The 52919-nt window shown below is 38.8% G+C and overlaps 1 protein-coding gene across 1 annotated transcript; it reads left to right on the top strand.

Annotated features, from left to right (window-relative positions):
• The first annotated feature begins 7746 nt into the window (after positions 1 to 7746).
• Positions 7747 to 30873, top strand: LOC135705102 (mucin-2-like). The gene is made up of 2 exons (XM_065226676.1): positions 7747 to 7954; positions 25940 to 30873. Exons 1-2 carry the CDS (start codon positions 7952 to 7954, stop codon positions 29363 to 29365), a joined length of 3429 nt encoding a protein of 1142 aa, XP_065082748.1. The 5' UTR covers positions 7747 to 7951; the 3' UTR covers positions 29366 to 30873.
• Positions 30874 to 52919: the final 22046 nt, after the last annotated feature.

The following is a 52919-nucleotide window of genomic DNA, read 5'->3' as shown; positions in this document are numbered from 1 at the left end:
AAGTATCGATTAGGTGCTGAAGCCGCAAGCAATCGGCGAAGCTACGAAAAATCACATAGATTTTCACATCATCCGCGTAGAACGATCGGCAACCAGTTGGGAGGATCAGTTCGGCCTCATTCACAAAAATCGAGAATAGCAATGGTCCCAAGTTGCTACCTTGAGGAACACCGGAGCTGTTTGTAAAATAGTCCGATTGCTCTGATCCGATTCTAACGCAAAGTTCCCGATTGGTCAGATAGGACTTGAACCAACGAGTTAAACCCGAGGATACACCGAGTTTTTCAAGTTTAGCTAGCAGTATGGAGTGGTCAACCCGGTCGAATGCAGCCTTGAGATCTGTATATACAACGTCCACCTGCGCTCCAGCTTCCATACTCCGAAAACATAAAGAAATGAACGGAGCTAGATTTGTTGAAACTGATCTCTTGGGATAAAAACCGTGTTGGTCAGGAGAAATGTAATTTCTGCAGCGAGAGAATAATGCGTCTTTTCCTTTGGTTTGTTTTTTCCGTCGATCTTGTTTTCCGTGCTGAGCACCAATGCTACCGACGTGCCAGGAAGGCAGCTCCCACACCTGGACCCTACCTATCGACCCATCAACTCATGAACCGGGGACCAACGGCTTTACTTCCCATCCGAAGGAAGACGTGATCAGAGATGTTATGCCTCAGAACATCCCGGCGGTGCCGACTGGGATTGAACCCAGGCCTGCTGGGGTGAGAGGTAATCACGCTCACCACTACACCACCGGCGCCGTTAAGAATAATGCGTCGTTGATGATGATTTCAAAAACTTTTGAGCAGGCACTGAGTGATGTGATCCCTCGGTAATTTTCGACGTTTCTCTTGTCTCCTTTCTTGTAGATTGGGAACATGAATGACGATTTCCAACGCGTAGGGAACTCCCCCTGCTGTAATGAAATATTGAACAGCTTCGAAAGCGGTGTTGCAAGCTCTGAACAGCATCGCTTCAGGATGCTTGAGGGGATCCCGTCAGGGCCAGCAGCATTAGAAAATTTCAGCTTCTTGATGGCGGATTCGACGAGGTCTACTGTAACCAAGGTAATCGAAAAAATGAAAGCATCACTGGGAGTGTCCCTCACCGCTTCAGAAACTTGGGACAACGAAGCCGTAGTGTCATTGAAAATGTTTTTGAAATGTTCTGCCAGAAGATTGCATTTCTCAAGGGAATTTGCGTTTGGTTCTGAATATGGCGATGAGTGTGCAAAATATTACGCAATTCCATCCTCCCTATTCGCATGCGCTCGAGGATCGGAGGCGAATGCCACTTCGACTTGTTTCGTATACTTACTACTCTCTGACGACTGTGTTGGGGAAGCAGCAGTAGTTAATTCGACGCTTTTGGACAATGCTGGACATTTATCAGTTTTTCAATAGTTTCTTGTTGAAAATCAACATTTGGAAGCATTGTTATTGATGCGTATTCATATTTCTGATCGATTGGTGATACAATTATTGAAATTGGACCAGGGCAGCTGAGTTATTAACGTTCAAAATCTTTCTTAATTTGTTACATGTTCCATTTTCGGTTTTCACAAAGTGTACCCCCATATAGAAATCAAAGACGTAGTCCTACGTCAAAAAACCCAGTGGAACTTTTGTTGGTAGCATCGAAAGTCCCCACCGAAATCACGTGGAACATCCGCCGTTAACAACATCAGAAAAGTACACCGGAACATTCGTTGGCAGCATCGAAAACCTCCAACGAGGTGAACTTCCTCCGTCGCGAGTGTAGCAAAATCCAGCAGAACTTGCGTTGCGAAAACCTCCAGCTGAATCGACTTTAAACTGCTCCGTCAAGGATTGGGAATCAATCCACCAAAACTGTCGTTAGGGCATAAAAAATCTCTACCGGTATCGACTGGAACATGATCCCTCGCTTGTTTCGCCAATTATTCCGAAAAATCCATCGGAACCAGGGGACATTTATCCCTGTGAACCACATATACACCCAAAAATATTAGTAAACATAGATAGATTAAAATTTAATCATTTTAAGGTTAAGTTATGTTTATATATTTACGATTAAAATTTTCTTTAAAATTAGTTCGAATATTGACATGGAACTCGTTTAGTGTATAAGGCTGTCCACTAGACAGTTGCGGTCAGCTGACTTTTTTGTTTACCCAGACCTTTTGGCAGATCACAGTAGAACTGGCAGTTTATTCTCATATGCATTTCTGCTTTGTTTATGTTTACATTCAGCACCATTAACACGAGATCACTCACACACTCTAGATTTCTAGCTGTCAGTTCCACTGTTAAAAACTAGAGTCAGTGTATAATGAGTCACGCCAAGAGAAAAACAGTTGAACTCGCATCACGGTTTTCGAAAGATTCCAATTCTTTTCACTTGGCAACAGAGGACTTCTACAACAACTTCAAATGACTGCTAGCGAGAGAAAAAATACTGCGGCTGTAGTAAATCATTATATCAGTGATTTTGTCAAATTATCTTAACAAAAAAATAGTAGAAATTATCATTACTAATCATTACCGAGCGTATCCCATGCCAATTTAACGCTCACTGCGTGTTTATGCTCATTTCTTCGATTATATTTTATATTTTATTGCAATACCTTTCGTGAACCTTTCATAGCATCGTAATGTTTATTTACTTTGCACGATAGGCAGCCGCTTTGACAGTTCAATAGGTAGACTTGGCTTCACTCTTGGCGTGACTCATTATACACCGACTCTATTAAAAACGTCTCTTGGATCACCTTATACCGCTGATTTAAAATTTGGAAGTTTTTTTGTTGCGAAACATCGTCACTCTCAGTTAATTCCTTCAACTAAAGTATTCTTTTTCCTCTTTTTCATTCGCGGTTATTATTTGCGGGGCGTTTTACGGAGAAGTGATTAACTCGGTTATTCGGCTTGCACCGTTAGTACACCAGCATCCACTGGTTGGATAGTGAACGGAAGAAGAATCATTTGTGATGGATTGCTCACCACACCAGAGTTTCATTGCCTTCTCGCCACAAGATCTCACTAATACAACCTTGCCAGTATTGTGTATTATTTTCAACCAGTAAAATGCATGTATTAGTGAAACTGCTCACTAATACTAACGGTGGTAGAGAACTCTATTGCCCACATGCTGCGCAACCCACCCGAGTGGAGAACTAGAAGCAGTCGAATACGAATTAGCCCTGATTATCATCGCCCAAGATTTAAATAGTGCTCCCAATGGCAAGGTGGATCAGTTGCTGAAGGATTGGCAGATGCCGAAGTATTGGTTTGCCCTTAACGATCTGCTGAACCGTTTAGGATTGGAAACTTAGTGCACTACGCTGGTGTCTTCAAGAAGGAAGTACTTCCCAAAGATTCCTTCGTCGTCTACAAAGGTCACCACGGTGATGTCGGATTGCAATTAATTATATGATTTGAGTAGTAGCTATACTGAAGATCCGAGAGATGTCGCCCCTTCAGTGGTAGGAAAGTCATTTTTGCAGTATTGAGAATATCAGAAAATCCACGATTTGTGACTAAACATGCTTTCACAGAAGGAAACAAATAAACGAGTGTTTACCTTATCACCATAGTAATGTACTCGTGCAATTTTTGTGCATCTAAAACTGCCCATAAATGGATAATGAATAAAAACTGAAAATTTCCATGCATTTTCAAATGGTTTCCTACCATTCCCATACATTCGAAGTGACTGGCCCTCTGGATGTGGATGATGTCAAAAACAACAAAACATGATTAATTGGCCCACACCATCCTGCCAGAAATATCAACGGCGCCGGTGGTGTAGTGGTAAGCGTGATTACCTCTCACCCCAGCAGGCCTGGGTTCAATCCCAGTCGGCGCCGCCGGGATGTTCTGAGGCATAACATCTCTGATCATGCCTTCCTTCGGATGGGAAGTAAAGCCGTTGGTCCCCGGTTCATGAGTTGATGGGTCGATAGGTGGTAGGGTCCAGGTGTGGGAGCTGCCTTCCTGGCACGTCGGTAGCATTGGTGCTCAGCACGGAAAACAAGATCGACGGAAAAAACAAACCAAAGGAAAAAAAAAAATCCTGCCAGAAGATATATACAGCGAGAAAAAAGCACCTACGTCAACACGGAAGGCCGCACTAAGGCAACCCTCGTTGCAGTCTCCCAGGGCTGGCCCGCGAAGAGTGGAAGATCCTGCCTACCATGTCAGAAATTTTAGGACTTTCTCTGCCTTAAAGATATCTGATTGGAAGATATCGGTTCGCACCTGATGATATGGTCAAACGAAAAAAAAAAAAAAAACTCTCGTATTGGACACATCAACTAAGAGATGTTCGGGGGCGTGCAAATCATCTTTCTCCACGATCAACAAATTCCAGCAGCTCTATGACATCATCCTGCAGGCAAATCATCTATTGTAATTTTCTCTAGAAATCAAATTAATGATTAGCATTGAAATATTTTATTTATTTAACAGTAAAAGAAAACAAAAATCAGTATCATCTTTCATGTATTTCCTGAATAAGTAACTCAAGCATAAATTCAAGTTATATGGGCATAACATGGATTTATACTCACTTCCGTATAAAGAACTTTTATACTAAGTATGTACACGGTAAGAAAAAAATACCTAAAAGTAAGTTCTTTTTACTCATCTCGGCACTAAAGTGCAGGAACCCGAAAGTAGGTAAAGCGGGTCAAAGTAGTTTTCATTTACTTGTGTGCAATTCGAATGGAATTTTCCATACTTTTTTCGTACCGTGTATTTTCTCCCTTTATACAGAGCTGTGAGTCGGTCGGGAGAGTTGTGATTTAGCGTAGCTTTTATACTATTAAGATTTGAATATTTTCTGAGCACCATAGTTCACCTGACTTTGACACTTATGGGCAAACGGACAGCGGTAAAACTGACGGAGGTATGACAGAATAAAACTTCTCACTCTTTCACACTTACATTGCAGTGCTGAATGGTAGAAAGAGTAGTCTCAACCGGTGGAAACTAACGATTTTAATTTGGTTCACTACTTGACTAGCCTATTGGTCCCAAGCAAATCGATTAACGTACCCCATTCTAGTCAACATTCTAGTACTACACTATGTTTGTTTTGATTCGCTATGAAAGTTTGACAGATAAAATGAGGGGTTTGTGAATTTTCCTATGTTTCGAGGGGTGCATCGATTAGCTTGGGACCGAAGAGGGTACTAGAGCTGAGCCAAAAAGTTGAGCACGTTTCTTTGAGACCTTCTTAGAGTTACCTCTATGGTAGTCTGTTGCAATCATCCCATTGATGTGAGCTATGCCGAAATTCTAGATTGTTGCCCCCGTAACCGGAACCTTAATTGGCAGCATCGAATATCTGAACTGGATTTAACTGGAATTTGCTCCGTTGATAATTCAGAAGAATCTACCGGCAGCTTCGGCAATCTCCGTCGAGAATTCAGAAAAATCCAGCGAAACTTTCAATTTCAGTTCAGTTGTCAGCATTGAAAATCTCTTTCGGAATCGGCTACAATCCACTGGTTGGCAGCATGAGAAATCTCTAGAATCGGTCAGGACCTGCAGGATTTCAAAATCACCAATGGCAGAATCGACTAGAAGCTCCTCCGTCGCCAACGTCAGAAAAATCCACCGGCAGCATCGAAAATCTTCACCAGTATTGACTGCAACTTGCTACGGCCGGCGACGGGTGAGAACTCCACAGGAATCACAGGACTTTCAAATAAACAAAACCAAACTTTGACTTTTCTGTCAGATTTTTCCAAACGTTAGAAGCGGTTAGAAAAATCTTAGAAGCTTTTAGAACACTTAGCGGTTAGCAACGGATATTTTGGAAAGGTTCAGCGTCTATGTTTTTTTTAATTTTTCCAGACCGCTTTTTCAGCGAAACCGGTTGTGCCATCCCCCAAGTAATTATAGGAAATAACAAGAAGTAGTAGGGTAGAGCACTACTTCGTCGTAATCGCCCATTTCCGTTCTATCGATCAGAAAAGATCAATAATATCAATGATTTCACCGTGCACAAATCAATAATAGGTTTGTTCCGATACGGTAGTTCATTAGCTACAACATAAATCCTGGTAGAGCGCATTGTATGAATATTGAATACTCATTATTCTCAAAACAAAAGAAGCGCTCCTAGTGAATCTCCTTTTTCTACGTTTATCCGTAGGACGAAGAAAATCTAATGGCGTTTCAATGCGTTTGGACGGAATTGAAACTCGTAGGACGGATTTAGAATCAAGAAGCAGTCTTAGATTTTAAACAATATCTCAACAATTTGTGACTCTTTATCAAATCCAACGGTACGTATGGAAAGGTGAATAAGTTTAAAAGTCATCTCTGAAAGAAATATTCCATTTTTTGTACAAACCCGTTCTTTGGGACGTTCTGGTTTTAGAGTTACCTCTATGGTAGTAGTAACATTGTAAAACGAAAAATGAAATTTGACTTCGCAAAGCTACCGAAATTGCGCCTTGATAAATGCATAAATTGAATACACCAAAAGTCTTTCTTTAATTAAAAAATCGTGAAACATTCACTTAACGCATGGAATCAACAGAGAGCATTCAGTAAAGGCTGATGAACCTGACGATTCCTTCCACAATCCATATATTTACACAGGTTCCTACACCGCAGAAAGTAATAATTTTGGGATTAACGATGATAACCGTTGCGTTTATAATGATTATAAAATGAGTTAACGGTAGGTTGAAGCTTTATCCGGTTTGTTGTGATGGTTGATATGTAGATTAGATTTTTGATCCGGTTGCATCCTGCTTTCAGGCAACCACTTGTAGTTTATTTTCTGCGCACGAAACCACTTTGGCGATGTGAACTTTAGCCCCTGATTTTATGGTTTTATGTAAATATGTTTTCAATGGATTCATAGGAAATTTCTTCAAAACAAGCTTTGCATTGAGCATGAGGAGCCAACAGCTGGCAGAACATTGTCGCAACTTGCGAACATTGTGTCAACCAACGACGACAGCTCCATCAGTCACTTGCATTCTTAGCCATCATTAGAAGCCAGTGCCAGTGCCCGTCAGCCAGAGAGTTTAATTTGTTTACAAAAATGGTGTCTCGGTGGGTGCTTATGCAAAATGTTACCGCCTGACATTTATCGGCGGTTGGTTGGCAGAATTTTACAGTCTCGCCGTGTGTTTTTCCCGAAAAGACTGAACACAGAACATGTGTCCGTGTTCAATCTCGAATGCGGATGACAATATGAACGAGCCGCACGCGCTCGTCGTGAGTACGTTTGACGGGTGACTTGGTGGGCGCGTGCAGATCCAACCACGATTTGAATGATGGATCCAACTTCTTCACGAGTCCCTTTCGAAGATTTTTGTTTTCTGCTTCAAGCTGTGGGAGCGGGAAAATTTTGGCGCGAGCGCCTCATCGACCGGCTTATTTAGTGAGCGCTGAATGCGCGCGCTCGCTGAAAGCACGTGGTGATCGACTACTAAGAGAAGATCTCTTCTCGCTGTCGACTACTGGCCATAGGCATCCAACAACAACAGTTACAGCATCCCCTTCTTCTGGCTTCCATAGTATATATAAGTATCGTCGATTGATGGATCCTAAACTTCATTCACGATAATTGTTTGATCGAGTTGAGATCGGTCTCGGGTCGGTCGGTTTCTTTTTGGGTCGGCAGGAGATTGTGATTTTTCCGGGAAATTTAAAATCCCGTTTGTGTTTGTGTTCTACGGAAGCTTTCGGGTTATTGAAGAACTTGGCATTATCCAAGTGAATCTGTAGATAAATGGACATTGATCGCTAAAAGTGACGCTACCGGTAGATTGTGGATCCGTTGCAATTGAAGAAGGACATTGTCAACAGTTTTATATGGAAGATTAAGTGACGATTTTTGAGCATAAAAGTCAACAGTCAACGATTTTCAGAGGTGACTTTCCGTGACTTGGTTTGACCCCTGGCGAATGGTGCGCATCTTCAGCCAGCAGCATAGAGTGTGAAAGAGAATGGTGAGTGTGTTTTTCGTGCTAAGTCCAATTGTTTGGGACCCACTATACGGGGGCGGTCGATGTCAAGCAGTGCGGATCCACTTCGGCGTGAGTCGAAAATCTCGATGGCTCAAAATCCCCACGCAAATGTGCAGTTTATCCATTTTTCTTCGATGCTACCCCAATAACTGCGCGGTTATATAAGACAGTTTGACCCCGTGGTTTTGCTAAGAGCCCCTGATGGACGATGATCCGAATCTGGCCTATGATGGCGATGGAGATGATGGGGTCCCCTACATGATCTATCTGAGCTGATCAAAACTGGCCTTATGGTGCGCGATCGCGGAAGAACTGGGTCTCTGGGAAAGTACGCTGTAGGTATCTATGCGTGGAATGGTCGTGCAGAGTGCCTTTCTTGTGCTAGGATGATCCATCAGCTTCCCAGCGAGTGAGAGGTCTTTCTCTCTGGATCCAGACGGCGGGAGTTTTGTTTTGCTTTTCCTTCTGGCGGGCTGTCGTCGCTATAGCCATTATGGCACATCGTCGTGTGTTCAAGAAGTTGTGAAGATACGAATCGACTGCAAATTTAAGACTTCGAATTATGTCACAGAGCCACCGCCGTCCTCGTCGTCGCCACCATATCGGTTGTTTCGAGGTTTCGTTTGGGATGACCTTTTGTCGTCGTTTTGTGTGAGCCACGGTACGCGCGGTTGCATTATGTGCGGTGATAGTATTTATTGGAAATGAAGAAGACACTCGGTGAGCTTTCGGAACAAGTTATGGGAATTGGCTCGTGCAACTATGCAGTGAGATTTGCGGTTTTCGGGTTGACTCTATTTTTGGAAAAGTGCACCAATGAAACCAAAGTGAAGTTCTATGTGCAGCGTTGGTTTTGGAATTGAAGCATCTTGAGAGGGTAATAAATCAAACTTTGCATTCAAGTGACACGACGACGACGACGACGATGGATGGTTGCCGGTGGTGATGCTGAGTGGCATTTTCTGGAAAATCTGTGCTGAAAATTTGAAATGATTCTTATGTAAATTGAAAGTGGTGGACGTTTTATGAAAGCGGCCATCTAATCCAACTCCACGTCGATCAGTGCTTCAATTACTTCAATTACAAATTATTATTAAGATATTTACCTTGTAATATTCTTCTCAAGTCCGAGATTTTAAAAAGATTTCGACAAATTTTAACCACCAAGATCTTGTTAAAAATGTTCAGAAATTGAATTTTTATAATTTGTCTACACATTAAGAATATTTCCTAGATTTCTGTAAAATTTTACCGAAACATAAACAACTAAAAGTTCGGTGATTTATCACAGTTTTGCTGTAATTTTTCACAGATAAAACTGTGTAAATTCACGGAACTGTTTACCGAAAATTCAGCTGTTGAGATTTTGGCAAATTTCATAGAAATTTGTGGCATATTCTGTGGGTGTGTTCTAATAATTTAAAAAAATCCATATCTGATACCAAAAACTGTTTTGCGTCCAGGATCATACACATTTTCAGCCAAGTTTGTAAAGTTCAAAGACATTGATATACATTATTTTCGTGTTTTGTATTTTTTTGTTATTGGTCTAGCATCCTAAAATTAATCCCACTTGAAATGATTGATAATTTACTCAGTCTGGAATGTTTCAATTCCAAATATGATAGTTAAACAAAATATCAAAGTCTGTTGATTAATTTTTTAACAAAGTGTAAGTGCGCCAGTTTTGGTCCTAGTGGTCCTCTAATTGGCCCTATTTCAAATTACATTTTGCCGAAATTTATTTAGATGCAAGGTAAGAACATGTATTTTGCCATATATCTACGGAAACAAAATCATGATAATTTATTTCAAATTTGAGTTTGGATCTAAGGCTAAAAAGAGGGGCCCAGTGCCATAACTGGCTCCTATACCCTATCTAGATTTGCTTTACCTGAGATCCCAAAATTCAGTCCCCAACCATCGATTTTTTTTTTCGAAATATTGTTTTTGTTATTTTGCCTTGTACACTTTTCCATTCTGAGCCAAGGTTGCAAATACTCATTTCAGCTAAAACAATGTTTTTTTTTTTAATTTATGAAATAATTAGATGCCATGATCATATTTTGAATTTGTAGGATACAAGAAGAAGTTGCAAAGTATGTGTTTGACATATTAAACCTGTTTATTTCACTTCATGAGAGTCACAATCATTGATTTTTCACACACTCACTCACTAACTCACTCACTCACTCACTCACTCACTCACTCACTCACTCACTCACTCACTCACTCACTCACTCACTCACTCACTCACTCACTCACTCACTCACTCAGCGATCAGAAAATCGCTGATTGTGACTCATAGAAAGTAAAATTAACCTCCTCTTGTAAGTTACAAGTAAAACATGCCATCATACCATCTTTTGGTTTTATTATTCCGAAAAACATTATTTTAATTAAAATGAGTATTTGCAACCTTGTCTGAGCAGTGCTGTCATGGTAAATTAAGGGCTGGTTACTCGTTAAATTTTCATATGTGTGCCCGACCACTTAAAAATATGTGTGCCCCCTTTCATGAGCACCCATAATTGTAATGTAAATACATGTAAACACAATTAAGTTCCCTCTCAGAACTTCCCCGAGCTTCACGTAGTTTCTGTAAAGACCTCTATGCTTGTTGTGAGATTCTTTGGACTTTAAATCAAGAGCAAATTTTCATTATGTCGTAAGTAACATCCGCACCAATCCGAGAAAAATAAAGTTTTGTTTTGATGACCGAAAAGTTATTCCTATTTTCAAGTAAACACATATAATCTCATAGTGATAGCAATGTTTAACATATTTAGCAGGGTTTTAATCATACAAATGCAAATCGCTAGCTTTCATGCTAAAAAATACTGGTTTTTGAGTGAAAAGTTATTATACGTCGTTTGGTGGCCCCTATTGTTACTTAAGTCAAAGTGTATTTACCAGGATATTCGGGAGAATTATCAATTACGTCTCCTTACGTGCAGCCCATTCATCATTTTAGGACCACCGAAATCATCTTAGCAACAAACAGATCGATTTATTCATTTTAATAATGAGAAAGCAAAACGACGAACGTACACTTTTCACGGTTTTCTCAGCGCTGTTACTTAAGTCAAACGGCATCTCCATAGAAATTGGGTGACTTAAGTAACATCGAAAACTATTTTGATCGGAAGGTGATTACGTCAAAAAGCAATTTGACTGGTAAATAAATTTAAAAATGGGATTTGATCCTATATTCCGACAGTATATAGTGTAATAGCAGGAGAATCGATTAACACTGATAGCTCGACTTTGTTTACCTTTGTTACATTCGACGTAATGAAAATTTGCTCTTGAAATGCTCTCTGGATTTCCTTGAAATTCTTTAAATTTCCCAGAAGCTTTCTGGACTTTCCAGAAATTCTCGTGAATTGACAGAAATTCTGTGGACTTTCCAAAAGTTCTCTGAGCTACCCTGAAGTCGTCAAAACTTCTTAAAAGTTCCCAGATTTTTTTCCTGAGGTCAATGAAAGGGTATAAAAGTTCTTTGATCGTCCCTGGAGTATGCTAACGAAATTTCCTTTAAAATCTCTAAACATTGTTAACTTCTATGGATTTGGCTTAACTTTCCCAACGTTTACTAGAAGCTCTCTTACCGTGATTTTCCTGGCATTTTCTAAATTTTTTGAAGTACGCTGGACTTCCCTGAAATTCTCGGGCATTCTCTAAGGTTAATTTAAAACCAAATAATTTACGCAGCTTCAGAAAGTTTTCGCAATTTTGTTTGATTTAAATAATGAAACTGTCCTGAATTAATCGGAACTAATTCTTTAAGATTTTTAAACAACTGTAAAAGCATAAACTTTCCAATACATTTAGAGCTTCCATGAAGTTATTGTGAAGATCTATTTTTCTGAATTTTTCTCTTTTGTTTTACGGATCTTTCTTTAAAATCTCTAAACTTCTTTGGACTTTCCTGAAGGTTTTAGAGCTTGCTGAATGTTCTGGCGGCCATGATCCTAGAATTTATGGATTTTTTCCTGAAAATCAATCAATTTTCTTGAAGTTCTCAGAACATCTCTGAAATTAAGGAAATTTCCCATAATTCCTCGGAACTTCTTGCAAGTTTCGGTAACTATCTTGGAATTAATGCAACTGCTCTTAAGTTATCTGATCTTCCCCAAAGTACTCGAAACTTCGCTAATGTTAATGAAACCACCCTTAAAACCTCCAAACTTCTATTATTTTTTTCTTAACTCATGTGATTGCCATAGTAAAGGTTAACAAGCTTGTTATTTTTGTGATAAAATTGGTGTTTTTATCTGGCACATATTCAACTATGAATTTACCCTATTTTGTAATTTTATTACTCTTCTATCTTTCTTGAATCGCTGCCAAATTAACCGCATCAACAATCTGATCATTGTCATAGCAACCACATATCAAATTTTCAGCCTTTGAACAGCTAGAACCAAAGTTAGAGCGATATAAGTGAATTTTAAATTCTAACCAAGGTTGCAAAGACTCATTTCAGCTAAAATAATGTTTTTCGGAATAATAAAACCAAAAGATGGTATGATGGCATGTTTTACTTGTAACTTACAAGAAGAGGTTACAAAGTATGCGTTGGAAACATAAAACCTGTAAATTTTGCTTTCTTTGAGTCACAATCAGCGATTTGCTGATTGCTGAGTGAGTGAGTGAGTTTGTGAAAAATCGCTGATTGTGACTCTCATGAAGTGAAATAAACAGGTTTAATATGTCAAACACATTCTTTGCAACCTCTTCTTGTATCCTACCAATTCAAAATTTGATCATGGCATCTAATTATTTCATAATTTAGAAAAACATTGTTTTAGCTGAAATGAGTCTTTGCAACCTTGATTCTAACATAGTAATTACCATACAAATTTACATTTGGGCGACCTCTAAACCTTCATCAAACCATTTTTTGCACAGACTTATGTTTCGAGGTTATTAGTCAAACTAGAGGGTAGCCTATAATAAATCAAACATATTTTTTTCAAAATGAAGCACCTGTACACGGCGAATGAGAACAACCCAAATCTGAGTTTAGCTTGCTCATAATACACACAAAGAGCAGGAACTCAGCGATGAGTAAATTTGCCTCATGTTTTGCCAGGTTTGTCCAGGAAGAAATTCCCCAACATGAGAAAAGTAAAGATTCACTTAGTCTATTGGTACCACTCCTAGACTGAGTAAAATTTTCGTCAAATTTCCTCATTTTCCGGCAGATTTTTGAGGTTTTCCACATAAAAACATGCAGCAAATTTACTAATCGCTTCGTAAACTAGACTCAAATTTGGGTCGATTGCATTCGCCGTATACATGATGCGGGGCAGGTAATAGCAAATTCTTCAATGAACAACGTGTAAATATTTACATTATTGACAAATCTCAGGTTATCACAAGTCCCTGGGAAGGTGACAGATAACCTTAGTTTCACGTACCCACTTGTAGATGTCGCCACACAACGTAAATACTAGATGTCACCACACAACGTAAACAAAGGGTTGTCATTCACCGCCACAACGGTACTTCCACAGACAAACAGACGTAACTCTTCATTGTGTATCTTCGTTCATGCATTTAACGGTTGATTTGAATATTATCAGTTCCGCGAACTACTCGCCGCAGCGCTGGCATCAGATCACTTTGACGTTTCTATACATTCTATAAAACTTTAATGCAATATTGTTTACGAGTTAGCGAGCAAGCTTGTTTTCCGCGAGAAGCCAGAGAGATGTCGTTACTGAGGTTATATGTTTTGAGATACTATGTTTTCAAGAACAAGTTTTTCAAATAGTTACGTCTGTTTGTCTGTGGTACTTCTCTATGGCAAACCAACTTTTTGTTTCACCATGTGTGGATGTCAAACAACAGACAAGAATGCCATATGAAAAGAGCGAATTTGTGATTTTCGTGAAACAAATCCATACAAATTGAATCGATTGATTGAGTTACATCAGGTAAGAGCACAGACAAACAGACGTAACTCTTCATTGTACATCTTCGTTCACGCATTTAACGCTTGATTTGAATATTATCAGTTCTGTGAACTACTCGCCGCAGCGCTGGAATCGGATCACTTTGACGTTTCTATACATTCTATAGAACTTTTATGCAATATTGTTTGTGAGCTAGCGAGCAAGCTTGTTTTCCGCGAGAAGCCCGAGAGATGTCGTTACTGAGGTCCTATGTTTTGAGATACTATGTTTAAAAAAAAACTTTTTCAAAGAGTTACGTCTGTTTGTCTGTGGTAAGAGGTTAGAGGTAACTCTAAGACCAGAAGATTCCGATGAAATGTGCTCAACTTTTTGCTTCAGCTCTGGTACTCTCGTGGGTCCAAGCTAATCGATGCACGCTTCGAAACATAGGAAAATTCACGAACCCCTCATTTTATCAGTCAAACTTTTATGGCAAAAAATAAACAAAGTGTAGTACTAGAATTTCGACTAGAATGGTCTCTTCGAATGTATGGGGATGGTAGGAAACCATTTGAAAATGCATGAAAATTTTCAGTTTTTATTCATTATCGTCTTTCTGGGCAGTTTTAAGTGCACAAAAATTGCACGAGTACATTACTATGGTGATAAGGTAAACACTCGTTTATTCGTTTCCTTATGTGAAAGCATGTTTAGTCACAAATCGTGGATTTTCTGATATTCTCCATACTGCAAAAATGATTTTCCTACCACTGAAGGGGCGACATGTCTCGGATCTTCAGTATAGCTACTACTCAAGTCATTAATTTAAAATCTTTAGTTTCCACCGGTTGATTGTACTAACGTTGTACTCTTTTAAACTGGTACCTCAAATTGTACATTTTGCAGTACTAGCTGCGTATACAGTACGCCCCCCCCCCCCCTTAAGCTCTCGTTAAACCGACGACTCGATACTCCGACATCACGGTCTCTTATGGTTTTTCTTTTTAAAATTGTTGGGTTGGTAACATTGATATGTATGTATTTTACAGTTCTGCTCAGAGACATACACTGACAAAAGTTTTCACATAGTTTCTATTAGGAACGCACATAATATTTTAACAATAACAAATTCAATGATTTGTATCTGAATATCGCATAACGTAATAAAATCTATGTGAATATTCATATAGATTTCATTGGACACATAAGGTTCATGTGATTTTGTGGTTTCCAATTATGGGATCACATGAAAACTATGTGAAATTCACATGGATATTTTTCACTGGTTATGTGACTTATTTTATGAGTGTACGAGACTACACAAAAGAAAAGTTTCATAAACTGATTATGAATTGTACATACGAACGAGCATACGAATGAAAATCAAAACGACATTTTTCGCTGGCATCACTGGACTTCCTATGTCGTTAATGTTACTTTTGACGTCGGACGCCACGTGTATCACACACGCGTTCCGGTTTGGTGGACATTAAGATGAATTTTAAACCTGCATTTTATTTACTGTACATAATTTCCACATTCGCCATATTCAGATAACACTTCTGAAACTTGTGAGTTTGATAGAACTAGAGTCGGTGTATAATGAGTCACGCCAAGAGTGAAGCCAAGTCTACCTATCGAACTGTCAAACCAGCTACCTATCGTGCAAAGTAAACAAACATTACGATGCTATGAAAGATCCACGAAAGGTATTGCAATAAAATATAAAATATAACCGAAGAAATTATAATAAACACGCAGTGAGCATTCAATTGTCATGGGATACGTTTGGTCATGATCAGTAATGAGAATTTCTACTATTTTTGTTAAGATAATTTGAAAAAAATCACTGATATAATGATTTACTACAGCCGCTATTATTTTTTCTCGCTAGAAGTCATTGATGTAGAAGTCCTCTGTTGCCAAGTTAAAAGAAAGGGAATCTTTCGAAAACCGTGATGCGAGTTCAACTGTTTTTCTCTTGGCGTGACTCATTATACACCGACTCTAGATAGAACCACCAGCACCAAATTGTCGGGGTACACTGGCAATATACTGGAGTTGTCAAGTTGCCCCCGGGTTGGGTAATCATGACTTTTCGATCTTTGAAAACAAAGCAAATAAAGAAAAGAGACCTCCTGCGTCAGGATCTGTCATGATTACCTGAGTTTTGTAAAAAAGCAAGAGGTTTTGTATCCACCGTAGTTATACAGTAGATTTGACGTAGGATTACATGCTCGATATCAATATTCGGCAACTGTATTAGAGAAACCACTTTTTCCCATCACGGAAACGCCTCGTTTTCTGATGACAATTACGCATTTTCGTACACAAAACGCTCGGAATTTTTGGTTTCTTCAATATATAATAAAAAAAGCAAAAATTGATTGGAGGAAGTTCTTGCTAAAATTTTCCAGTAACGAGATATCCGCGATCAATCATATAAATTCGAGATTTTTTTGCTTTTTTCTAGCGTCCTGGAGAAAACCTTACCTTACTTCGAATTGTTTCTGGTTAATTTACAAAGTTATGTGGTATTCGGTCGTTGCGAGAATTTGTATGTACCACTTCAAAATTTGACGCATTTGACTACAAACTTTTGATTGCTGGGTACATTACCGAAGAGCTTTGGGGGTGATGTGGCTGGCAGCAAGGCGAGCGAACGTCGAATGAAAATTAACTGTTAAACAACAATAAATTTATGGCGGTCCTGAAAAGAACCGTTTTGTCGTGATAGTTTAGTAATGCTGAGCTATTAGGGTGTTCAACACGGATGAGGCTGGCGAGCTGTATGTTGTTTGGAACGAGGGTGACGCCCTTGACATATTCGGCCCACAGCAGCTCACGACGAGCAACTGAATCCGATCAGTAGCGGTGCGGCTTCTTCCTTCTTCTTCGGTGAATGGACGCTCATGTGGGCTGTAGCTTGCGGGCAGCCTTTCGTTGTGTACTGGAGAACAATGTTCAACGCCACGCGCCTATAGCACTGCTGCTGCTGCTACTGATGACGACCGACCGGACACAACCACACAAGTGATTGAATAAGCAACGTTCGGTGAGACCGGATGGAATTCGATTTTGAAGTCTGTATTAGGCAAAGCGCTTTTTGCAGGCAACCGGTGATAATTTTGATCACCATTGTAACAGTTGGACATTTGTGTAATTTTCAATAGAGACCTATTGAAAATTGATAAAGTGTTCATATTAGCAGATTTGTAGAAAAATTTGCAATCGATTGGCTTGTTTAGAATTAAAATCCATCCGCTATTGGTAGAGTTATAAGTGGTCAAAACCTGACCACTTTTCGTAGCGCGGGTGATGTTCGGTTTTTGAATTAAGTTGTCGAAAGACGTCAAAAAATCGGCAATTGAAGTCATTGTTTGCTAAAGCAGAGGCGCCCTAATCTCGAAACACTCCGGATATGCCCTAAAACAAGGCGATACATACTTGTTGTGTGGAATATTATACACGAATATTATCACGAATCGAAAGACCTGTAACTGAAATGTCTTCAATTTGAAACTTCACTAACTGAACCAAGTTTTCAGTTGAATTAAATTTATCCGGCAAAATGTCAAGATGTACCTGATGAACGGTTATGCATTTTAAATGCATTTGCCAAGTGAACCGCCAGCCCTAAGAATGCACCTTCCAGATTTACATTTACATTTGCCGTTGACACCTGAAATGCATTTTAGTTAGGTAGGTGAAAAGTAAACTTGAAGGTGAACAGTAAACTTGAGTCGAAGTCTGTTGAACTCGCTCTGGATGTTCATTAAACATGCCTTCAATGATTTATGAATCTATATAATTAGAAGTGTTGCACAAAGCACCTTTTAATTACTCAACAAGTTACACAAGCAAATTTACACTGATCATAAGACATTCCAGTCGCAAAAAGTAATAAAGTAAAAGTGCGCTGCGTTTAAAGTGACTGGTGAAAGTGATTGGTGCAAACATTAGCTTCTGAGTTTGATGGGTTAAGTTATCGACATAAGCACAATATCTGCGGTCCACAAAAAGTCCAAGAGCAAAAGGCAAATGCGCCGGGTTGCAGTTTTCATTGAGCGTGGGATATATGGTACAGCGTTTCAAAATGTCACGTAGCGTGGAATTATGTGAGACGCATTCCCCAACGAAGGTGGCAATCATCTGTATGGGACGGTTATTGTTATTTTTTCTCTCTAGACTAAGCAAAATGTGTGCTCGTTACGGCGGACGGTGCATTCAATCGTCTATGCGTAACCAGCTATTTTTTACACTTCTAATCTCATTTTGTGATGGCTAATAAGAAAATTCACCCTCTCCAGTTTTGAGCAATCACTTTACTTTGAACTTTTGATATAGTAAATCAACTGAATAACTGAAAAAAGACCTATTAACCTAGGTTCGGGTGACCATCTGACCATTGATTTCGGATCTAGCCGCAATTTATGTGCGTTTTTCGCGCGCTCATTATACAAGTGTTTCAACACGCCTTCCACAGGTACACTGTTGCAGATTTACTAATGCTCCATCCATCCTCAATAGTCGTTGATGATGATTTTTTGTTGCACTTGCAGCAACAGTCATTCAAAATAAAGCTCGGAGATTGAAGATACCCAACACCACGGGGCCGGCACGCACCGTGAAATGGATTTAGTCGATCTTTGAACTTTTTGGACGCGTCGGGCCAGCGATATCGGTGGGGTCATAATCTTTCAATGGGGGATGGATCGGTGTTTTTTGCAGTGTTAAATACAATTCATTACAATTAAGCGTGCTATGTGCAGTGGTGATATCTGTGGGTGTGTATCGCTTCCATACTTTAGAGTTTTCAATTGATGATCTGCTTTATTTATTGTCCATTAGGTACATTCGTTTTCAAGCTATTTTTGACCTGAAGAGCCTTTGAGTGGGTTCAGTTATTTCCTTTTATTTACGTTACAATTGCTTATCTTTAGAAAGATACGCGTATTTCGTCCACTACTTGTAGACTTCCTCAGTGCCAAGTACTCAAGCACCACTTGGCACTAGGGTACTTGGCACTGTTCATGGAGGTGCACCGAACACGAACAAATCCGGACACGAACATCTTGTTGGGGTTTAAAATTGCGTTTTATTTTTCATAAATTTTACAAAACTTCGCATACCATAAGTGGGTGTGACAATGGGCCAAAATATCAAAGATGTTGGTTTCCTTCCTTGCAACATTCACATTTTAGCAAGAAAAACCATTTTTTAGCATGTAAATATATTCATCAATGATATATTCACAACTGTCATGGAAAAAAATAATGGAAATTGATGTCTCATTTACTAAAATTAAATAAAAAAATAGGCAAATGAAAAATCTTATGTGGGGTGACATTGAACCAAAACATAAATCTCGATTACTTTTTCAAAGGAACGTATCAGCTTTTGTAAACAATGCATTTGATCGTCGATTTGGCGTAACTGGTAGCTCGCACACGATTACTAACACCACTATCAGGTAGAGGAAAAGTTTCCCTATCTGATGGTAGTGTTAGCATGCGTGGGCAAGCTACCAGTTACGCCAAATCGACGATCAAATGCATTATTTAAAAAAAGCCGATACGTCTCTTTGAAAAAGTAGTCGAGAAATAAGTTTGAAATATCTTAAATTATGTATATGTAACATAGCTGTTTGGAGTACACTTGGTTATGATCACAATGTACTTCGTATGTATGGTTAAAAATCGCGTGTAACCCTCGTCTATCCACATAAAAGTATGTTCAAACTTTTGTTTGAATGTGGACATTTTTAAAACGTGTTTTTGCTACTGCTTATGATACCTAACTTTACAACGAGCTTTACAACACTATTTAAATAAAACTACTGATTCATGTTATCTACGCTTTACTCCAGAAGTTCAAGGAACATATTCTAGTCACCATGTTCTGTATTTTCAATATATTTGCATCAATAAATATTTTTCAATTTTGACACAATGTCACCTTCAAGGCCCAATGTCACCCCGTCTTACGGTACAACAGTTATTTGAAGATGCACTGGCTGAAGAATCCTTTTTAAAATTTAACTTTACTTTCTACAACTTTGAATACAGCAACTACAGCAAATCACTGGCATATAGAATAAATAAGTTTGTATCGCTGCGCCATCTTTGCGGCCAATATTTGAATTATTGTTATCCACCAAATTGTAGTCCTAATTAAGCCAACGAAGTTTTTCAAAGGAACGTGCACTAATTACACTAATCAACATCATATTAAGATTTCCAAAAAATTTGTTGAAAGAAAATAAAAAAATACTAAATAAATCAAAATTAATTCAAATATTTAACTGCTACCAGAATGTTATGGGAAAATAAAGAATGAATTTTAGAATAAGAATTTTCACCATCTGTTGAAATATGGTCAGAAAATCATCTTAAAGCTTATCCACGTCATTTGATTCAACCACTTTTACGTCCCCTGAACATATTGCTTGGTCATGTAGTGCATCGGTTATGAGCCCAAACTGGATTCATCAAATTTGGGAAAAAACGTCTTGGGCTTTAAAATCAATTGATTTGATCCCAGGTCTTTGAGAGGACAGTCTTGGATCTATATTTAATCTAATTTAATCTAACACCAACACAGCCAGTTCTTGAGAGCATCCTGGAAAATGATGGATATACCTCCATATTTTTTTTTGTCTATTTGATATATGTTTAACATCGAAGATGCGTCACACATATCAAAACGGCCAGACCTACTGTGCAGCATTTAAGGGGCAAGATGATTCAGAAAACATCGGGTTTGTTTAAATCGAAGCTTTAAACACGATGCTTCAGAATCCAATAAATGGATGAAACGTGGACATCTCGTACCGTACGTTCCGATTTTGGTAATTATATGATTTGTTGGTTGTTGGAAGCATCAAAGTTAAAAAGGTTAAGTGATGCTCCATTTTCTTCTGACGGTTGGGACATAAGCACTAACTCTCGGCCTAGCCTTTTATGGCTTATGGCTATAGCACCATTACTCGCTTTCTAAAAAGAGAAGAGGGAACATAAACAATATTTTTGATTTGAAATATACAATATAGAAATGCATAACGGCGGTGGTCACTACCCGAGTCTTGTCACTATTATCAAGTCATAAATAGTAACAAGCACTAAAATGTAATCCTTTGATTACTGGAAAATCCTGATTCCCTAGTTTGAAGTTGTCACGACTAGGGTTCGGTGGCAGATCTTATACCAGTAACGCATCACAAAAAGGGTGATCTCCCAACGTTATTGGTTTGAAAAGATAAAAAATTACAAATTGGAACGAACTCACAAAGTTTAGCCAATTGAAGCTCAAGGCTGCCTGACATGTGTTGATGTAGTGGTGTTGGCAAGCCCTTTCGTGGCCAATAGTCAGGTTCAACGCTGCGACTAAACGAATGATAGAACTAATGATGAGACGAATGATGGGACGCCTCGTGGAGGTTCTACTTGGCTTCGGAACAGCTGCTCAGCGGCAAATAATAGGGACTGAGGAATTAGAAATTTTCTCCTGGGCCTGGTTTTGGCCAGATCAGCAACCGATTATAGATAATAATAAAAACTTCACGGAAAAAACAAACGTCAGGTTCGTGTGATCGATGCACAGCCTACTTCGGACAAACTTGGATCTACATTCTTATCAAAATTACAAACCTTATTCTTATATCTCAACTAAAAGTTTGCCGATCCTCCAGAGAAATCGTTCGATTGGAAGTTCTTGAACTTCAAGCTCTTCACAAAATTTAAAAAAATTCTGAAAACTGAAGCTAATCCAGATAGACATGAAACTATTGCAGCTCGAGGATTTCTAGGAAGTCCCAAAAGATCATGAATATCGTAATTTTCATAAAATCTAGAAACTGTTTTGTCTGTGCCTAAAAAAATCAAACATATTTTAATGCTAAATTTATTCACGAATCGAAAATTAAAAAAATCTCTCGAACAAGAGCTAGACGCATCAAAAAGAAACAAACAGGGCAAAATTGACGTTGATTACGTCAAAAAGCAATTTGACTGGTAAATAAATTTAAAAATGGGATGTGATCCTATATTCGGACAGTGTATACACACTTAGAAATAACTATTTTTACACGCGACGTAATCCATATTGGACCTTAACTCATGGAACGTAAACAAACATTCCATGTAAAATTCAGTGTTTTCAAACCGAAACATAAGCTACTCGACGAAGAGAACATTTCATTGAATTGATTTTCTCGTTTTTTTCAACTGATTCTTATATCAAAAGGACCGCTTACATGTGTCGGTCTCAGGGAACCGAAATTCACACGACTTTTTCGTAGTGTGTAGTGCAACAGCAGGAGCATCGATTGACACTGCACTGATAGCTCGATTTTGTTCTTACCTTTGTTACATTCGACGTAATGAAAATTTGTTTTTGAATCTATTTACAGCTTGAAGCTTGAATGAACATCTAGCCAAATTAGGTTCAGGTTTTACGGTGGATTTCGTGGAAGGCTTATCATAAAAATTGATAACAGGTTTATATCTATTTTTTGGCTATAATATATCTGAACCGCGAATTCCAAGCCAAACTCATCTGCCTGATTTAACAGCCGTAAAGTTTGTTTAAGAATTTGTTATCACAGCGGTTCAAATAGGGTTGAAATCGATGTAGAGCAGATAAACTATATGCGGACAACTCTTAGTCAAAACAAATAATGCAACTTTTTAATTCAGCCGGCGCCGGTGGTGTAGTGGTAATCGTGACTGCTTTCTCACCCCAATGGGACTGGGTTCAATCCCAGCCGAGGTCGGTGGGATTTTTCTGAGGCATAAACATCTCTGGTCACGTCTTCCTTCGGAAGGGAAGTAAAGCCGTTGGTCCCGGCCCATGTGTGTTTGAATGGGTGCGATATCCTACGCAGGTGTGGAAGCTGCCTTCCTGCACATTCGATTGCCGTCAATGGATGGCAAGCGATGTCCGTCGGTGATTGGGACTAGATTGCGGAACAGAGAACGACGTTAAACAAAGAAATAAAGAACAAGCGCAGGGAGTCGAATTATGGGAATTATGAGGTAATTTCGAAGGGTAGACAATTTCAAGCTGATTCTGAGAAGAATTTGGCGGTGATTGCAAGAAACATTGCATGTGAATTCCGAGGAGAATTTTAAAGGGAGGAGAATTTCGAAGGAGAATTTTAAAAGGAAAGTCTGAGAAGAGTTCATAGGAATCAGATTTCTGAGGATAGTCCAAAAATACAACTTTCATTTCATGACAAATTCAAAGAGAATCGAGTTCTGAGCATATTTCCAAGGAAATTCTGAAATTAATTTCAAAGAGCTTTCTCAGAAAACTTCAAGATGGTTCAAAGTGAATGATGAAGGTATTCGAATTCTGAGAATAATTCCAAGCGACGTCCAAAAAGACATGGAAGAGTTTGGAATTCTGAGAGTTGTTCCAAAAGAATTTAGAAGAGTATTCAAAGATATTTTTGAGAACTATTCCAAGGTAATTGCATGTAAATTCTGTGCAAAATTTTAGGCTGTTTAAGAAAAGATAAACATAGAAAAAATGCTGATGTGATTTTTACGTAATCTGTGGTAATTTACTATCTCTCCATTACTATACTAGTTATAGTTGCCTGGGAAATGTTTTTTTTTTGTAATTGTGAATATTTGTCATTTTGCACATTAGAAAATTTTGACACTCGTTATATTTTTGACGTATAACTACGTCTTTGTCGACAATATGGGGTGCAAATCAAAAAAATATGTGTGGTGAAATAATGTAAGGTTTTGAACGCTTGTAACTTTGTTATTTATAGATGAAATTTAAATCCAAATACGCCAATCGATAGAAAATTACTTTACAAATCTGCTTAAATAAATACTTTTCCAATTTTCTATAAATTTTTTTTGAAAAATGCGCAAATGATAATTTTAACAATGTTTAAATGAATTTTACGTTATTCCCAAACCCAGTCGTCATAATCGAGTACCAATTGGTTTAAAATCAATCTGCTTGAACCTGAAAAGATATAAAACAGCGCTGCTGTCGTGCTTTTGATCATTAAAGGAGGATCAAGGAGTGATCACCTTGACAAACAGCGATGGAAGGAGACTTGCGTCCCGTTCAACTAAGAGGCTGTTTATTAACTACGTAGACACCTTATTCACGGCTCATACAAAAAATGTATGGACAATCGCAGGGGGAGGGAGGTGGTGCAAGAATCCCAAAAAGCTGTCTTCGTAGTTAATAAACAGCCCCTAATACGAAACACAGAAAAGTTAAATTGGAGAACAAAACATATGAACCAAAATTTTGTTCAATATTGAAGGTACTGTCTTCTGATAAGGAAAACAACTGCCTGTTGCGTTATCATACAATGCAACCTTCACTCTCTTCTCTGCTTCAGAGACCTAATTTAAAACTAATAATGGAACTACTAAAAAAAAAAAAAAAAAATAACGCATTATTTAGCAATTTTTTAATCTCACAACATGCATAACGTCTTTGTGGACTATACTGGGGTGCTACTCCATGGACCATAACCGAAACCTTGAAATACTTGAAAAATTTAAGATAAAGTATAATAGTCAAAAAATGCATGACATACATCAACTTTGCGTAGTTCTGCATCATACTGCGGTCGTGTCTAAGACACAACCCTTTTATTTTTTTAAATTCTAGAACAACCTTATTACCGAGAGGAGCGACACATCTAAATCTCAATTCTAGATGCTCAAAAATCTTACACTAGCGAATCAATCTGGGAAAAATCTTCTTTCATTTCTCGCTTCTACTTGCATCGTGTATCATCTTTTTGTAGGAAATCTTCAGAATCGTCATCAATCTTCTTTCTATCTACTCATCGTGCGCATAGCTAGCCACAGCAAAACACAATCTTTACTACATAATAGATAGAGTCGTCTCCCTCGCTTATTACTGAAATTTGTGGGAAATGTAGAATCTCAAAAAATATTTTCCAAAATTCTGGGCCCTAAAAACTAGCTTGGAAATGATTTCTCAAAGTAGAATTCTCCTTCTCATAACCAGTTCATTCGAAACGCAGAAATGTTTTTATTTATGTTTTTAATTATAATGTCATCATGTTGTTCCTAAATTGGAAACATTATGATACAAGTGACCCACATCAGCCATTATGGGCAATGGTTTCACGTTTATTCAACATAATTCACGAACATTGATTTGCATGCTGCGATAATACTCGCATCATTGATTTACCTAGCACTATTCATAACAATTTTCGACACCCGCGAAACGAAACCGAGCCATAAACGGGTAGTCATGCCGGCCATGCCATCCCCTGAGTTAATTAGGTACAATCAAACACGGCGGTCCCACCGATCGCGATGATCGAAGAACTTTCCGATAGTCGCACTCTAACCTCAAACTCATCAGGCCCTGTGCTGCTCCGGCATCAGCTTCGAAGCTGTGAGCAAAATTAATGATAACCATTTTCTCCAATCACTGAGCGTCAATCGCTTCGTTTTTTACGTTTTCTTCTTTTCCTAAATTTTAAACGATCACTTTAGAGTCAGCCCACGATCGTCAGGACCCGAGCCGCCGGCACGACATCTTGGCTGATGCTGCCCATGGGCACTTGCAATTCTTCAGGGAAAAGAGCTCTTCCTCCAGAGCCGGCTCAAAAGAAAAATAGGAAAACGAAGTAGCGAGAGGGTAAATCAGAAGCGCTCACAGGTTTCAGTTACGACCAATGATCATTAATTGAGACCCACAGCATTGGGGCATATCTTTTTCTTCGAACCTTCTTTAGTGCAGCGGGGTAAAAGTATTGTACTCGTTTCGACATTCGATTCCAACGCTAGATATATGCAAGTTTTTGTTCGGCTGCCATCGTTGTTCTTCAAAACAATTCGATCGCACGGTCGTGGTGAAGGGGATCTTCACGGGTTCCACTCTCATGGGAAAACTATCGTCAAATGTTGTTGACCGTTGCCCCGTGGTGTATGACCCGGTCTTTTATCGGGTCCGGCTTAGGTGTCGGTGCATTTACCGCAAGAGCTTAGAGTTCTCCTTTGATAATTTATGCCTTTCTATTGCTTCTCTGGTCTAATTTCAGATGTTGAAACTACTGATAGCGGCGTGCCTGGTGACGCACGGCCTTGGACGACCCGATGTTTCACACATTTTGAAGCGGGATAATCAAAGCGGTCAGCAGCAGCAGCATCCGAATCATAGGGCCTTTCATCCATTAGACTATCTCAATCGGCAGTTGGGAAATGGAAGACAGTTTGAAGCGCGGGCTGCTTTCGAAAGTGAGTACAATGTATTCGATTATCTGACAGCAATTAATGGAACGGAAATTAACGGTCTTGAAGGCAAGTCATCACCCACCATAGGGAGACGCAATGGTGCCAGGTCGTTTAGGAACATCGTGAAACCTTCTCCGTTTAAGAAGAATGCGGCAGAATTTGGATACACTTATGAAAAACCTGTGGATCCATTCGATTTTCCGATTAATCCGGATGCCAATCTGATTAAACCGGTGTCGACTCAAGCTCCTGAGTATTTACCTCCTCTGGAGCAAGGCCCTCTTGCTGGCGCAGATGAGCAGCCGGGAGCTCCTGGTAGTCAGCGTCCAACTGGACAGAGCGTAGTTTCAACCACTTCGCCATCATACCCTGAATTAGCTCCTGGAGCAGTGAGTACTGAAGGATCTTACGGCAGCCCTAGTGATGCTACGGGGACTCCAGAATCACCCGCAGTTCTTAATCAAAATGGTTACAGACCACCAGTGCCAGTGACTGGTGGCGATCAAGGCTCATCGCCATCACCAATTGATATCTCCAACCAACCAGATTTTACGTCAACCTTAGCAACACAATCTCCTCAGAATGCTTATGACCAGCAAGGATCTACAATGAGACCAAATGAACAAACTACCGCTGTGAGTTATCCTGAAGAATTTAGTCCTGACCTCAAACCTACGACGGAAGGTGAGTTTACCGGATATTCTTATGGGCCAAGTTCAACACCTGTACCAGCTGTTTCAGCCACTGGCTTTCCCCAAGCTTCTCCAGAAAATCAAATGACAACCGGGGCCGGTTTTACCGGATACCCTCAGGGACCAAGCTCAAGTCCAACACCTGATCAGGGATCTTTTACAACCGGTTACCCACAAGCGTTCAGCCCAAGTCCCAATGGTCAACAAACAACTACCGAAGGTGAATTTATCGGGTACCCTCAACGTCCAAGTACAACTCCTTCTCCTGATCAAGGATCTACGCCTGGGCCTTTTGTATCTTCAACCGGTTATCCACAGGAACCTAGTCCAGGCATAAACGGTCAGCAACCTACATCCGACAACCAATTCACGGGATACCCTCAAGGTCCTAGTACAACCCTATCACCTGATCGAGAACCCACATCAGGATCTACTCCATCCTCAACTGATTATCCCCAAGAATCTAGTACGAGCTCAAACGGTCAACAAACCGGATACCCTCAAGGACCCAGTTCATCTTCACCACCCGAGCAAGGATCGTTCACTCAGGGATATACACCTGGACCAGCTCAATCCTCAACTGGTTACCCAGAAGGATCTACTCCAAGTCCGAGTGAATTCACTGGATACCCTCAAGGTCCTAGTTCAACTCCATCACCCGATCAAGGATCATTCACACAGGGATCTACTCCGAGTTCTGCTGAATCCTCAACTGGTTACCCACAAGGTCCTAGTCCAAGCCCGAACGGGCAACAAACTGTAACGGAAAATGAATTCACCGGGTATCCACAAGGGCCCAGTTCAACTCCATCACCTAGCGTTCCTGGTGCTGCGCAAATGACATCCAATGGATATCCTCAGCCCCCAGCATCGAGTCCTTTGAGTGAAAATGCTTCTACTCAAAAGCCAGGTGCCGACTTCACTGTTTCGACACCAACACCTCTGACGACTGTAGGAGGTCATCTGACAACTCTGCAGATTTTCGACGATCAACAAGGCTACAACTACGAAAAACCCATGCTTCCACCAAACCTCACCGAAGTGATTGGAGAGCCTATTGATATCAACGAGTTGGCTACTACAACGCTACCCTCTACCACGACTCGAAAGCCCAGCAACGGATACATCCTCCCACCTAAGCCACGCCCTGAGTTAGTGGTTCCCATAGAACCAAGCACCGCACAAACTCCAGGGCAAACCGTACCACCGGCAACATCCTCGGTCGAAACGACATCTCGCCCAATCTCGCCCGAGCCTGTACCATCATCGACTTCCGCTCCGGAATATCTCCCCCCAGAGGACGCTAATGGACCAGAACAAGCGTACGGTACTACTCAGAGACCTTCGGCTGATCAAACTGCCTCCACTGGAGCACCATCACCTGGTGATACGAGTGAATCTATTACAGCAGCAGGATATCCTAACTACAGTCAGGATGCGACTACTTTTGCTGGTTATCCAGGTTCCGAGCGTGAAACCATGACTTCATCCAGCTATTCTGGACCGATTGAGGAAACTACTACTGTTTCCGGATACCCAGACTCAAGTCAGGAAAGCACGACCTTCTCTGGCTACCCCAGTGCGAGTCAGACAACTATTAACGCTTCCAGTTATCCAAGTTTAAGTCAAGAAACCACCCCTGCTTTCAATTATCCAAGCTCTGTTGGACAGGAAACAACCACTTTTGGTGGATACCCAAACGCCGAAGTTTCTACGCCTCATTCCGGAATCTCTACTGGAGCCCCTGAATATACGACTCCATCTAGTCCTACTCCTTCTTCGGACTACCAGACTACTGCCGGATCCAGTGGCCCATTTGCTCCGGAGTATTCGACAGGTGCTGGTCAGCCTTCAACCTTGGAACCATTCGATGACATCTCTGCTGGAGGCCAACCATTCCCAACCAGACCAAACTACGAATCGGTTCAGTCTACAACTTCTTCTGGTGCTACTGAACAGCCTTCTTCTGTAACTTCGTCAACGGCAGCTCCCGAGTACCTTCCTCCGAATGCTAACGACACTTCTAGTCAGTACTATCCTCCTGCGGTCAACACGACAGCAGACCAACTCAGTTCAACTCCTACACCAGCGTACCGTCCAGAAATCTCATCCGATAGTCAAGTCAATCAGACAAGTCCAGATGTCCCAGATTACACCGATTTCAGCCAAGTAGCACAGCCAACCGCACCACAAACCCCAACGAACGGCATGGCCATTACATCCGAAATCAACGGTTTTATGCCGGACAGCGGCTACCTGCCACCTGCTGGTCTACGGATTGTGGTTGACGACACATTATCCTCCAATCTTTTCCAGCCACCATCCGGTAGGTCTAGCATTGCGGCGCCTTCCCACCGGCCTGTCCCGGAGTCGGATGCCGAGGGTTCCGAGTTGCAGCCTCGCTTGGCCTTGGTGGCGTCGACGAGTGAAGGCTATAACTACCAGGCGCCCGAGGAGAGACTACCCGCTCCCGTGATACCTTCGCATACGCTTGACGACGAAGGTTACCACTACAAGATTCCTAGTATTCCTTTCCCTTAGTTTAACGCTAGTACGAGTCGGGTCAATTCACCCCGGAGAAGAAAAACCTATTCATCAAATCCGACTCCATAAGCTTCCAATCAAAATCATAGTTCATATTTGTCATCCAAAATTTTGTGATTAAGAGACAGCGCGATGCCGAACAATGTGACCTTATACTTTGAACGGGAAACTGGACATGACCACAACTGGACAACTGACCCCGGTTCCTATAGCGCCAGATAATTTATTTATTTTGTTTTTCATCGGTTAGCTTTTTTCTCTTATCATAAAAGATCTACGTCTTTTCCCATGCCATCATCGTTTGCTGTTTTACACTTGAGGTTTTCGGGGGTTGGCGAATTCCCTTCGTGGCGCGCATTGCAGAAAGCATGTACCGTAATGCACCGAAATCCGGACACTTCTAAAAGTTGATTATCCAGGCCAAATGTGATTCAAATGTCACATACATTTAATGATGCGTCCAATGGCGTCCTCGTTGTTCATCTCACATGATTATTATGTTGCCAAGTGGATGTTATGTTTAATTGAAAATTAAATGTTCGGATTGAAAGGCCGTCCGTAATTCGGTGCATAACGGTACCTACCGTGGGTTGGTTATGCAATCATTAACCGTTAGCTGGAACAATCGATTTCGACGACGACGGCGACGGCGATGACGAAGTCGGTAGTTCGCATATGTTTTGGATTTTTTGGACGGACTGGGAGCCAAAGGAAAAGAAGATGCACACACTCGTGTGGCTGACTTGCATGGCTGCAAAGAAGAAAGAAACAAAAGGAAAAGAAGAGGCGCAGCGGTAGCTAACTTGAATCAATTGCGCTAGGGAAATAATCGATGATAGCGTTGAATAAGAAGCTTACATTACATATTGTCGATATTGGTATTTTATGATTTGCCGTTGCAGTGATAGTGAATGCGGAATCCACAAACGGTGTGCTAGGTGAGGAATTTTTCCAAAAATAAAAACAAAAGCAAAACTTGTGAAACTGCGTTATTCTAGTCCCGTGTTACTATTTTCTACATACCGCTTATTTTTAGGATCGGGAGTTTTTTTTTAAAAGGCCAGCTACCGAAGTTTGTTTTTTGTATATAAGGAGCTCGGTAACCCTTAAGGTGACCGTTTTTGCTTACTGAGCAGAAAATCATGGGTTCATTCCCAAGCTCCTCTCTATTATACAGTTTGACGATCTCATCACTTTCCATAATGAATCCAGATCTGATTTACCCTTCCTACTTGCAAACATCCTTCCCGTGAGAACTGCGAAGATGCAGAACCAACCTTGGTCTACAGTAACAATGGTTGTCCAACTAATATTCCTTCCCTTCTTCAATGACCGCAAGGACGTGGCCGGTGCCATTGTTGACAAACAAAAGTAATGAGTTTCCAAAAATTATACATTGAGGAATGCACAGCAAATCCCAAGCTACATTAATTTTGCTAGCATTGTCAATCATAGCAGCAACTACGATGTGTGCGATTATTCAAGCTCATCATTTTGATCAGCAGTGCCGTACTACAGTTTTCTGAAAAATTTCGAAGACACTATTTTGAAAATTTTACAAGATTTAAAATGGTCGAATTTTAGCAAACAATTATGCAAAGTCTCATGAAAATCGGAGAAGGTCGAGATTTTCCGATCCGTAATTTGGCGTGGAACTGCTCATTGGAGTTGTCCTTAAATTCCGGCTTGAGTTTTTTTTTTTAATTATTGGCAGTAGACTGATGCAAAATTTGAAATTTCCACTCCACAGTGCTCAAATTGTGCCCTGATTAGCCTCCCAAAATTTGAACTAATTTAGTGAGAAACTGACTTGGCACAAACCATTTGAAGTTTATATGGGAATTACTATGGAGAAACCATAATTTCCGTTCATATCTATTTGAAAATTCACCAGTTCACTCTACTTTAGAAAATGATAGATGTGCTTGTTGAAAATTTTCTCAGCTACAACTTTTTTACAACATTATCTGAGAATTCAATTGCGAGCAAACAGTTGCATTTTTATGAGCTCGTAGTCAGGTTTCAAAATGGGGGAGGGGGTATTTGTTTTAATGAGTAATTTAATCGAAATTAAATTTTCTGTCAATCTGCATAAGTATTTTTCAAATTTGCATAATGTTCAACTTCAATAAGTAAATTTTCCATTTTTTCCTGGAATTTTAATTTTTTTTTTCAGTTGTGCGATACACATTTAACACATTTAAATTAAGTATAAAACCGAATGCAATTGGGTTCTTTAAGGGTATTGAGGTAAATGCATATTCGTTATCTGCATTAAAAATGGAACCCAAACCCAAAGTTTCATAAATGTTGGTACACTGGAACTATTTTAAATAAGTACGATTACATTTGCAAAATCAGCTTATTCGCGCTCCTCAGTGTCACTTTGCATGGGAGCGAGCTGTCAGTTTGTCAGTTTAGTGTCAAACAGTGAAGTTATTATTTTGCTTTATATCTTGATTTAAAAATCGAGATGAAAGTGTGTGGGTTCGAAAAAATATCGCTGTGCTCAGAAAATGAAGCTCTTTCAGATGATAAATAAAAACGGATATATTTTTTGAAATTAAAGAACCCAATTGAGCTGATATGATCACTTTGTAAAATAAGCCATTAAAAATGTAGCGAAATTTGTCTATGTTTTAACTATCTTGAAAATTCACATAGATCTCTTAACAGGATTCTTCGAAATGTTCTCATGATTTTTTTCAACATCATTTCCTTTCACTTAGTTCTATTATGAATTCATCTAAAATACGTTTGAAAATTTCTTTGGAAGATTAAATATTCTTTATAACAGTCCAGAAATTCTGTATAGATCACTCCTAACAAAATTTTATTGGAAATTCGCTTGATTTCTTCATAGAATTTTCATGCAATTTCAAAAAAGTCTTAAAACTCTGCTCAGAATTATTTATATTAATCTCGACATGCTCTTGGAATTATACATGGAATTTCCTGGTAAATATTCTCAGAAGTTCATTGAAGTTTTACTCTCTCATGAATCGATTCCTTTGGTATGATTCTCAGAATTTCCTTGGAATCCTCTTCACAATTCACTTGAAATTGTTTTTGAAAAGCCTGGTAATTTAGGCTCAAAAATAAATACCGTCTGAATATCCTTCGTATTATCATCAGAAAACGCTCGAGAAATGCTTCTAAGAACTTGTTTGGAATTTTCAATCGAAATGGACCAGGATTTTTTTTCGCAATCGTAATGGAACAGAACAACCACAGGATTGAATTCTGAACTCTCCTTAATTCACCTGGAGCTCTTCTAACAGCTATTGTGGAACTCATCCTACATTTGACTTGCTGTTCTATGCAAAGTTCTCTGGGAGTTCTTTTCATATGGTATTTATGGTATGGTATGCTATGGTATATTGGTATGCTTCTTAGAATTCCCTTGGAATTCTCTTTACAATTCACTTGAAATCGTTTTTGAAAAGCCTTGGAATTTGTCCTTGAATTATTTTGGAAGCATACTCAACATTGAATGCCCTCCGGATATCATTCGAATTATCATTAGAAAACTCTCAAGAAATCTTTTAATTTTGTCGAACCTCTTAACGGAATCCCTTTATGAGTGTGTTGACTTATTTCCTTTTAATTCCGTTAAAATTGCTTATCTTTTAACTTTTCGTCTACTACTTGTATAATTCATCAGTACCAAGTACTCAACACCACCAGTGGTGTCAAAAGATAAGCAATTATAACGGAATTAAAAGGAAATAAATCAACACTCTCAAAAAGCTCTACATCTCAAGCAATGATTCTCAGAACTTGTTTGGAATTTTCATTGGAAATGGACGAGGAATTCTATTCACAATCGTCATGGAATTTTCCTCACAACAATGAAAGGATTCAATTCTTAAATCTCCTTAATTCACCTGAGGCCTCTTCGAACAGTTACCTTGGAACTCTTCCTTCAATGGAAATTCTAAGCCTTTAGGAAAATTTCGAGAAATTAAGAAAAAATCAGCGATCTACATGAATGTAAAGTGAATTTCAAGAAAATTCTACGAATTTCAGTAAAAATTCTGGTACCTTAAAGAAAGTTCAGTAAACTTTAGGAAACTTCAGGAATATTCCAAAAACTTCTGAAAATTTCAATAAACCGGTTGTAAATTTAGAAAAATTCAGGAAACTTTTGTTAATATGAATAAAATTCTGCGAGCTTCAGGAAAATCCAGCATTTTTTGTAAAGCTATACAAACTTCAGGAAAATTTTGCAAATTTCAGGAAAAATCTGGAAATATCATGGAAGTCTGGAAACTTCAGGGAAGTTTGTGAGCTTCAAGCAAGTAAACTGTATAAATTTTCAGAAAATTATACTAAATTATAGAAAGTCTGCGAGCTTCACGGAAATTTGTAAACCTATGTGAAGTCCGCGAATTTCTGGGAAAATCTACGAACTTCAGAAGTATTTCGTCGATTTCAGTGGAGTTAATGAGCTTCAGGAAAGTTTTGCGAACTTCTGAAAATTTAAATGAACTTCTGGAATGTTTTGAAAAGTTCAGAAAAATTTCAAGAACTCCAAGGAAAATTCTGCAATTTTTTGGAAAGTTTAGATTTTTTTGAAAGCTCTGCAAACTTTACGAAAACTCTGCTTATTTCAGGAAAAGCTAGGAAACTTCAAGTAAGTCAACGTTTTTCAGGAAAATTTTCTTAATTCAAAAAGTCTGTGAATTTCAAAAATATTCTGCAAACTTCAGTAAAGGCGGAGAATCCCATGAACATTCTGAGAACTTTAGTAAAGTCTGCTGGAAAATTCTGCGAACTTAAGGAATTATCTGCAAGTAACAGGGAAGTCTACGAACTTAAACAAATCTTTAAAATAATACCGGATCTACCTGAGGTCTTGAAAAGAAATCCCGATGACTTTAGGGAGGCCTATGATTATCTGTTGTTTTTTTTTTTTAAATAATTTTTGATCATCCTAGTCTAATGGGTGAACATGTGAGAGACTTGATTTAAATTGTCGGACAGTCCTGATAGACCTGATAAACCTGAAAACTTGGAAAAATATCCCGAAGATTTCAGAGAAATAATTTCTGATCATACCGGTGAATATCTGAGAGACGCTACTTGAGGACAGTTGCAGATTTTCAGAATAAAACCTGAAGAATATATTCTGCACAGCAAAAAATAATTTTGATATCACATCATTGCCGATGCACTTCAATCGTGTTCAACATATGGTGTAATATTACTTCCTAAAAAGGACAAAAATATCATTAATATAATACATGAACTGACATTACGCCGCTTTTACTGCATTTTTATTTTTGTGGCCATATAAATTACATGAGAATTTTGACATTATTGAAGTGCATCCTCTTGAATGTTACCCTAAAATTTATTTTTTGCTGTGTGAAATAAACTTCGGAAAAATTCTTCTCAGAACTCTAGAAAAGTTCTATCCACAACATCTGGTAAGTTTTTCCCAGAACTGAAGGGAAGTTCTTCCCAGAATTTCAGAAAAGTTTTTCCCAGAACTCCAGGAAAATTCTTCTCAAAACTTTAGGGATGTTCTTCCAAGACAATCAAAGAAAACTTCAAATACTTCAGGAAAGCTCTTCGCAAAACTTCAAAGAAGTTCTTCCGAGAACTTTAGGGATGTTCTTCACAAAACTTCAGAAAAGTCCTTCTCAAAACTACAGAAATGTTCTTCGCAGAACTCCAGGAAAGTTGTATCCAGAGCTTGAGAGAAGTTCTTCTCAGGACATCAGAAATGCTCTTCCAGGATGTTTGAGAAAAAACTTTAGGAAAATTTTTCCATGAGCTTTATGGACGATCTTTCCAAAACTATAGGAAAATTCTTCCAAAAGCTTTAAGGAAGTTTTTTTTTTTCATATCTGCAGGGAAGTTCTTCCCAGAATTTTAAGGAACCCAAGTAACAATACAAGCTGAACATTAAGAACAGAAGCTGATTTAAGGTGTACAAAGCTGATTAACATCAGGCTGAATATATAGTTGATTAGTAGTGCATCCCCGAATTGTATCCCCATAATCCAACCTCAATAGGTTAGCTGATCCAAAGGTTGAACAAGCCTTATTTAAGCTTAACACACTCCACAAATCAGCAATGCGTTACACATATTTTGATAGCTTGATTTGTTAAATGTCGTCAGTGTCTGTGTCACTCGTTGCATGTCCGGCATTTTAGTTCTACTAAGTTCACTGCCTACCTTTCTAATTACAGGCAAGTGGCAGCAGTAGAGTCAAGGAAAAGGAGATTTTTAGGAATAGTTCCAGGTAGAAGTTGTCGGCGAGGACGTCGGAAGTATTAACATTTGTACTCCTGTTCACCACTTTATGTTGTACTGAATTTTCAGACCGCATTCCAACAATATTACTCAATTATGGCACTAAAATAGCATCCAAATGACCATCAAAATAAATCGCATGCTTGTGTCCACATTGTGTTAAGTGCACTTGAAATGAGAGGAATATATGTTTAACTGTCCCCAGTTGTTACTTGCAATTCTGCATTGCTGTATAATACTCTTCCGGGTGCTGTTATTCAATTTAAAATTGACGTGCTTCAAGTTAATGATCATACCTTTTACCACACATACGCCTAAATGGTCCAGTAGGTATGGTTGACGCCTATAAATCAGCAACTGCCGGTTCGAATCCCGAAATGCAAAGGTAATTTTTAGACTTATATTAACAATATAAATATGTTAATCCAATTAGTCAGCAAAAAGTTGAAGCAGTTCCTTATAAATGCATAAGATATGAAGCGGTCTTCCATTGTTATTTTTGAAATAAAACTAGAAGGCTGAACAAGGGTTGGAAAAGACTGTTATTTAATGCCTTTAAAAGCTTATAATGTATATTGCTGTTAAACTTTTGGCTGGTTAAAATCACCAGATTTAGATATTTAAAAACTGGACAAAGGTTAACGTGGTCTATGTACAGCAATTATTCAATCTAAGGCTGAATTGAAATCGATTAATCAACACTTGTTAAGCATCAAATTTTCTTCTCAGAACTCCAGTAAAATCTTCCCAGAACATGGGGGAAGTTTTCTCAAAACTTCATGGAACTTCTTCCCAGAACTTTAGGGATTTTCTTCCCTGAATTTAAGCGATGTTTCTCTTAGTACTTTAGGGAAGTTCTTTCCAGAACCACAGAAAAGTCCTTCCTACAAGTTCTGGAAACAACTTCCCACAATTCCAGGGCAGCTCTTCCCAAAACTTGAGAAGAAATTCTTCATAGAACTTTAAGGGAGTACTTCTAAGAACTTTAGAAAAAAAAATCCCAAAACTTAATAGGATAACTTGAAGAAAGTTCATCCCAGAACTTGAGAGAATTTCATCAAAACTTGAGGGATGTTCTTCTTAAACCTTTTGGGAAGTCTAAGCAGCGTCCGCACTTCTATCAGCCATTTCTCAGCGTCCGCATACACAGGATGTGTTTGTTTGTTTACATTTGTCTGCTGCTTGTTATTCTATCCATTCCAATCGACAGAATTTTCCGGTTTGAAAACGTTTCAATTTGAACTACGTGTTAACCAGCTGTTCTATTATGGGCAACTCGAAATTAACCGTATTTTGTAGTTGAAATAACGTTCAAATTTTGGTTGCCGAAAACAGTCAATGAGTGCCGAAGCCATCATTTACCCTACTTGATTGTGAATAAAATAAATAACATACAAGTTGCCTCAACTGTTTTGTATCAACTGTGCTGCTAGGGATACTTTTTCGCAGAACTTCAAAAAAGTTCCTCACAAAACTTTAGATTAATTCTTCTCAAAACTCCCATAATATTTTTTTCTTGATTTAGTTTCCGTCGATCTTGTTTTCCGTGCTGAGTACCAATGCTACCGACGCCAGGGAGGCAGCTCCCACACCTGGACCCTACCTATCGATCCATCAACTCATGAACCGGGGACCAACGTGTTTACTTCCCTTCTGAAGGCGGCGCCGACTGGGATTGAACCCAGGCCTTTTGGGATGAGAGGTAATCACGCTTACCACTACACCACCGGCGCCGCTCAAAATTTGAAGGATGTTCTTTATAGAATTTAAGGAAGCTCATCCTAGAACATCAGGAAATTTCTTCCCAGAACTTGAAGGAAGTTCTTTCCAGAACTGGAGGGGAGTTCTGCCCAGAACTTGAGGGAAGTTCAACTCAGAATTTTCAGAAACTTCTTCCCAATACTTCAGGGATGAAATTTTCTGAAGTCCTGAAAAGCTGATCCAAGAACTCTAGAAAAGTTTTTCCATGATCTTCTGAAAAGTTCTTCCCAAGAACTTTATGAAAGTTCCAATAATTTTAGTAAACATTCTATTACTTCTAAAATCTCCGTAATTTTAGCGAAATTTTCAAAGCTTCATTGGAGCAACAAGGACTTAAAAAGTGTTTTCGGAATTTCAACAGAGTTCCCACTTATTCTAAAAACTTCGATGGAGTTCCCAAAGCATCAGTTGGTTCGTCACAACCTCTTCGGCATTTACAGATCAATTTAAAAACTTGAATAAATTCTTCAAAATTTTCAGAACTAAAGCAAAAATTGTGCGAATTTTAGATTTTTTTTACAAACTTTTGAAATGTTTTGAAACGCGCGGCTTTTTTTTTAAGAACTCCAGGAAAATTCTGCATGTTTCAGCAAATTTTTTAAGTGTTCTGTAACGTCTGATTACATCCGATTTTTCTTCACAAAATGTTAGTTTGGGTGCAAGCATTCCAAAATAGTTTATTTTTTTTATCTAGTTCGTTTATTTGAAAGGCTCAATCGTGTTAGCTTTACGGAGCCGATAATTAATTGTTCATTTTAAAAAAATCACTTATTTCTATGTCTACTTGGAGTTAGGCTGAATACTCGCGGCTTACCCGGCTTAGAGGGGTACATTGTCGAAGGATAGGAAAATGTTAGGAGCTTGAGGGTAGGGTTTCGTTGTTTCATTAGAGCGTTGTCGCCAGTATGAACGGTAGTGTGGTTCTAGATTCTTCTGGAGTTCGAGCGGCTAAAGTGACCGGTGGGCGACGATGAGACTCATCGTTATGCTCGATCCCATCTAATTTCATTGCATTTGCAGTCCAGTCCAATTAACCACTTTATTCGAGCACTTAAAATGACGTTTACTACCACTCGAACTTTGAAATAAAACATTATTTTGAGAAAAGTAGCCAAAATTTGTGCGTTTCATAAAAAATATAAATTATTTGGTCCAGTTTTGTGAAATCGCTGGTAGAAAGTCACGCGAAAACTGCTTGACAAAGTGGTCAATTGTCAAATTTTACTATTTGTGACTGTTTGTAGTTTGACGTGGTTCATCCCTTTATTTAACGTCGGTCTCTGTTCCGCAATCTAGTGCCAATCACCGACGGACATCGATTGCCATCTATTGACGGCAATTGAATGTGCAGGAAGGCAGCTTTCACACCTGCATAGGATATCGCACCCATTCAACACACATGGGCCGGGAACAGAGATTTATATGCTTCAGAAAATTCCACCGACCTCGGCTGGGATTGAACCCAGACCCATTGGGGTGGAAAGCAGTCACGCTTACCAATACACCACCGGCGCCGACTGTTTTTGACATGATGATTTTTGTTGTTGTTAGTGAATTCAATCATTCACCACATATTTTTTAGAACATTGTACACACAAGTCTCAAAACGACATATTCAATTGCTATTTGCTCTACTCGTTACAATAAGTATTCTGAAAATTGACAATGCAACTAATTAAAGCTGCTTTTTGCAATTTGAAATTATACGTTCAAATAAACTGGGATCGAATTTTTGGAAAACGCACCAAAGTAAATTGCACATTAAATTCACGATGAGAAAACATTAAAAAATTGAATTCGAAGAAACATAAACTCACTCTTCCCCATAGGATGGGTGAGCCAGTAGTGGAGGTACTAAGCCAATTTATCAATTAAAAATAAATATATGATGTACACACAATTGTTATACGTCAATCTATATTTCAACCTCTATTTTGATAGAAAAATATTACATTGTAATAAAATTGCATAAAATTTTATAATGAGAGAGAGAGAAGCTTCGCCCACATTCATCAGGATAAAATTTTAGAAAGATCGTCCTCCATTAATAGGAACACTGTTCCAGTAGTTGTGGTAGTTGCTAACTTTGGTTCCTATAATAGTGGAATGCGTTGGTTTCTTATGGGTTCCACTATTATAGGAACACTACCGCAACTATAAGTGCAAATTTGGGAAAATCTTAAGGAAAATTATTATTTTCCGTCACTTTTGGGCATATTTTAAGTTTGAAATATGCAAATTTGCTTTATTTTAGGAGAGCTACCGATGAAAAATAATCTTATCCGGATCCTCCTCACTATTCCGGCACAACCTCCATACCGCAACTCTTGGTACACCACTATTACTGGAACACCTACCCTATTACCAGGCCAAAGCAACCCATCCAAATTTTACTGTTCCACTAAACTGTCCACCTTACATAACGGAAACCTGCATCTAGCACACCATCGCACTCGACGATGATCATCCCGTCTCCCAACATCATCATGTGCAAGCCGTCTGCCTGTATCCAATCCAATGTTTACATCCAATGCAGCATGTTGTTCTCGCACTTCACCGCCAACGCCAACACGAGTCCCACAATCCAAACGCCACCGACGAGCCACCGGTTGAACAAGTCATCAACGAGTACGCATTACCCAGGCTCCCCGACTCATCGGCTCAACGACTTAAATCGTTTGTTTACCAGTTGTTAATAAATAATAATCGATCGGAGCGTCGGAGGAGAGTTCGTCTCGCTCGCCGTCTGTCTGTCTAATGTTTGTAATGGTTTTTATTGGCGGCGCTTAAGCGTCGCGTTCCCTTGCGTCTTCATCAGCATCCTTCTCACCTCGCGCGAGACGGCCTCCTCTCATATTATGAGTGTTGACCCCTAGCAGGTAATTATCAACACAGTAACATCATCATCACTCGCGTCCGTCGAAATCGTGCCTATTACCTAAGGTGGTGCGAAATAGGTCGAAATCCATTGTGTCTTCTATCCTGCACTGAAATGACACATGCGAAAATTGACCGATTTCTCAAAAACCTGTCGAAACGCCATCCACCCCAAGAGATGCGCGCGATCACACGAGCCTCCTCCCTGTCCCTCTCACACGATCATCATTCTGTGCATATATTTTATGAGCGATTATTTAAAAAGAAAAAAAAATTAAAAGAGAGAAGAAGTAAGCAGATGGAGATGTTGAATAAATATTTCAAGTGTATTATTACGACAAGATTGTGTTTTATTTCTCTACTGACTCTTTTTCGACAGCCCGATCAACCAGAGGAGAAGCTTGCATTCTCAAGTGTATTATATCAATTCATCATTTTTTTGGGTTTTCTATGAACCAGCAAGGCATCGTTTGGTTGTTGTTTTTGTTCGGTCTGATTGCTCCATTGAGGTGATTGTTTTCATTTGATTACTAGCTGCTGCAAGCTTAGAAGGTAGGTATAAGCCCGAATCCGATGACCAACAATGCAACAAGCCGGAGGAGTGGACGGAGCTAATTCGATTAGGGGGTGGCAGTTGCTGTGGATTCGTTCGAGATTGACTCTCAAGCATTGAGGTTAGATGCGTACGCAACTCCTCGCCAAAAGCAGTGTCTTAATTGGGTCTCCGGAGATAGGTAAGTTGCATCGAGGCGTAAAAGTTGATCTTGAGGTTTCGGAGATTTTCGGAGGAGAGCGGACCTAGAAAACGACTATACTTTGAGTAAACAATGGACTAGAATGCCGATACCCGAACAAAGTCCAGCATCAAATTGAAATCATAATTTGATTTCAGTTTGCGCGATAGACAAATGTTATACCAATTTTTGTTTTCATTTTGCTGTACATTTGCTACTCAAAAATATGCTGTTGCAGGTTTGTTTTCATTGTAGAACATCAAATTGAAAACTCGTTTTGTTATCTTCAGGAAAAATGTACATCAAATTGAGTCTTCAGTTTGCTGTCACTGATAGCAGATATAGTTTTCAATGTGATGCCACAGGAAGATTAAAAACAACCAAAACGATAGCAACCTGAATAATCATTATCAGCGACATCACAACATCAAATTTAGTTTTCAATTTGATCTCAGACTTTGCTCAGGATGCCGATAGGGTATGACGGAAAGATGTGGCGGTAGAAAGACACAAATTGTACAGACTTTTCAGGGAAAGCAGTGGTCACAACTTCTTGGAGCAACACGGTAAACTTTAGGCCTTGGAAAAAGAAAGTAACGTTACATTTTATGAAAATATAAAGCGATTTCAGGATACCTATTCCTTAAGAAATTGAATCAATAGCACTTCGCCACAATAATTTACGAAAAAGCTTGCTATCTGCTAATTTTATCAGCGACAACTTTGCTGAAGTCCACTTTTTGATTAGACTTCATGGTCATTAGTTATGATACGATTGATCGACTGCTTTCAGGGCAGCACTTAGTAGCCTGGATTGTTTGTCTTATTATTCGCGCCAAGCAAACCAACGTTCTAAATTGATTGAATAGCGTTTTAGTAGCATAATTGTAAACCTTATTATGATGTTTTTCTTTTTATTTTATTTGTAATTCTACTATTATTGTATTACTTTCACTATTACCATTTACTTTTACTATAACTTAAAAAAAAACTCTGTTCTATATATACGTATTTCGTTTACTGCTTGCAAACTTCTTCAGTGTCTAGTCACTAGACACTTAAGAAGATTGCAAGCAGTAAACGAAATTCGTATCTGTTAAAGTTTTTTGAAGTAGACTACGTCTTCCGGGAAGGTACTGGGGGTAAATAGAAAATCTAAAATTGCAACCGTCACGAAAAGGTGTAAGATTTTGATCGCTTATAACTTTGTCATCTATAGATGAAATTTAAACCCAAATACATCAATCGATAGGAAATAACTCTCCATATTTGCCACATTGGTTGCACATCGTTCTGATTGAACCTGAAAAGTTATAAAACCGCGCTGCTGTCGTGGCTCAACTCATTTTCGCTTCGGACGGCGTGGAAGAAGATAGCAGTAGCAGCTGCTGCAGCAGCAGTAGGGGTATTGTACATTGTTGAAGGTTAGGATCAGGGGAGCAGCTTGGGGGTCGGGTTTCGTTGTCTCATCAGAGCGTTCTCGCCAGTATGAACGGTAGTGTGGTTCTAGATTCGTCAGGAGTTCGACCGGCTATGGTGACCAGTGGGCGACGATGAGACTCATCGAGAGGGGGGACAAGACGAACAAAAACTAATAGAGAGAGAGAGACAATAGACAAGGAATTAAATTCTAGTACTAGACATTGGCAGAAAAACATAACTCAGCTGCATATCGACGAATCTAACTTAAACTAATGCACGCCTGGTGACAGGAATAAGCACTATCCGAAGGTGATCAAATAGTGACAGCCCTTGGAAATTTCATTATTTTTATGGAAACTTGTTAAATTACAGTGCTAGTTCGTGTAAATATGCTATTAAAATGAATGAATCTTGTACAAAATCTAAAAAACTGTGTCTAAATATCCTAAAATAAAAATTACTAGTTTTCAAATAAAGTTGAAAAAACATGCTAAGGTTATGAACATGGTTATGTTAACAGCCATACCACATCGATTAATGTTTTAAAATTTTATGGTTAATTTGTTTAACGACGTGTTCAAGGTATCATCCAAACTATTTGTTGAATAGTTCAATGATTTGGGTCATCGTTCGTTTATGGTAATTTTTAATTGAGGCGTGACTAACCAAATTAAATAAAAATAGAAGAGCCCCTTTGTAAAATGTATTCCAATGCAGGCACCCGATGCTGGTTGTTGGTTTAATACGGTAGGATTATATTCGGATACGATTTGCAACCATCGATCGAAGTATGCAGGGATTTAGTTGGTTTTATCATGTTTGTTCGACGATTTTTTTTATTTCAATGCTATTTCAATAATTTAGCACTTAAATATCTAATTCTACATACCAGAGAGATTCTATTTATGCCAGAGAAGAAAGGGTTTCCGTTCGGCTATATTCCTTCAGCTATAGGAAAGATGATGTTCCTGCGGATGGAACAATATATTGTTTTGATTGCTTCAATATGTAAAATTGTTCTAACAACTCACCTCAAACAGCAAAACTAATTGATTTAATTCAATCTCCGATGGAATGATCCTGCAGGACTGCATTCTCAGTTTGAATACTGTAAAAATATTGTTAACATTATTTGTTGATGTTTTGCTGAGAGCAACATATTTTTCATTTTGAAGAAATCTCAATAAGTTTGCATTTAAAAATTAGGATTTGCTTACCATTCTTACCGGCGCTACTTTTCTGTTCATATTTGCTTTCTGTTATTGAATAAAGCGATTACAATAACACGTAAAACATAGTTTTCTTATCACAAACTTGAAAATATATGCAGTTTGACAGATGATCTCAAGTTCATCACCGCTACGATTACAGCGCCGCGGTGACCGGCATAAACTTGGATTTGTCAATAGAGCTCTCTAAGCCGGATCTCACGAACACTATACTATAATATCATTGCATACACACTAAAGTAGACTGTCATGGTACACGTAGAATTTGTTCTTGTTTTGTTTGTCATAATTCAAGATGAACAATGCATTAGGTTCTAATTAACAATGACAAATTATCTTCGTCGACTTTCTCTTTGCATCCTCTCGGCCATGTTAAGACATTCCCAGCTAATTTCAGCACACGGATCGAGGAAACAAGCTATTAGAAACGGTTCAGTACCCAAGTTATTAAAAGGCAACTTACAGTCAGTCTCAGAAGGTGTCATCAATGATGATCCTCAAAAAGTGGGATTGTGATGGTGAAAATAGCCACCAGTGACTTTCGATGCTTTTTCCAGCATAATCACAAGAAATACATCAAAAATTAGTATTTCAAAGCTTGTTCCGATAAATTATCTTTATAAACTCATCTGTTATTCAAGTACTCCCAACAAACATTGGAAGCAGAATAATAGCTTATTTAGGCAAACATATGGTTCTTCAGCTATAAAATTTGCTTATTCAGCCTTAAATCAGCTCAAATTGTTTGTTGGGGTATCTCTTTTTTTCGGTAGAAAACTCTTCTAGAAAAAACATAACATTTTATTTCAGTTTAGCACTATGACACACACAAATTCATCACAGCATAAATTTCATCACAGCGCCAAATTTAGCACCACTTAATTTAATAACTTCCAAAAGCGATATCGGATTTTAATTGTTCTCACTATATCAGCACATACATTTTTCACGATTTATCACAAAAATTGCAGAAAAACCCATACTGAACAATGCTAATCGTTTAATAGACGTATAATAGTGTCTAATTAAATGTAGCTTAACGTGAGAATCCTAGCATATACAGCATCATCTCTGTTTAAGGAAGCAATGATGTCTAATAAACGCTGAATAATCAAATATTGGATTGATTAAACTCTGTTACAACTCATGTAAGTCTAATAAAAGCTTCCCGAAATACCTTATACAACACCAAGTAGTTCAATGTTGTGGTTGAACAAATTCTCCAGATTTGTGTGAACAAAGCCTGAACAGAAGTTATTATTAAAAATAGTACAAGTATTATTAAGCATACAGTTGAATAAAATCATTAAGAAGGTTTCTTCAATAGGCGATTGTTTGTTGGGCAGTGCAGAACTTTGGGTAAATTCAAAGGTTTTCTTGCACTAATATTTATAATTTACCCAAAGCTCTGCACTACTACTTGTGCATTTCACAAACGTCAGAGAATTCTAGAAGTATGTGTTTAGCTATGCATCTCATTTTGTATCCTAGCAGCAATCATTGGCCAATGTTGCCAACACAGTTTCAAGAAAATAATAAATAAAATTCAGTAACCTGTAGTACCGTATGCGTGATAATGTTTGCACCATCGTACAAATAAGGTTCCCGTTTCACCTGTGCATACAATGCCTTGGTTTTCTTTGCATGCACGTAACCTATAGCTCATACCGTAGTAGGCTGTGTATAAAAGAAAATGATTTACTTAGTTTGACAGTTGCACCATGACAAAGTGACAGCGTATTCGTGATTTGTCCCACGCGCAAATGTCGCAAAAAGACATTTCAATCGCCATGGGAGTATCCCGGTGGACCGTCAATAGGGTTTTAGACCGAGAAAAAAAAGGACAACTATCCGCGAAGGTGGCCACAGGTCGTCCGAGTTCAGCTCGGGTTCCGAGGGTTATCGCTGCTATCAAAAGGAAGATTCGGGTGAATCCAGTGCGCTCAATAAGGAAAATGGCAAAAGAACACGCGATCGTGAAGGAAGATTGCGGGCCGAAGCCGAGGGCACAAAAAAAACTCACCACCAACCGCATCCGGGAGCTACAAGTCGAACGAAGCAAGAAAATCTTTAACGATCCTTAAGTGAAAAAATCCGGTAATACTGTTCACCGACGAGATCATGTTTACCATCGATCCCGTATCAAATTCCAGAACTGACCGGTATATTAGTTCTGTTCCGGTAAAAGACGTGGCCGACGAGCACAAGAACGTGTATCTGACCAAGAATCCTACTAGCGTTATGGTGTTTGGATTGGTGGCTTCCGATGGCAAAAAAAATGGACCCGGTGTTCATCCCAGAAGGCGACAAAGTCAATACTGAGGTCTACATCGGGATTTTAAGTAAGTATGTTCTTCCGTGGATCAAAGAACAGTACGGTCCGAAGCCAAATGTTGTATTTCAACAAGATGAGGCTCCGTGCCACACCTCGAACCGCACTTAGAAGTGGTTGCAGGAACAACTTCCGTTCTGGGCGAAGGATATGTGGCTGCCATCCAGCCCCGATCTTAATCCGCTGGATTATTCAATATGGCGCGTCATGAAGGCCAAGGCCTGTTCTAAACACCACCCGAGTACAGCAAGCCTCAGACAAACATTGACCCGTACCTGGAGAGAAATGGATCCAGACTACATTATTAGAACCTGCCGTGCATTCCGGAAGCGTGTGGAGGCCGTTATTGCATTAAGTGGAAACTCGATCGATGATTAACATAGTTTAAGACTCTGAGAAACATACACATATAAAAAAAAACTCGAAAACGATTTTTTTTAAAATTTTGACATTGCTCAATGGTGTAAACATTATCACGCATACGGTAGTGCAGCTAATGATCCAGCGGTTTTTCATCAAAGTTGTTCAGCTGGACAATATCCATCTGGCAGTGGATAGTTTAGTTCAGAGTTGATTTGCTAGGTGACGCCAGATTACAAATAAAGTTCTTCCATTGATAACTCAGAATCAAGACCAGATAGAAGTTTCCTAACTTCTGTAAAAAGTTGTTCAAATAGACGACACCCGTTCAGTAGTGAACATTTTATTTGGGGATTGACTCACTAATTCTTCTAGTGATAACTCAGGATCGAGACTAAATAGAAGTTTCCTGTTTGCTGCAAAGTTGTTCAAATGAGTGACATCCGTTCAGTAGTGAACATATTAATTGGAAATTGTCTCACAAGGTGGCGCCAGAGTACAAATAAAGTTATTTCATTGATAACTCAGAACAGAATCGCAAAGTTTCCTGTTTCCTGCTCGGTTGGAGAAGAAAAGCAGTATCAGCAACTTCTGGGCTTGCGGTGGCTCAAGAATAGCTATTTTCCTCTAACTTCGTTGGCATTATTGGTGTGTGGTCGTTATTTTATTTCATGAAAACCAGCTGATTTTCAAGAAACGAGAAATATAGACAAGGTGCTAAGACGTATAATCAAGAGACGTAGGGGAATTTACGTATTCTCGTCAATCTAAGCAGTGACCGCACTACTGGCACTACTTTAGAGATTAGTGACGTTTAACGCACGCACACTAGCGGGAGCAACACCGTCTAAAGTTGTTTATTATTTTCCTCTGGCTAACCTAAAACATGTATGAAAGTAGATCTGTCAAAATGAGTTTGACATCGATTTGTTATGTATTTTCCTCGGATATTCACTAACACACTCTCACATATCGCACCAATACAACCGGACGTGAAAATCTTTATTGGTAATTTTTTAGTGTCACGGACAGAAATATGACGTATTTGTTTGTTTACATTAATCTACTGCTTGCTATTCTATTCATTCCAATCGACAGAATTGTCCAAAACGGTTCGAACACGTTTTTTAAACGCTCCTTTTCTTGTGCATACATGCTTCATGAGCGTGGATTGTTTTTGTTTTCATTTTCCGTTATAAATTTCTAATCCTAGTTTAGCTATGAAAACGGTTTATGGCTATGCTAGGTTGCTAATGAATTCCGAATAATCGACATGGACAATACGGAAGCAGAGCTTACGTTGAGTATGAAATTGATGACGATCCTATCCCAAACTCGGCTTGAATTGCTGCGTGAAAAATAGCTCGATCGTGATCATATGCTAGAATCGAGCTTAATTAAGGCCTCCCTACTGGCTTGCGCTCGGTGACTCACTGCAATCAATCAGAAGCCACGTCACGGTACGGTACGTTCAACTTGAAGAGTATTGAAGGTGCTTGCCGTACCAAATATCTAAGACCCACCGCCTGCCTTAGAAGAAGGAGAGTGTTCTGCGTGGGTGTCTGCCACTGCTCCTGCTGCTGGGCTGCGGGTTAATAGGATTAACTGGTAGCAATCAATCGTGTGTCGGCGGTCGGCATGCGGAGAATACAGCTTGTCACGGCGATTACATAATTATCGAATCAACACCCGTGCGAGCATATCATCAAATTGGGGATTATTATAAAGTGATTACGGCATTCATGTGGCAGTGGCGGCGTGTTGTAAAGGTTGATCGTGTTAACCTGTTGTTACACGACGCCACCGCCGACGTTGGGTCGTCGTCGAGGTGTCTCTGCCTGGCCCCTTTTTGACTGAGTGAAGATGTATCGTTTGGATTTGCGCAGTCGACAATACACATGAGATGGTTACTGCTTTGCATAAAATGTATTGTGAACATATTATGAGATTGGTCGTTGATTATGTAGAAGCGCTGTATAGTTGGTTGTGATAATTCAAGATGTCCTCGTTGGAAACGCCAGGTGCGCGATGGTTTCGGTAGCTTATAATCAAATGAGTTTCCACGCCAAATGACGAATCGATCTGATGTGACCCTCTCCGATATGCATGAAACTTTGCATAATTGTTTGTTATGGTCAATCGTTTGGCAAACATTTGAGCTAAAATGCAGCCCTTTTTTATCAAGACTTTCCCTTTTTTATAAAGAAATCCTATAATCGTGATTTTTTAAGTGATTTGTACCTTTTCTACAATTCAAAAAAATAATAAAATACATTACGTTTCAGTAGTAGTGAGAGACAAATCTGCCTACAACGAAAAATCTCCTGGGTTTACTAAAATGACTTGTTTACCATACATACACATATAGTCAAATAAATATTGTATATGTCACCATGTAACATGGTCAATTAAATAAAAATAAAGGGAAACTAACATCCCTTCCAAAGATAAATCAGAACATCTGATCATCCGAAGTCCATTTAAAAGATTCTCAGCCCATTCATATTTTATTTAGTGAAAAAACCGTTTTGAATTTGATGGTCATAGATTGAATTCAAGCTGCTCAGAAGTAAGAAACGATTATTTATCAAAATTAATAATTATAAAAAATAATATGAAACATCCCAAGAAACAATTCAGAGTCACAAATAAGCATATATATTGAATAAATGCTTTATAACAGTGTACAATGCTGAATAAAACGGGTTGTCAAATTATGTGCTGAAAAAACCGCATTGAGATCGATAGATGCGCCTTTATTCCGCTGTTTGCTCTGATTTGATTAATATACTTATCAAAAGCTATACAAACGATAACTGTCTTCCTGATTCAACACCAGAAGTTTGATATAACAACATACTGAATAAGTGTAATTTTCACATACATTGACGCTTCAATTCGACTGTTTTCAATTGATTTAATAACATGCTTTATTATACGTCTAATAATTGTTTTCTAGCTCCATTATTAGATTCCATTACATTGCTTAACAATACTGCAGAATAAAGGTGAATACAGTCAGCATAATAGCTCTTATACCACTATGCGTCCATGTTTTAATTGCATGCATTGTAAATGCTGTACAAACGACGTATTAGATTCATTATTCCACAATTTCCAAGTAGAAGGTCGCGAGTTCAAGGTTGGCTCAGCCCTGTTTTAAATTTATTTTCTACGCCTAATTAATTTAAATCGTAATCATAGATCGTAGCACTCACGACAACCAATTCATCGATCTTTCTAAAAAAAAATAGCCCAGCATCTTTTCCATCGAAGTTAGAGAGATGGTAACATTGGTCTCATGTAAAACAACTATGAATGAATTATTCACTCTCACATCTCCTTGAATTAGCTAGCGTTACGGCAGGGAGTGCTGATAGGTATTCAGATTCAAGCTTTTATTGCTTATTTAGCTGCCCATATGATGCATTCTAGAATAGCTCAGATGGCAAGGCAAGCGGCTGGTGATCGAAAGGTCTTGGTTCAAATCCCATATAAGTATAAGATATAAGTATCTGTGAGGGTGGGTGCGTGCTTCGACGGAAATAATGACACAACAATCACTAACGAGAATAACAATCCTGCTCTGTTGTGGTGCAGTCTTATTTTCGGATTAATTATCCCGTAGTTGAATAATCGTTTAATAAATGTATAAAAGTGTCTAAAATTAAACATTTTGTTTCTTTGGTTTGTTTTCCGTCGATCTTGTTTTCCGTGCTGAGCACCAATGCTACCGACGCCAGGGAGGCAGCTCCCACACCTGGACCCTACCTATCGACCCATCAACTCATGAACCGGGGACCAACGGCTTTACTTCTCTTCCGAAGGAAGGCGTGATCAGAGATGTTATGCCTCAGAACATCCCGGCGGCGCTGACTGGGACTGAACCCAGGCTTGCTGGTGTGAGAGGTAATCACGCTTACCAATACACCACCGGCACCGCTCTAATTAAACATTATTTCACATGAGAATCAAGCGTCTATACACACCTTTATACCATTGCTGTTTAAAGAAGTAATGATGTCTAATAAACGCTGAATAATAAAAAAATGTATCGAATAAGCTCTGTTACAACTCTTGTAAGTCAAATAAAAGCTTCTCGACATACCTTATTCCACACCAAATATTTCGATGTTGTGGTTGAATAAATTCTCCAGATTTGTGTGAACAAAGCCTGAACAGAAGTTATTATTAAAAATAGTACAAGTATTATAAAGCATGCAATTGAATAAAATCGTCAAGAAGTCGTTTCTTCAAAAGGCAATTGTTTGTTGGGATATCCTTTTTATTTAAAAAATCTCCAAGCGCAATCTCACGAACACTAAAATCCAACATCCATTTATAAAAATGAAGAAGAAGAATAACCAAAAGTTATCGCGATATCACAACTACTTAAAATGTAGCGTGCGGTCTCACTCAATCTTGCTTTTCTCTCGATTAGTTTACCAAGCCTCTTACTGTTTCCGCAATTGCGACACATAGCTATACACATTTACGTACACGGTAACCGCAAAATACTCAATAATGACTATTTGATCGAAAGTCATTTCATTGTGCCGCCGCCTCGCTGTTGGCCACCCTCCTCTACTCACGCTAATAGCCACTTGAGAATGCGCGAGCAATCGGGCTTCTTCAAACTTTCATACATATTCACGTTCCGATACACTCTCCGTCCTTGAATAGTGCACGCGTACGGGTGGTATCTACTAGAAATACTCAGAGGGAGAGATAGGCGGAGAAAATAAAATACAATTAACCACTTCATTCGAGCAGTTAAAATGACGTTTACTACCACTCGAACTTTGAAATAAAACCTTATTTTGAGATTTTTTCTTCTAGAACCACGAGAAAAGTAGCCTAGATGTGTGGCGTTTCATAAAAAAATAGGAATTAGTTGGCCCAGTTTTGTGAAATCGCTGGTAGAAAGTCATGCCAAAACTGCTTGACAAAGTGGTCAATTCGGCAGCAGGGATTGGTACCTATATTATCCTAAGAGGAAGAGGTGACAATTCCCGCATAAGCGCGAACCATAAATTGACCTTACCGATAATGGTTATAAATTGTTTATAATCCCTGCTAAACTTCAACTGAAATGGTTATGGAACTTTAGATGAACGTTTAATGATAAATTTTTAACCTTAAGTATTATAGTTTTTTGGAAGTGGACCTTACAAATAATGGGTTGTTAAGAACCATTACCATTCCAAATTCTTGTTTTCTCCATACATTTTCGGAAAGAAAACTTTACTAAAACCTTTTAACTTATGGTTTAAGCACATTAATGGTAATGGTTATGGTAACCAGTAAGGTCCATGAGAGGTTTTGTAACATCGATCAACTTTATGTGGAATATATCGCGAATTGGTTGCCTGTAAATTACTGATTACCAATTCACGATATATTTCACGTAAAGTTGAGTGATAATACAAAACCATTAATGGACCTTACTGACTACCATAACCATAACCATTAATGTTCTCAAACCATAAGTAAAAACGTTCTAATATAGTTCTCTTTCCGAAAATGTATGGAGAAAACAAGAATTTGGAATGGTAATGGTTCTTAACAACCCATTATTTGTAAGGTCCGCTTCAAAAAAACAATAACACATAAGGTTAAAACTTTATCACACAAACGTTCATGTAAGGTTCCATAACCATTTCAGTTGAAGTTTAGCAGGGATTATAAACAATTTATAACCATTATCGGTAAGGTCATGTGATGGTTCGCGTTTATGCGGGTTGGCTTCTTCCTCTTTTATTTCTATCTCTATCTCTATCTTTATCTATCTCTATCTCTATCTTACGCACATGATATCGGCCAATCAGGAGCTGGTTCACGTTTGACAGAAAAGTGGTTCATTTTCACCCCCGTAATGTGCTTTAATTTGCGTTGTGAAAAATTGTTATTCTGATGTAAACAAACGGTTTGGTTGACGTTTCTTCTCGAACTCGCGTGGCGCACTCTACGTTGGTGGTGCATTAAAAAGGCGTATTAGATATCAAGAGCAAATTTTCATTACGTCGAATGTAACAAAGGTAAACAAAGTCGAGCTATCAGTGTCAATCGATTCTCCTGCTATTACACTATATGCTGTCCGAATATAGGATTAAATCACATTTTTTAAATTTATTTACCAGTCAAATTGCTTTTTGACGTAATCACCTTCCGATCAAAATAGTTTTCGATGTTACTTAAGTCACCCAATTTCTATGGAGATGCCATTTGACTTAAGTAACAGCGCTGAGAAACCCGTGAAAAGTGTACGTTCGTCGTTTCACTTTATCATTATTAAAGTGAATAAATCGAACTGTTTGTTGCTAAGATGATTTCGGTGGTCCTAAAATGATGAATGGGCTGCACGTAAGGAGACGTAATTGATAATTCTCCCGAATATCCTGGTAAATACACTTTGACTTAAGTAACAATAGGGGCCACCAAACGACGTTTAATAACTTTTGACTCAAAAACCAGTATTTTTTAGCATGAAAGCTAGCGATTTGCATTTGTATGATTAAAACCCTGCTAAATATGTTAAACATTGCTATCACTATTTCGGTCATCAAAACA

This window comes from Ochlerotatus camptorhynchus, unplaced genomic scaffold (assembly GCF_037179485.1).
Source record: "Ochlerotatus camptorhynchus isolate MF236.1 unplaced genomic scaffold, CSIRO-AGI_Acam_v1.1 ptg000257l, whole genome shotgun sequence".
NCBI classification, from domain to species: Eukaryota; Metazoa; Arthropoda; class Insecta; order Diptera; family Culicidae; genus Ochlerotatus; species Ochlerotatus camptorhynchus.
Note: the sequence above shows the minus strand (reverse complement) of the source record. Positions and strands in the feature narration are given on the sequence as shown.